At 45.5% G+C, this 71,079-nt stretch overlaps 4 protein-coding genes and 1 long non-coding RNA gene across 8 annotated transcripts; 4 read left to right on the top strand and 1 right to left on the bottom strand.

The window, feature by feature from the left end:
* The first annotated feature begins 19,049 nt into the window (after nt 1-19,049).
* Nucleotides 19,050-25,853, top strand: LOC125510485 (protein AMEIOTIC 1 homolog). 2 transcript variants are annotated; one of them, XM_048675684.1, is made up of 11 exons: nt 19,050-19,509; nt 20,187-20,264; nt 21,642-21,792; nt 21,908-21,984; nt 22,136-23,202; nt 23,297-23,381; nt 23,965-24,027; nt 24,230-24,292; nt 24,466-24,549; nt 24,666-25,196; nt 25,307-25,853. In XM_048675684.1, the coding sequence occupies exons 2-11, from the start codon at nt 20,202-20,204 to the stop codon at nt 25,439-25,441; spliced, it is 2,319 nt and encodes a 772-aa protein (XP_048531641.1). In that variant the 5' UTR covers nt 19,050-19,509; nt 20,187-20,201; the 3' UTR covers nt 25,442-25,853. The 2 variants fall into 2 exon arrangements, with proteins under 2 accessions (XP_048531641.1, XP_048531640.1); XM_048675683.1 differs by having other exon boundaries at nt 21,905-21,984.
* Nucleotides 25,854-28,252: 2,399 nt separating this feature from the next.
* On the top strand, nt 28,253-31,737 carry LOC125510484 (elongation factor-like GTPase 1). The gene has a single exon (XM_048675682.1). The coding sequence runs from the start codon at nt 28,477-28,479 to the stop codon at nt 31,612-31,614; it is 3,138 nt and encodes a 1,045-aa protein (XP_048531639.1). The 5' UTR covers nt 28,253-28,476; the 3' UTR covers nt 31,615-31,737.
* A 710-nt stretch (nt 31,738-32,447) lies between these two features.
* On the top strand, nt 32,448-34,138 carry LOC125556631. The gene is made up of 3 exons (XR_007305156.1): nt 32,448-33,064; nt 33,318-33,431; nt 33,701-34,138. It is a non-coding gene; the product is annotated as an uncharacterized LOC125556631 (long non-coding RNA).
* Nucleotides 34,139-45,330: 11,192 nt separating this feature from the next.
* On the top strand, nt 45,331-49,022 carry LOC125510482 (myosin-binding protein 7-like). The gene is made up of 3 exons (XM_048675677.1): nt 45,331-46,850; nt 48,420-48,469; nt 48,565-49,022. Exons 1-3 carry the CDS (start codon nt 45,480-45,482, stop codon nt 48,656-48,658), a joined length of 1,515 nt encoding a protein of 504 aa, XP_048531634.1. The 5' UTR covers nt 45,331-45,479; the 3' UTR covers nt 48,659-49,022.
* Nucleotides 49,023-49,725: 703 nt separating this feature from the next.
* Nucleotides 49,726-57,513, bottom strand: LOC125510483 (probable E3 ubiquitin-protein ligase BAH1-like 1). 3 transcript variants are annotated; one of them, XM_048675679.1, is made up of 8 exons: nt 57,308-57,513; nt 57,104-57,189; nt 52,324-52,551; nt 51,412-51,656; nt 51,075-51,338; nt 50,543-50,680; nt 50,274-50,332; nt 49,726-50,169 (listed from the first exon to the last, which is right to left on the bottom strand). In XM_048675679.1, exons 3-8 carry the CDS (start codon nt 52,532-52,534, stop codon nt 50,064-50,066), a joined length of 1,023 nt encoding a protein of 340 aa, XP_048531636.1. In that variant the 5' UTR covers nt 52,535-52,551; nt 57,104-57,189; nt 57,308-57,513; the 3' UTR covers nt 49,726-50,063. The 3 variants fall into 3 exon arrangements, with proteins under 3 accessions (XP_048531636.1, XP_048531637.1, XP_048531635.1); XM_048675680.1 differs by lacking the exon at nt 57,104-57,189; XM_048675678.1 differs by lacking the exons at nt 57,104-57,189; nt 57,308-57,513 and adding an exon at nt 54,655-57,095.
* Between the last annotated feature and the right edge of the window lie 13,566 nt (nt 57,514-71,079).

Genomic DNA, 71,079 nt, shown 5'->3' with positions numbered 1-71,079 from the left:
ATGAGGACATCAATACCATTGTTACACCCACACCTCCTGCTGCTATACACTACTGGACCAATCACTAGAGCTCGCGCACGCCAATTAAATTATTAGGTACTTTCATTTCTTGGTAATGATTCTAATGTTCATGAGAATATGATGTTGCCAAAATTGGAAACATTTGTTTTGCTTACAAATGAAGGGCCTGGCATGGATAAGAGGGATGAACACTAGAGCAAGACCACGCATGGAGATGATGGCATGCGCAAGGGGAACAAGAATAGAGTTACAAGTGATGATTTCATGACTTTGAAGCCACCATAAGGAGTGCATGAAGCTTTGGACGAAATATACAAGATGCCACTTCATAAATTTCGTCCAGAGGCTATTCTAGGTGCTATGTCACCTTATTATTGGGACAAGCCCATGTATTTTCGAAATACTTAAGTATATGTTGTTTTTAGAGTCCGTATGTGTGGGGAAACAAGAGTTAGGGTTGGTTTCGGACCCCTCCTCCAAGGGCCACGAAATTCCCCCCTCTTCCTCCATATATACAGCCCTTAGGGTGTCGTTTAGACTTTGGGTTTTGTTTAGATTAAAAGTTCGCCATAGCTGCAACTTCGCGTACTTCGTTTGTGTTCAACGACCAGACAAAGACGTCATAGAACCCCACCTTCACCAATAAAGCTTTCATCTTATATTCGCAATATCCAGACTGCAATCTTAGTTTCTTGCCTGTTCTTCATTTTCTTGCAGGAAATAGACCTTCGTGGTCAAGTTGATCGTGCTTCGGCATGGTCAATAACCTCTCGAAGTTGGTTTAGCGATTGCTAAGGCGCGACGTCTTCGCACGTTCGTAGTCGGATCGTCAAAGTCTACTCCTCCGAAACGATAATCACCATCTCATCGAAAGACGGGACACCTTTGCCTTTGTAAAGTGCTATCAGATTTCCAGGTTGCTCGGTGAGATTTTACAGTTGTTTGTAGTTTAGGTCGAGTCTGTTCTTCATACCTATAGTCCACGAAAAAGCCAAAAAATAATTAGGGTTAGTTCATCATATCTAAACCAATCTGAGCCTTTGCATAGTCTTTTTAGAGTTTTGCTTTGTTGAATTTGCGGTTGCATCGTCGTGTCGAGCTTCTGGTTTTAGTGTCTAGTCCCTTAGAGTTTCGAGTTCTGTTCATAGGTTGTCACGCCGCCGCCGCACCATCGTCATCATCATTGCCATATACCACCACCCCACCATATACATCGCCACTGCCATATACAACCACCAATCTGAGTCCACATATACCATCGCCATATACAACCACCAATCCGAGTCCACATATATCATTGCCATATACCACCACCACTCCGAGTCCAGATATACCATCGCCATATACAACCACCAGCCCGAATTCCACCAGATTCATCTCTGCCACCAGTCCTAGTCTGAGTCCAGTGTTTGTTGCTTTGCTTTCGATTTCCAGATCATGCCATACTCCAAGTCGTGATAGAGTAGGATTCCCAAACTTCTGTGTTACCCGTAGTAGAAAAATAGTTCCAGTTTCAAAAAAACTAAGTCTGGAAAATTCTGGGTAGGCAGTTTTTAGACCATTTGTAGACTTTTTCGAAAAAATTTGTTCCGGAGCAAAAAAAAGAGGAAACAAAAAGTGCAAAAAAGTGAAAAAGGGAACAAATCAGAGAGTGCTCCACCCTTGTTTACGTGCCACACTGTGATTTTCTTTGTGTTCTAGGCTCGCGTCTCTAGTACGGTCTATCCTAGGACCAACACAGTACCGTCGTTGAGCGTTTATTCAACTTTGCATCTCTGAATTGATTATTGCTGACCCGTTTTGCTACCATATGCTAAGCCTTCCTAGATCCATATACATCTACGTCGTGCGTTTGACTCTCCCTGATAATCGCTCTATCCAAGCTTTGAGAGTTTTGACTACAACGATTGTCGATTACCACCTGCTGCTGGGTAAGAACTGGTAGGAATTTAAGATTTGCTTGACGGATTTGTGACACACTACCACCACCACTTTCTAGTAGTATGTAGGATCATATTCTTGTGTGTTTTTATTGCTGCTAACCATGGCAGGATCACAAGCGGATGAGACTGATTAGGAGAACATGACGAACAAACAACTACATGATAAATTTCAGCAAATGATGAGTGGACAGGTGCAAGATGTGCTAAACAGATTTGAAGAGGCCATGAAGAAGATAGATGTCATTAAGAAGACGTTCGAAACAAAGCTCGATAATAAGTTTAATGAATTGCTAGCGCGTCGTCCACCATCACCATTGGTTTCACCTATCATCATCATCATCAACAACAACAACAACAAGAACAACAACAACAACAACAACAACAACGTCGCCTTCCAAATCAAGTGGGACGAGCACTGCACGTTCCCCTTGAACCTGGTCAAACTTCTGGTGCTGTTGCACCTACTGTTGATGCTTCTATGGCTCCTACTGCTGCCGCTGAGGAGGAGGATTATGTGGGCGATTACAAGGATGAGGTTGATCAAAATCAAAACTACGTGCAACCACCAGTACCAGGTCGTCCACATGCAAATAATCGCAATGGTAGGGCTGCATTACCGGCTCAGGTATGAGATCATGACCATCTTCCTAAACTGAAATTGAATATTCCACCATTTGAGGGTAGATATGTTCCTGATATATATCTTACTTGGGAGTTAGAAATTGAACATCGTTTTACATGTTTACAATATCCTGAGGAGAGACGTGTTGCTGCTGTTGTTTGTGCTTTCACTAGTTTTGCATGTGTATGGTGGTCTGAACATTGTAGATTATATCCTATTCTAGCTACTTGGTCTGCTTTGAAAACTGCTATGCGTACTCGTTGGGTTCCACCATACTATCAACATGAATTACTTCAAAAATTGCAGCGCTTAAGACAAGGAAAAAATTCTGTAGAAGAATATTATCAGGAATTATAAACTGGCATGATTAGATGTGGTATTGTTGAGGAGAATGAAGCTATGCTTTCCCGTTTTATGGGTGGATTAAATAGAGAGATTCAGGCCATTCTAGAGTATAAGGAGTATAATAATACCACTCGTTTATTCCATCTTGCTTGTAAAGATGAACGTGAAGTGCATGATCGATAGGAATTGGCGCGAACTAACTTTTCTGCAGGTCGGCCTTCATCATGGACACCGCGTGCATCTTCTACTTCCACTGCACTTGCACCTCCATCAGGTGCCACCTACAGTCGTGATACAAGAAAGCAGGCACAACCACCACTATTTGCCAAGAGCACACCTGCCGGGCCTGCACAGAGCACCTCTTCTTCCATGGCATCAATAGGGCACACAAGTGATATTATTTGTCGTCGTTGTAAGGGAAGAGGTCATTATGCAAGAGAATGCAAATCTGAGCGTGTGATGATTGCTACTGAGGATGGTGGGTATGAGTCCGCTAGTGACTATGATGAGGAGACTTTGGCTCTTATTGTACGTGAAGAACACGGTGGAGATGATTCTGAACATGAGACGCACTACATGGCTCCTGAAGATGCTGACAGGTATGAATGTATAGTTGCTCAACGTGTTTTGAGTGTGCAGGTCACACGAGCTGAGCAAAATCAGAGACATAATTTGTTCCATACAGAGGGAGTTGTGAAGGAACGTTATGTTCGCGTCATCATAGATGGAGGGAGCTGCAACAACTTGGCTAGTATGGAGATGGTGGAGAAGCTATCTCTCACCACAAGAGCACATCCACATCCTTACTACATCCAATGGTTCAACAACAGCGGCAAAGTTAAGGTAACACATAATGTTCGTGTGCATTTTAGTATCTCTACATATGCTGATTATGTTGATTGTGATGTGGTACCCATGCAAGCATGTTCGTTATTACTTGGTAGACCATGGCAATTTGATAAAAATCTGTACACCATGGTAGAAACAATGAGTATACTCTTGTTCATAACGTTAAACATATTACTTTGCTTCCTGTGTCTCCTGATTCTATTTTGAAAGATGATATTAATAGAGCTAATAAAGCAAAACAGGAGAAAAATAAGAGTGAAAATCAGATTGTGGCAAAAGAATTTGAGCAACAGATGAAGCCTAATAATAAACCGTCTAGTGTTGCTTCTGAAATTAAATTGAAAAGTGCATGTTTACTTGCCACTAAATATGATATTGATGAACTAGATTTCAGCAAATCTATTTGCTATGCTTTTGTGTGCAAAGAAGCATTATTTTCATTCGAGGACGTGCCATCCTCTTTCCCTCCTGCTATTACTAACATTTTGCAGGAGTTCGCTGACATCTTTCCACAAGACGTGCCACCGGGATTACCACCTATTCGAGGGATTAAGCATCAGATTGACTTAATTCCCAGTGGGAGCTGCTCGACGAAGGTTATATACGCGAATCCCTTCGTCCTTGTGTTGTTCCTATTATTCTAGTGCCGAAAAAAGATGGTACATCGCGTATGTGTGTTGATTGTAGAGCCATTAATAATATTACTATTCGTTATTGTCTTCCTATTCCTAGGTTAGATGATATGCTTGATGAATTGAGTGGCTCTACAATATTCTCCAAAGTTGATTTGCGTAGTGGATACCATCAAATTCGTATGAAATTGGGAGATGAATGGAAAATAGCATTTAAAACTAAGTTTGGTTTATATGAGTGGTTAGTCATGCCTTTTGGGTTAACTAATGCACCTAGTACTTTCATGAGATTAATGAACAAAGTTTTACGCATTGGACGATTTGTGGTAGTCTATTTTGATGATATACTGATTTATAGAAAATCTTTGGAGGAACATTTATGTGTTGTTTTTATTATTTTACGTGATGCACATTTGTTTGGTAACCTTGGGAAGTGCACCTTTTGCACCGACCGAGTATCTTTTCTTGGCTATGTTGTTACTCCACAGGGAATTGAAGTTGATAAATCCAAGATTGAAGCTATTGAGAGTTGGCCGCGGCCCAAAATGGTCACACAAGTCAGGAGTTTCCTTGGCCTCGCTGGTTTTTATAGGCGTTTTGTCAGAGATTTCAGCACCATTGTTGCACCTCTCAACGAGCTTACAAAGAAGGATGTGCCTTTTGTTTGGGGTACCGCACAGGAAGAAGCCTTCACGATATTGAAAGATAAGTTGACACATGCTCCTTTACTCCAACTTCCTGATTTTAATAAGACTTTTGAGCTGGAATGCGATGCTAGTGGAATTGGATTAGGAGGTGTGTTATTACAAGATGGCAAACCTGTTGCATATTTTTCTGAAAAATTGAGTGGGCCTAGTCTGAATTATTCTACTTATAATAAAGAATTATATGCTCTTGTTCGGACTTTAGAGACATGGCAATATTATTTATGGCCCAAAGAATTTGTTATACATTCTGATCATGAATCCTTGAAACATATTAAAAGTCAAGCTAAACTGGATCGTAGACATGCTAAATGGGTTGAATTCATTGAGACTTTCCCTTATGTCATTAAACACAAGAAGGGTAAATAAAATATTACTATTGATGCATTGTCTCATCGCTATACTATGCTTTCACAACTTGACTTCAAAATATTTGGTTTGGAGACCATCAAAGATCAATATGTGCATGATGTTGATTTTAAAGATGTAATGCAGAATTGTAAAGAAGGAAGAACATGGAACAAGTTCGTCATTAATGATGGATTTGTGTTCTATGCTAATAAGCTATGCATTCCAGCTAGCTCCGTTCGTCTTTTGTTGTTGCAGGAGGTGCATGGAGGAGGATTAATGGGACACTTTGGCGTGAAGAAGACGGGGGACGTACTTGCTACACATTTCTTTTGGCCAAATATGAGACGGGATGTTGAGCGTTTTGTTGCTCGCTACACTACATGTCAAAAAGCTAAGTCACGACTCAATCCTCATGGTTTATATATGCCTTTGCCTATACCTAGTGTTCCTTGGGACGATATATCTATGGACTTTGTTTTAGTTTTACCTCGAACAAAGAAGGGGAGGGATAGCATATTTGTTGTCGTGGATAGATTCTCGAAAATGGCACACTTTATATCATGTCATAAAAGCGATGATGTTGTTAATGTTGCTGATTTGTTCTTTCATGAAATTATTCGCTTGCATGGTGTGCCAAATACTATTGTTTCAGATCGTGATACTAAATTTCTTAGCCACCTTTGGAGATGTTTATGGGCTAAATTGGGGACTAAACTTCTTTTTAGTACTACTTGTCACCCCAAAACTGATGGTCAAACTGAAGTAGTGAATAGAACATTGTCTACTATGCTTAGGGTTGTTTTGAAGAATAATAAGAAAATGTGGGAAGAATGCTTGCCTCATATTGAATTTGCTTATAATCGTTCATTGCATTCTACTACTAAGATGTTTCCTTTTGAAATTGTGTATGGTTTCCTACCTCGTGCTCCCATTGATTTGTTGCCTCTTCCATCTTTGGAGAAGGTTAATTTTGATGCTAAACAACATGTTGAATTAATCTTAAAAATGCATGAGTTAACTAAGGAAAACATTGAGCGTATGAATGATAAATATAAACTTGTTGGAGATAAGGGTAGAAAACATGTTGTGTTTGCACCTAGAGAACTTGTTTGGTTACATTTGCGTAAGGATAGATTTCCTGATTTGCGTAAATCAAAGCTAATGCCACGTGTTGATGGTCCTTTTAAGGTGTTAGAGAAAATAAATGATAATGCATATAAACTTGAGTTGCCTGTAGATTTTGGGGTTAGTCCCACTTTTAACATTGCAGATTTGAAGCCTTATTTGGGTGAGGAAGATGAGCTTCCGTCAAGGATGACTTCATTTAAAGAAGGGGAGGATGATGAGGACATCAATACCATTGTTACACCCACAACCCCTGCTGCTATACATACTGGACCAATTACTAGAGCCCGCGCACGCCAATTAAATTATCAGGTACTTTCGTTTCTTGGTAATGATTCTAATGTTCATGAGAATATGATGCTGCCTAAATTGGATACATTTGTTTTGCTTACAAATGAAGGGCCTGGCATGGATAAGAGGGATGAACACTGGAGCAAGACCAAGCATGGAGATGATGACATGCGCAAGGGGAACAAGAACAGAGTTACAAGTGATGATTTCAAGACTTTGAAGCCATCATAAGGAGTGCATGAAGCCTTGGACGAAATATATAAGATATGGTTGGGCCAGGCCCATGTATTTTTGAAATACTTAAAGTATAGGCTGTTTTTAGAGTCTGTATGTGTGGGGAAACAAGAGTTATGGTTGGTTTCAGACCCCTCCTCCAAGGGCCACGAAATCCCCCCCTCTTCCTCCATATATACAACCTTAGGGCGTCGTTTAGACTTTGGGTTTTGTTTAGATTAAAAGTTCGACATAGCTGCAACTTTGCGTACTTCGTTTGTGTTCAACGACCAGACAAAGACGTCACAGAACCCCACCTTCATCAATAAAGCTTTCATTTTATATTCGCAATATCCATATTGCAATCTTAGTTTCTTGCCTATACTTTGTTTGCTTGCAGGAAATAGACCTTTGTGGTCGGGTTGATCGTGCTCCGGTGTTGTCAATAACCTCTCGGAGTTGGTTTAGCGATTGCTAAGGCGCGACGTCTTCGCACGTTCGTAGTTGGATCGTCAAAGTATACTCCTCCGAAACGATAATCACCATCTCATCGAAAGACAGGACACCTTTGCCTCTATCATCAACACAACGAACAACCCTCTTGTGGATGAACATGAGCCATGGCTGAATCACGGCTGTCAGTGTTGCTGCCTGAACTACCAGCTTCATCCACGCGTCCATAACCTAGTCGACATCGAGGGTGCGTTGAGCAATGGGGAAATTAATCCTACACCTTGCCTAACGGCCTAAAAACCGACCTAACATAGGGGGAAGGGGCGTTCCATGTTGCGTACCAGCTTCAGAAACAACGACGACGAAGGGGGGACCATGACTCAGTCAAGGAGGAGCAGACGGTGGCCAAGAGGAAGGGGAGAAGTGTTGGGGAACGTTGTAGAAAACAAAAATTTTCCTACTGTTTCACCAAGATCCATCTAGGAGTTCATCTAGCAACGAGTGATAGGATTGCATCTACATACCTTTGTAGTTCACGCGCGGAAGCGTTCAAAGAACGGGGATGAGGAAGGCGTACTCGACGTGATCCAAATCACCGGAGATCCTAGCACCGACCGGACGGCACCTCCGCGTTCAACACGCGTACGGTCAGCGTGACGTCTCCTTCTTCTTGATCCAGCAAGGGGGAAGGAGAGGTTGAGGAAGATGGCTCCAGCAGCAGCACGACGGCGTGGTGGTGGTGGAGCTGCAGTACTCCGGCAGGGCTTCGCCAAGCACTATGGAGGAGGAGGATGTGTTGGAGAGGGAGAGGGAGGCACCAAAGATGTGGTATGAGAGGCCCTCCTTTCCCCACTATATATAGGGAGTCCAAGGGGGGCGCCGGCCCTAGGAGATCCAATCTCCTAGGGGGGGTGCGGCCAAGGGAGGAATCCCTCCTCCCCAAGGCACCTAGGAGGTGCCTTCCCCTTTTGGGACTCTTCCCTCCTTGAACCCTAGGCGCATGGGCCTCTTGGGGCTGGTGCCCTTGGCCCATGTAGGCCAAGGCGCACCCCCTACAGCCCATGTGGCCCCCTGGGGCAGGTGGCCCCACCCGGTGGACCCCCGGGACCCTTCCGGTGGTCCCGGTACAATACCGGTGACCCCGAAACTTGTCCCGATGCCCGAAATAGCACTTCATATATATAATTCTTTACCTCTGGACCATTCCGGAACTCCTCGTGACGTCCGGGATCTCATCTGGGACTCCGAACAACATTCAGGTTACTGCATATACATATCCCTACAACCCTAGCGTCACCGAACATTAAGTGTGTAGACCCTACGGGTTCGGGAGACATGTAGACATGACCGAGACGACTCTCCGGTCAATAACCAACAGCGGGATCTGGATACCCATGTTGGCTCCCACATGCTCCTCGATGATCTCATCGGATGAACCACGATGTCGAGGATTCAAGCAACCCCGTATACAATTCCCTTTGTCAATCGGTATGTTACTTGCCCGAGATTCGATCGTCGGTATCCCAATACCTCGTTCAATCTCGTTACCGGCAAGTCACTTTACTCGTACCGTAATACATGATCCCGTGACCAGACACTTGGTCACTTTGAGCTCATTATGATGATGCATTACCGAGTGGGCCCAGTGATACCTCTCCGTCACACGGAGTGACAAATCCCAGTCTTGATCCGTGTCAACCCAACAGACACTTTTGGAGATACCCGTAGTATACCTTTATAGTCACCCAGTTACGTTGTGACGTTTGGTACACCCAAAGCACTCCTACGGTATCCGGGAGTTAAACGATCTCATGGTCTAAGGAAAAGATACTTGACATTGGAAAACTCTAGCAAACGAACTATACGATCTTGTGCTATGTTTAGGATTGGGTCTTGTCCATCACATCATTCTCCTAATGATGTGATCTCGTTATCAATGACATCCAATGTCCATAGTCAGGAAACCATGACCATCTGTTGATCAACGAGCTAGTCAACTAGAGGCTTACTAGGGACATGTTGGTGTCTATCATTCACACATGTATTACGATTTCCGGATAACACAATTATAGCATGAATAAAGACAATTATCATGAACAAGGAAATATAATAATAATCCTTTTATTATTGCCTCTAGGGCATATTTCCAACAGTCTCCCACTTGCACTAGAGTCAATAATCTAGTTACATTGTGATGAATCGAACACCCATGGAATTCTGGTGTTGATCATGTTTTGCTCTAGGGAGAGGTTTAGTCAATGGATCTGCTACATTCAGGTCCGTGTGTACTTTACAAATATCTATGTCTCCATCTTGAACATTTTCACGAATGGAGTTGAAGCGACGCTTGATGTGCCTTGTCTTCTTATGAAACCCGGGCTCCTTGGCAAGTGCAATAGCTCTAGTGTTGTCACAGAAGAGCTTGATCGGCCCCGACGCATTGGGTATGACTCCTAGGTCGGTGATGAACTCCTTCACCCAAATTGCTTCATGCGCTGCCTCCGAGGCTGCCATGTACTCCGCTTCACATGTAGATCCCGCCACGACGCTCTGCTTGCAACTGCACCAGCTTACTGCCTCACCATTCAAAATATACACGTATCCGGTTTGTGACTTTGAGTTATCCAGATCTGTGTTGAAGCTAGCGTCGACGTAACCCTTTACGACGAGCTCTTCGTCACCTCCATAAACGAGAAACATTTCCTTAGTCCTTTTCAGGTACTTCAGGATATTCTTGACCGTTGTCCAGTGTTCCTTGCCGGGATTACTTTGGTACCTTCCTACCAAACTTACGGCAAGGTTTACATCAGGCCTGGTACACAGCATGGCATACATAATAGAACCTATGGCTGAGGCATAGGGGATGACACTCATCTCTTCTATATCTTCTGCCGTGGTCGGACATTGAGCTGAGCTCAATTTCACACCTTGTAACACAGGCAAGAACCCCTTCTTAGACTGATCCATATTGAACTTCTTCAATATCTTATCAAGGTATGTGCTTTGTGAAAGACCTATGAGGCGTCTTGATCTATCTCTGTAGATCTTGATGCCTAATATATAAGCAGCTTCTCCAAGGTCCTTCATTGAAAAACTCTTATTCAAGTAGGCCTTTATGCTGTCCAAGAGTTCTATATCATTTCCCATCAAAAGTATGTCATCTACATATAATATGAGAAATGCTACAAAGCTCCCACTCACTTTCTTGTAAACACAGGCTTCTCCATAAGTCTGCGTAAACCCAAACGCTTTGATCATCTCATCAAAGCGAATGTTCCAACTCCGAGATGCTTGCACCAGCCCATAAATCGAGCGTTGGAGCTTGCACACCTTGTCAGCATTCTTAGGATCGACAAAACCTTCCGGCTGCATCATATACAATTCTTCCTTAAGGAAACCATTAAGGAATGCCGTTTTGACGTCCATTTGCCATATTTCATAATCATAGAATGCGGCAATCGCTAACATGATTCGGACGGACTTTAGCTTCGCTACCGGTGAGAAAGTCTCATCGTAGTCAACCCCTTGAACTTGCCGATAACCCTTAGCGACAAGCCGAGCTTTATAGATGGTCACATTACCATCCGCGTCTGTCTTCTTCTTAAAGATCCATTTATTTTCTATGGCTCGCCGCTCTACGGGCAAGTCAGTCAAAGTCCATTCTTCGTTTTCATACATGGATCCTATCTTAGATTTCATGGCTTCCAGCCATTTGTCGGAATCCGGGCCCGCCATCGCTTCTTCATAGTTCGAAGGTTCACCGTTGTCTAACAACATGATTTCCAAGACAGGGTTGCCGTACCACTCTGGTGCGGAACGTGTCCTTGTGGACCTTCGAATTTCAGTAGGAGCTTGATCAGAAGTATCTTGATCATCATCATTAACTTCCTCTCTAGTCGATGTAGGCACCTCAGGAACATTTTCTTGAGTTGCACCATTTTCCGGTTCAAGAGGTAATACTTCATCAAGTTCTACTTTCCTCCCACTTACTTCTTTCGAGAGAAACTCTTTCTCTAGAAAGGACCCATTCTTGGCAACAAAGATCTTGCCCTCGGATCTGAGGTAGAAGGTATACCCAATAGTTTCTTTAGGGTATCCTATGAAGACGCATTTTTCCGACTTGGGTTCGAGCTTTTCAGGTTGAAGTTTCTTGACATAAGCATCGCATCCCCAAACTTTTAGAAACGACAGCTTAGGTTTCTTCCCAAACCATAATTCAAACGGTGTCGTCTCAACGGATTTCGACGGAGCCCTATTTAAAGTGAATGCGGCAGTCTCTAAAGCATAGCCCCAAAAAGATAGCGGTAAATCGGCAAGGGACATCATAGATCGCACCATATCTAATAGAGTGCGATTACGACGTTCGGACACACCATTACGCTGAGGTGTTCCAGGCGGCGTGAGCTGTGAAACTATTCCACATTTTCTTAAGTGTGTGCCAAACTCGTGACTCAAGTATTCTCCTCCACGATCTGATCATAGGAACTTGATTTTTCTGTCACGTTGATTCTCAACCTCACTCTGAAATTCCTTGAACTTTTCAAAGGTCTCAGACTTGTGTTTCATTAAGTAGACATACCCATATCTACTCAAGTCATCAGTGAGGGTGAGAACATAACGATAGCCACCGCGAGCCTCAACACTCATTGGACCGCACACATCAGTATGTATGATTTCCAATAAGTTGGTTGCTCGCTCCATTGTTCCTGAGAACGGAGTCTTGGTCATTTTACCCATGAGGCATGGTTCGCATGTGTCAAGTGATTTGTAATCAAGAGACTCTAAAAGTCCGTCAGCATGGAGCTTCTTCATGCGTTTGACACCTATGTGACCAAGGCGGCAGTGCCACAAGTATGTGGGACTATCATTATCAACCTTACATCTTTTGGTACTCACACTATGAATATGTGTAGCATTACGCTCGAGATTCATTAAGAATAAACCATTTACCATCGGAGCATGACCATAAAACATATCTCTCATATAAATAGAACAACCATTATTCTCGGATTTAAATGAGTAGCCATCTCGTATTAAACGAGATCCTGATACAATGTTCATGCTCAAACTTGGCACTAAATAACAATTATTGAGGTTCAAAACTAATCCCGTAGGTAAATGTAGAGTTAGCGTGCCGACGGCGATCACATCGACCTTGGAACCATTCCCGACGCGCATCGTCACCTCGTCCTTCGCCAGTCTCCGCTTATTCCGCAGCTCCTGCTTTGAGTTACAAATGTGAGCAACTGCACCGGTATCAAATACCCAGGAGCTACTACGAGTACTGGTAAGGTACACATCAATTACATGTATATCACATATACCTTTCGTTTTGCCGGCCTTCTTGACCGCTAAGTATTTGGGGCAGTTCCGCTTCCAGTGACCACTTTCCTTGCAATAAAAGCACTCAGTCTCGGGCTTGGGTCCATTTTTTGGCTTCTTCCCGGCAGCTTGCTTGCCGGACGCGGCAACTCCCTTGCCGTCCTTCTTGAAAGCTTTCTTACCCTTGCCCTTCTTGAACTTAGTGGTTTTATTCACCATCAATACTTGATGTTCCTTTTTGACTTCTACCTCTGCTGATTTCAGCATTGCAAATACTTCAGGAATGGTCTTTTCCATCCCCTGCATATTGAAGTTCATCACAAAGCTCTTGTAGCTCGGTGGAAGCGACTGAAGGATTCTGTCAATGACCGCGTCATCCGGGAGATTAACTCCCAGCTGAGTCAAGCGGTTATGCAACCCAGACATAGTGAGTATGTGCTCACTGACAGAACTGTTTTCCTCCATCTTACAGCTGAAAAGAATTTGTCGGAGACTTCATATCTCTCGACCCGGGCATGAGCTTGGAAAACCATTTTCAGCTCTTCGAACATCTCATATGCTCCGTGTCTCTCAAAACGCTTTTGGAGCCCTGGCTCTAAGCTGTAAAGCATGCCGCATTGAACGAGGGAGTAGTCATCGGTACGTGTCTGCCAAGCGTTCATAACGTCTTGTTCTGCAGGGAAAACAGGTGCGTCACCTAGCGGTGCTTGTAGGACATAGTCTTTCTTGGCAGCTATGAGGATGATCCTCAGGTTCCGGACCCAGTCCATGTAGTTACTGCCATCGTCTTTCAGCTTGGTTTTCTCTAGGAACGCGTTGAAGTTGAGGACTACGTTGGCCATTTGATCTACAAGACATATTGTAAAATATTTAGACTAAGTTCATGATAATTAAGTTCATCTAATCAAATTATTCAATGAACTCCCACTTAGATAGACATCCCTCCTGTAATCTAAGTATAACATGATCCGAGTTAACTAGGCCGTGTCCGATCATCACGTGAGACGGACTAGTCAACATCGGTGAACATCTTCATGTTGATCGTATCTTCTATACGACTCATGCTCGACCTTTCGGTCTTCTGTGTTCCGAGGCCATGTCTGTACATGCTAGGCTCGTCAAGTCAACCTAAGTGTTTGCATGTGTAAATCTGTCTTACACCCGTTGTATGTGAACGTTAGAATCTATCACACCCGATCATCACGTGGTGCTTCGAAACAACGAACTGTCGCAATGGTGCATAGTTAGGGGGGACACTTTCTTGAAATTATTATGAGGGATCATCTTATTTACTACCGTCATTCTAAGTAAACAAGATGCAAAAACATGATAAACATCACATGCAATCAAATAATAATAGTGACATGATATGGCCAATATCACATAGCTCCTTTGATCTCCATCTTGGGGCTCCATGATCATCTTGTCACCGGCATGACACCATGATCTCCATCATCATGATCTCCATCATCGTGTCTCCATGAAGTTGCTCGCCAACTATTACTTCTACTACTATGGCTAACGCGTTTAGCAATAAAGTAAAGTAATTTACATGGCGTTTCTCAATGACACGCAGGTCATACAAAAAATAAAGACAACTCCTATGGCTCCTGCCGGTTGTCATACTCATCGACATGCAAGTCGTGATTCCTATTACAATAGCATTAACATCTCATACATCACATATAGATCATTCATCATTCATCACAACTTTGGCCATATCATATCACAAAGCACTTGCTGCACAAACAAGTTAGACGTCCTCTAATTGTTGTTGCAAGTTTTACGTGGCTGAAGTAGGGTTCTATCAAGAATGTTTTCTTACCTACGTGAAAGCCACAACGTGATTTGTCAACTTCTATTTACCCTTCATAAGGACCCTTTTCATCGAATCCGCTCCAACTAAAGTGGGAGAGACAGACACCCGCCAGCCACCTTATGCAACTTGTGCATGTTAGTCGGTGGAACCGGTCTCACGTAAGCGTACGTGTAAGGTTGGTCCGGGACGCTTCATCCCACAATACCGTTGAAGCAAGATAAGACTAGTAGCGGCAAGAAAAATTGACAACATCAACGCCCACAACAAATTGTGTTCTACTCGTGCAAGAGAACTACGCATAGACCTAGCTCATGATGCCACTGTTGGGGAACGTTGCAGAAAACAAAAAAATTCCTACGGTTTCACCAAGATCCATCTAGGAGTTCATCTAGCAACGAGTGATAGGATTGCATCTACATACCTTTGTAGATCACGCGCGGAAGCGTTCAAAGAACGGGGATGAGGAAGGCGTACTCGACGTGATCCAAATCACCGGAGATCCTAGCGCCGAACGGACGGCACCTCCGCGTTCAACACACGTACGGTCAGCGTGACGTCTCCTTCTTCTTGATCCAGCAAGGGGGAAGGAGAGGTTGAGGAAGATGGCTCCAGCAGCAGCACGACGGCGTGGTGGTGGTGGAGCTGCAGTACTCCGGCAGGGCTTCGCCAAGCACTATGGAGGAGGAGGATGTGTTGGAGAGGGAAAGGGAGGCATCAAAGATGTGGTATGAGAGGCCCTCCTTTCCCCACTATATATAGGGAGTCCAAGGGGGGGCGCCGGCCCTAGGAGATCCAATCTCCTAGGGGGGGTGCGGCCAAGGGAGGAATCCCTCCTCCCCAAGGCACCTAGGAGGTGCCTTCCCCTTTTGGGACTCTTCCCTCCTTGAACCCTAGGCGCATGGGCCTCTTGGGGCTGGTGCCCTTGGCCCATGTAGGCCAAGGCGCACCCCCTACAGCCCATGTGGCCCCCTGGGGCAGGTGGCCCCACCCGGTGGACCCCCGGGACCCTTCCGGTGGTCCCGGTACAATACCGGTGACCCCGAAACTTGTCCCGATGCCCGAAATAGCACTTCCTATATATAATTCTTTACCTCCGGACCATTTCGGAACTCCTCGTGACGTCCGGGATCTCATCCGGGACTCCTAACAACATTCGGGTTACTGCATATACATATCCCTACAACCCTAGCGTCACCGAACATTAAGTGTGTAGACCCTACGGGTTCGGGAGACATGTAGACATGACCGAGACGACTCTCCGGTCAATAACCAACAGCGGGATCTGGATACCCATGTTGGCTCCCACATGCTCCTCGATGATCTCATCGGATGAACCACGATGTCGAGGATTCAAGCAACCCCGTATACAATTCCCTTTGTCAATCGGTATGTAACTTGCCCGAGATTCGATCGTCGGTATCCCAATACCTCGTTCAATCTCGTTACCGGCAAGTCACTTTACTCGTACCGTAATACATGATCCCGTGACCAGACACTTGGTCACTTTGAGCTCATTATGATGATGCATTACCGAGTGGGCCCAGTGATACCTCTCCGTCACACGGAGTGACAAATCCCAGTCTTGATCCGTGTCAACCCAACAGACACTTTCGGAGATACCCGTAGTATACCTTTATAGTCACCCAGTTACGTTGTGACGTTTGGTACACCCAAAGCACTCCTACGGTATCCGGGAGTTACACGATCTCATGGTCTAAGGAAAAGATACTTGACATTGGAAAACTCTAGCAAACGAACTATACGATCTTGTGCTATGTTTAGGATTGGGTCTTGTCCATCACATCATTCTCCTAATGATGTGATCTCGTTATCAATGACATCCAATGTCCATAGTCAGGAAACCATGACCATCTGTTGATCAACGAGCTAGTCAACTAGAGGCTTACTAGGGACATGTTGGTGTCTATCATTCACACATGTATTACGATTTCCTGATAACACAATTATAGCATGAATAAAGACAATTATAATGAACAAGGAAATATAATAATAATCCTTTTATTATTGCCTCTAGGGCATATTTCCAACAAGAAGCAGCTTCTACTGTCGGAGAGTGCTGCTGCCGCGTCTGGTTGCGCAGATCTGAGTCGTCGCCGCCGCCGGTGCTAAGAACAAAGGGAGTGCTTATCCTAGAGCTAGTGGTGACCGAGTAAATGGAGCAGTGAGGCTAGATTTGGTGTCACCCCGCCTCAGCGGATTTGCATCTCCCGCCATCTTCACTCGATTTCGCCTTGCATGTGCATCCAGGGCCGGTCCTGACATTTGAGGGCTCGGGGCGACACAAGAATTGGGGGCCCTTAGCCTTAATGTAATCATTAAAATAATGACATATAATCTATATAGTAAAAACACTTAAGATGCATCTAAAACCGATATTTATAATAAATAGCTTATATATATTATCTAATTTTTGCTAACATTTGATAGATGCAAAGTCATTGATGATCATACCAATATCCATATCTTCTAACAATTTGTACATGAATAACAAACTTTTGCTAGAGGCATCTGTTAGATAATAGTACATCTCTCAGTCCTAATAAATGACAGAATTGTAAAATACAATAAAATTAGAATTTAGAACTAAACATACATTTGCTATATGCGGTACACATCCATTCAGTATTTAAGATGATGGAAATTACACACACCTTGAGGACTTAGCTTTTTAGGAATGGTCGAACTAGCGAACTAGCAGGAGCAGCCAGAAGGATTTGAACGAAGCAAGGACTGGACCGGTAGCGGTAGAGAGGACAGCAGGGGCCGTTCACCGTCCTTCAATGTCTCTAGAGGGCGGCAGCGAATTGTTGAACACATGCTGTCTGCCATGGTGGCTAGTGGTGGCTTTGGATGAGGGTTATTTGGATACTGAATTTTGGGGTCGGTGAGACAGATAAGGAGAACGAGGAGGCGAGGATCCAGGTAGGAGATCGGAGAGTGGAAGTTCGTCCAGCGCATGCATGGAGATCATGGCGATAATCTAGCGATTGCAACTTTTTCTTTTTTTTAGCTTGCGGTCAATGGGATATCTGCTACGTCTTTCTTTTGTTAAGGCAAATCTGCTACGTGCGTACATGTGCCTGCCTCCTCCTCGGGCCAGCAATGGGCTACTTGCGTATGTGTACCTGGCGGGGGGGGGGGGGGGGGTGTGGGGGGGGGGGGGGGGGGGGGCTTTGGGTTGGGGGGGGCGGGGCGGCCGCCCCCTCTGCCCTCCCTCAGGGCCAGCCCTGTGTGCATCCCTTTTGCGCCGCACTCAGCCTGATTCGCTGGAAACTATCGATTTGAGAGTTTCCAGCGAGCTAGACTCTAGGCTGCTTTAACGTTCTTGCCGATGCGAGCCAGCCCGCACCGTTTGCAACCAAACACGTTTTTCCTAGCCCAACTCGGCCTTGTTGGAGATAGTGCGGGCAACCAAACATGCCCAATATAAGGAGATAAATTTTGTGGCTGTGCCTAGTACTCCCTCCGTCCCAAAATAAGTGACTCAATTTTTTGGGACGGAGGGAGTACTACATAGCAGTTCGGTAGTACTTTTCGGAGTGCAGCAGAGTAGAGTTTGTGGGCGGGTAACTGGTTTGGTAGAAATCAAAATGTGTGAGAGGGGGGGAAGGAAAAGGAGGGGAGGGGAGGGAATGAGACGCGCGTGTGGTTGGACTTGTGTGACGGGGGCGACCGAGGAAAGCGGGCGCAGCTGGGGCCACAGGCCAATGATGATGCCCCCGGGCGGTTACTGGAGTGGAAGTGAACTTACGCCACTATAATCACCACACGCTCGAATAACCAGTTGCATTATTACTGTAAAAAAAAGCTCGCTGGTTTTGTTGGGCAACAAACGAGTAGTAATAATCAATCAATCAAGCTAGAAAACGAGTATATAATCAATCAATCACAAGTCCAAGCCCCGATTAGAGTGCACGCGCGCGGCACACGTCCGAGCGGGAGCAGGAGCGATCGATTGCCTCCGATGGGATGGATCCGTGGCGAGGCCGTGCGCGCGTGACTGCACTGCATGCCGCTAGCTGGCATTTACCACGCTCCACCACCGCTGCCTGCTTGCAACAGGGGGAAGGAAGGAAGGAAAAGGCGGTTGGTTTACTTATGCCGCCGCGGCCGCGCAGTCGTCGCCAAAAGCTCCCGCCCTCGCCATCCCCGGGCCCCGCACTCCAGCGACCGTCGCCGTCCCCCTCCCGCATGGTCAGCGCCGCGACGGCGCTGGCCGGGTGGCCGTTCCGTCCGCTACACTGTCCTGCCAAACGCCTCTCTCTCTCTCTCCTCTGCGCGACCGAATCTCTCTCCCTCTCTCTCTCTGCAGGCCACAGCACAGCACACGATACGATCTGCCCCTGCCACAAGTCTCACACACACACACACACGTCCCTCGCTTTACACCCTTCCTTCTCTCTCTCTCTCTCTCTCCCTACGTAGCAAGAAAGATCCTGCACGCACCCTCCCCGTCGCTCCCTCCCCCTATTTAACCAACCGCGGCCACCGGAGATCGATCGGTCCATCCATCGATCGGGGCGGACGGCCGGGGAGAAACCCAGCCCAGAACCCCAGCTCCTCTCCAGCCGCCCGCCATGACCTAGCCAAAACCCCAACCCTTTCAGATCCATCCATCCATCCATCCGCCCAGTTCGTCGCACGCCCGCCCGCCCCTTTGATTTATTTTAATTATTTCTCCTCCCCACCGAATCTCGCCGCATTCCGTACGGCCCTATATATTTCCTCCCCTCCCCTCGCCGCCGATCCGCCACGCAGCCGCGCGCGCGCGCCTCCTCCAGCAGCGGCGCGGTCCACGGTGAGTGGTGTTCGTCTCCAGGCTTTTTCGAGCACGCGTGTCTCTCGTGTTCGTCTGCGTTTCTGCTGTTTCCGGGGTGCTAGATCCGTTCTTCGGTCCTCGTGCGCAGCATCGGTCTGTGGTTTTCAAAAGCGCCCACGTAATTTTCCCTGTGGTCTCTTGCGTGTTTCGGTCGTCGGCGGCCTGCGAGCATGGCGCAGCAGCGGAGATCAGCTCGTACCGCGCTGCGCGGCTCCATGGCAGGCCCAAAGCCGCTTTTATCTGCCTGCAAAAGTGTCGTGTTTTTGGCTTCCATTTCGGTTGGCTTTTTCCGCTGCTTTTCGAGGCCTTCCCCTCTTTTCTTCTGCCTTCGCAGCGGCGTCAGCCAGGAACCACCACATGCGCTGCTGCTGCTCGACGCAATGCCTTCGTCGCTCCACAATTCGCGTCGCCCATCGTTTAGCCTGTATTTTGAAATTTTGACCCGACGTGTTTTGGGACATCTACCCGATTTTTCCGCATGCTTTTCTGTTTGGGTCGGTAATGGCAGCAAGGAGCATCGGCTAGGGTTCTACTCTTCGATCTGATTCCTTTTAATTCTTCGATTCGATGGGCAAGCTTTCGCAGTTCTATTCGCGTGCGCCGATCTTGGATGGATCGGCGTGTGGTTAATTCGTGCGCTTTTGTTCTTGCGGCAGACAACGCGGAGGCAGATGGACGCGGAGGCGGTGAGGACCACTCCTCCGTGCGCGGCTCAGACGCAGGACTCCCCCATGGTACGTGCGTGCGTGCCTACCTACGTACCTGAAGATCACCAGCTTTTCTTTTGCCAGTCCGGTTTGCTTTTGCCTTTTTGTTCGTCTCTGGGGCAATCTGTTGGATCTGTCTACCTTTTAATCAATATATACTGTCTGTGTGTGTGTGTGTGTGTGTGTGTGTGTGTGTGTGTGTGTGTGTGTGTGTGTGTGTGTGTGTGTGTGTGTTAACGTTACGTTTGATACGACGGGATGTTTTATGCATGTGCCCCCGACCACGGTGTCTGTAGTGTCAGTTTGTTACATCAGCAGCGAAGTGGTAGATGGATCACTAGTTGCCCAGTTGTGATTCCACAATTTTGGTGTTGCTAAATGTGCATACCGCACATGGCTCCGCCACGCCACGAGCTTGAACCAGCTCGTGCGTCGTCGGGTGTGCTTCCATTCGGGCACACTAGTTGCCCAGTTAGTTCCGTGTTAATGCGTTCTCGCTTAATTAATTAACTTACGAAATTTATGTACGTACGTGTTGCCCAAGTTAGTAGGCATCTAAAAAGTAGAATCGGAGTCTGGATTGCATTCCGGATGGAAAAGATGGAAGGGCTACTAGTGCGTGGTACTGATCCGGATCCTCATGCTAAACGGAATGTGATTTGCAAATTAAATGAACAGAATTCTGTTGAAAAGCATTAATTAATGTTGCTAACTGGAGTTGTAGGGGTAGTTGCTAATTAAATATGCTCCTGTTTGCTGTTAATTAAGGTGAGGTCTCATGTCATTATGATGGTCTGTTGATGATGCATGCACCAGTAGTACATTTTGGGTGCAACTGATCCTTGAACAGCTGACACCTGTGAAGTGCAGTGCTAAATCTGCTTTAGAGTACACTGAAAAAACAAAGATTGAAAGTAGCTTGCTCAGCTAGTGCCACTTTCAGCAACTTTTTGTTGATTTTTCTGGATCCATTTGTTATTGGTGCAACTAGAAATGATGTTTTCTCAATTCGTCCCGAATACTTATGTTGCGGATGCTTGCATGGCTAAAACTAGTACTGTAGTTCGATTTCAGTTGTCATTGTCCAAAGTCTGAAAATGTGTCCAAGACTAAATATTGGCTACACACATACCCCAAATATGGAGCAGATGAGACTAACCACACAGTACACAATAGCCAGTATCTGCGATTTGTTAGATTATCCAACAAGAACAGGAAACAAATTATTCTGAAGGTACAATGTGGTGTTGAAACGTGTTTCTCTTTAACATGACTGGGTCTTCCCATCACACACGTCCACCCCCCAAAGCATTTCCATTTCAGTCCCACTGTTCTCCTTGTTTCTCTTTATTTACACGAATCATGCATCTGTCTCACCTGTTCTGGCTGTACAACCTTTTGCAGAGGCCACAGGTGCCCAGGTTCTACTACAAGAAGAGGCCTGCAGGCCACAACAGAACTGGCAAGGATGATAGCAGCCCCAAGATCCAACCGCCCAGCTCGCCCGTGAGCAGGCAGAGCCTGTCAACCTCTGCCATCCCCACCTATCATGCTGGTGAGTGAGCAATGCTGGTCTCGGACATGGAACGTTTGTGCAATCCTCCACTAATTCCTGTTCATGCCAAGTTGCTGAAATTGGTTTTCACCTGGTGATTTGGTCTGGTCAGCAGGAGGGTTCTACGAGATCGACCACGGCATGCTGCCCCCCAAATCTCCAATCCATCTCAAGTCCATACGCGTGGTTAAGGTAAGAATTCTATCTTCTCTTCTGTCACTTTTCACCGTGCAACGCTGGTGGCTCTAGAGAGAGTGAGAGTGCGCCTCACTGTCACTGTTTCTTGGAGTACGAGGTGTTTGATCTGGCTTGTTTCTGATGTGATCTCCGGCTGTGTGTGTAGGTGAGCGAGTACACGAGCCACGACATCACTGTGAGCTTCCCGTCCCTCCTGGCGCTGCGGAGCTTCTTCTCCTCGTTCCGGGTGCCCAGCTCCGGGCCAGAGCTTGACGAGCGCTTCGTCATGAGCAGCAACCACGCCGCGCGCATCCTGCGCCGCCGGGTGGCCGAGCAGGAGCTCGAGGGCGAGATGCACCAGGACAGCTTCTGGCTTGTCAACCCCTGCGTCTTCGACTTCAGCGCGTCATCTGGCCCAGCAACGGCACAAGACGCGCTGTCGTCGCCTGAAGCTCCACCGGCTCCGCCCAAGGCGCCGGCGGTCACCTCCTGCCTCCTCGCCACCCTCAAGTGCGATGGCACCGGGTGGGGCGTGCGGCGCCGCGTCAGGTACATTGGCCGGCATCGCGATGTTGCCAAGGAGACCAGCATCGGCGGCTACGAAACAGAGGCCAGCGTCAAGGAGCTGCAGCGCCCGGCGCAGGAAGATGACAGGAGGAGGAGCTCAATCAGAGCCAAGAGGAAGCGGGAAGAAGCAGAGGGAAGCAAGGACAAGCCCGGCAACCCGGCGAAGAAGAAGAAAAGCAAGGCATACAAGAGCCCCAAGAAGCAGAAGAGGCGCCACGTGGAGTCAAGAGACGGCGACCCTCGGCGCGGCAAGGACCGGTGGTCGGCCGAGCGGTACGCGGCGGCGGAGAGGAGCCTGCTCGAGATCATGCACTCCAGCGGCGCCACCCTCGGCGCCCCGGTGATGCGGCAGGCGCTGCGGGAGCAAGCCCGCAAGCGCATCGGCGACACCGGCCTCCTGGACCACCTGCTCAAGCACATGGCCGGAAGGGTGCCCGATGGCAGCACGGACCGGTTCCGGCGCCGTCACAACGCGGATGGCGCCATGGAGTACTGGCTGGAGCCAGCCGAGCTGGCTGAGGTGCGCCGGCAGGCCGGCGTGGCTGATCCGTACTGGGTACCGCCACCCGGGTGGAAGCCCGGTGATGACGTGTCCCCAGCTGCCGGTGATCTCCTGATTAAGAGGCAGACGGAGGAGCTCGCTGAGGAGCTCAATGATGTCAAAAGGTATCCATTTTTTCTGACTACCATCGCTGTTTCCTCCTGCAGTAGAGCAAATTATTTGATTTCCAACATTGTTCCCCTTCTTGGTGATGTCAAGGAACATGGAGCAGCTGAGTTCTAACATGGTGGAGCTGGGCAAGGAAGCGAAATCTGAGGCTGAAAGAGCTTACAGTTCATGGAAGGTAACCATGCATGTCCTTCATATTAAAATAAGATCCTGTCGATTTCCCTATCCAAGCATTTCCCTCTGTTCCTCTTTTCTGTACTTCTGAGGAAAGGTGATTTCAAAAATACAAAGTTTTATTGCTGCATCAAACACACAAAGTTCTCTTGCGGGATCAAACACACAAAGTTTACAACATGATTTACCCCACATCTCCCAACCACCCAAAGAAGGAAGTTTGCAGTTTCTTCAGTTGATCAAATGTTATTATGCAGTGTTAGCCCAGATTATGTGTTTTCTGAATTTTCTTATGGGTATAATGGAAACCTGGGACCTGTAGATACTTCCCTCTTTAGTTCTTTCTCAGTTTATGAAGGTGCATATATGTGAAGAAACTGCCTACATTGTGAGGAAAAAAATCATTCTTGAACATAACCCTTTTGGAACTGCACTTCTGATCATCTTTAATCTGGTCTCCCAACTAACAATGTATAACAAGGTGTTAAGCACATACTTAGTTTTTAATTAAGAATTTGGTTTCATTGTTTCTGGTCTACTCTTTACTATATCTAAGCCACTCCTTTGCTTGTTTTGTTTCTCAGGAAAAGTACCAGAAGGTGGTTAAGGCAAATGAAAAGCTAGAGAAGCAGGTGTCGTCTTTGAAGGTAATTAAGTGCCTTCAGAAATTCTAACAGTTCATCCCAGACTAAGCAAAATGTACATGTTAGTGTTAGTTTTTTCAGAGAATTTAGCATTAGTTGATCACCATTTTGATCCTTTTTAAAACTATATAGCTATATATATGCACATTGGTCAGCATTTGTTAGCTGCAAGTAAATATATGACCTTTGCATTGTTGAATTACAGGACACCTACGAGAATGTGGTTCAGAAACACAGTAAGTTAAAGAAGGAGGTGCGGTCACTGAAGGTACACTCATGTTGCTAACTGAATTTCCACTATTTGCATACCACCATTGCATTGTGATACCTATCTATCTAACTAGGCCATGAAGGTTCTTAAGAATGTCTTTATTCAGTCAACATGTTCTCTGGCTATTCTGCTCTGCAGTTCATTCTGACAGTTCTTCTTTTTCCTTTCAGGATAAGTATGACTTTGTAGTTGAAAAGAATGATAAGCTGGAGGAGCAGATGGCTTCTCTCTCTAGCTCCTTCCTGTCTTTGAAGGTAGGTAGCACAGTAGCAGAGCCCTCTCTTGCATACTCTGCACAGAATTACTGAACTCTGTCCTAGGCTATCTGTGTTCCTGGACTAAATAGTTGTGTTCCATTTTGACTACACAGGAGCAATTTCTGTTGGCAGAGAAGCTGAAGAGTACTGGAATGGAGGAGGTGGCTGTTGTGGGACAGAACGAGGGCAGGCGGGCGCTAGACTTTGGTGGTGGTGAGCAGAGCCAGAGCCAGAGCCAGAGCCAGATCAGGCAGCGTTCAGATGTTACCGCCGTCGAGAAGAGGACGGCGAGGAAGAGCAGCTTCCGCATCTGCAAGCCACAGGGCACGTTCCTGTGGCCAAGCAGCAGCGGCACGGACATGAGCGGGAGCGGGGGAGGCAGCAGCGGCATCAGCATGGACCACCACCAGCTCCCCCGCATCGGCCGTGCCACGGCAGTTGAGGTGGTGATGGCGGAGGAGCAGGCGATGCTGGGGGCGGGGGACTACTTCTCCACGCCGCCATCGGCGTCCTCCACCACCAACGCCGGCAAGCTGCTGGCCCTGCCCAGCCCCAGGTCACCCCTCCAGCCACAGCCTCTCTTCACCGCAGGGTTCACCGTCCCGGCCTTGCACCCCTTCGCCGGCCTCACCTTGCGCCACATGGTCAGTAGTACACTTGCCTCTTCGTTTCTTATTCTTCCCGCCAAATCAAAGGCAGCAAGCTGACGCTGATCGATCAATGATTGTTGTGTTTGCTTGCTGTGCGCGCGCAGGATTCGCCGTCGTCGCCCTGCGGTGCTAGTCTGTTGCAGCAGGGGGGGAGGAGGATGGCCATGCCCAACCTGGAGGCCGGAGGGATGAGCACCGTGGGCACGGACCTGGCCCTCGCCACTCCCTCCTACTGCTGAAGCTCAGCTCCTTCCCTTCCCCTCCCCTGCATACGGTACGGTGATCATCATAGGTTAAGATAAAAACTGCACAAACACATAGAGAGGATAAGATAAAACCAAAAAAAAAAAGAGAGATAGATTAACGAAAGTGAGAAACAAGTTACTACATGGTCTCGGCGGTTCTCGATTACAGTCAGTCAGTCAGTCAGTCAGTCGCACCTTGGTTACAGTCCAATAGCAGCAGTTTGCAATTTATTCGTCGTCAAAAAAGTTTCTAGTTGGTGTCGAGGATGGATGTATTGCCTTGCCGGAAACGTGACTTTGGTTGGTGGTTCGCCAACGAATATGTCTTTCTGTTGCTACCTTCGACTGCCCTTTTTGTGACACGTTTCAAATGGAATGGAATGTGTGTTTTGTGGGCGAGGGCTCCATATCTATATATAGACTTCATATCATTCTGATTTATTTTTCATTTCCTGCTGAACAGCTATATTCTCGAGTGTGACACCGTGCATATCTGGTCGATCACACATTCACACCTAGTAGGTCGTTTGAATTCTACTATGTAGGAACACCGATAAACTCGCTGTCTGACTATATCTTACTCTTCTATGTAGACCTCAAAATGACATTACCGCTAGCCCTCCATCCTAAAAATTATAGTGGTGTAGATCCTCGAAATATTTCAGGGTGTCACGTGAGCATACAAATTATAAAAATCATCATCCAGGTCTTCAAAGTGCAATAAGAGTCACCTCGTTTTTGCCTTATCGCTTTGATTTTTAGCATTTAGCACCTTCTCACTACAAAATGAATCTGTTTATACACCTCTCGTGCTCGCACACCTTCACAAGTTTGCTGTCGCGCTTGCCTAATTCGCATTGGTTGTTAACATCGACGTTGCGACCAAGTGGAGGGTGCCTCGAACAACCGCATCTTCGACATGTTTGTGGCTGAAAGGATCGAAATGACCCGAGGGGATGAATAACAACAATTGTAAATTTTAATTAATTATTAGTAACTTTAGGCCATACGGACTATAAAGGTGTGCATAAACTCGCTACAGTGAGGTAAGCAAAACCGATAAGATGAATGCAACAACATGTAGTGAATGCAAGGTCAAGTGACGAAAATAAACCACAACTAAAGAGCTGGGGTTAGGGATAACTAGAGACTCTAGAGACGAGGATGTATCCCAATGTTACTTCCTTGGAGGGAAGCTAATCGTTGTTGGAGAGATGGGTGTTACCATAAAGACTCACCCCTATTCTCCTTGAGATATCGCAATGAATGTGTTTCTCAACAACTAGTGGTAACCCTCAAGGCGGCCTCCAAACCTTCACAAACGTTGAAGAAGATCACAACTTGATTTCTCACCGGGGACTCCTACCGCCCAGGGGTCTCTAACCTACAAGAATAAGAAGACCCATCAAGGAAACTAGGGTGGGTCAACTTTTGGTTGTGGAAGTGTAGATAGAGCACTTCTCTTTCACTTCCCAAAAATTTTGAGTGAAAGGGGAGGGATATCTCCAAGTAATTTGAGCAAGTATAATGAATGCGAGAGAGAGGGGAGTTGTCACCTTCTTCGTGGGAAAGAAGGGAGGGGGGGTATTTATAGCTAGGGCAGGTATTTATAGTTAATCCCCATATCCAACTGTTACGACACATTTTCTACGTGGGTCGGAAGTTTCAGGTAGGGACGGAAGTTCTGGGGAAGTTCCAGGTAGGGCCAGAAGGTCCGGGGTTTACAAAGATTTTGCACCAAAAGTCCAACCTCTCTTAATGCATGGACGCTCAGCGCTCGGAAGTTCTTAGAAGGTTCCGAGGTATCCACAAAGTTTGTTTGCGATGTAAACTCTCCTAGTCCGACAGAACCTGACCAAAAGCTGCCTCAGATGTTCCTAGCTATTTGGAATATGTGCGTTAAGAGCTGATTCAAGGGCCCTCTCTCTCTCTCTCACTCAGATTTTAGGCATGACTTTGAGTGCATTTTTGTATGTGTGCATGTAGTTGATTTTCACAATATGTTCAAGATGCATCCCGTCTTAACAGTATGGTTGCCTTATACGTACCCAATAGTATAAAATATAAAAATCATCAAAATAGAATTGTTCCATTGAACCTAGGCTATTTTTTTTTGAGGGTGGCTATTTTTTTCTTTGAAATGTCAAAGATTGCCCCCTATTTCGCACAGGAATAGGAATCCATTCCTACAAACTAAAGAACTTCAAATATTTCTTTTCTTTTACAAAACTACTATCCTTTTTCGACAAAATTCCTGTAAGCAAGCTTTGGTTTTTATTTTATTTCTCTCTCTTTTGAGATTTTTCTTGAGGGGTCTCTTTTGAGATATAGGAGCACCTTTACGTTGCTGCCAAGTTTGGTGGATCAAGCGAATCAACCTGTGATTGAGTTGGTTATGTGGACAGTGATATCCCCAACCCATCAGGGTTCAAATCATGATGGGTTGCGCATACACTTACCCTTTTGGATTTATTTGAGGATTTCCGGCGATGCGCTTTCAGTGGGAGGAGACGTTCCCGTCGACGACGAGGCGCCTACGGTGACTTCGTAAATCTCAAGATGATATGCCGGCTTAGTCTTTCGGAGGTGCTCATAGGGATAGGGTGTGCGTGTGTGTGTTCATAAGGGTAAGTGTATGCGCGTGTATATGAGCGCTTATGTCTGTACTGATGCTAAAAAAAAGTTTGGTGGATCAAACTTGAGCGCCAAGTTCCTTCGGACCGGGGCCAGAGCCACTTTGCATCCGACCGGTATACCCCTTTGCCCCTAAAACTATTCAGTATTTACGGTCAGATTGCCACTAGGAGACAATCGTTTCGGTCCGCTCCTCCTCTCCCGCAGGGACAAATCCCCTCGTCCCGACACGACCGCTAGGGTTTCTCCCCGCCGCCGCCGCCGCTCCTCTGCCGCCGCCCGTCCGCCCGGATCAGCCTCCCTCCCCAAACCCGCGTCACCCGTCGCCGTCGCCGGCTTCCTCGCCGCCCCCACGTTCCCCTAGCCCAGGTTAATTAGCACCACCTCCCACCGCGATGGCGGCGGCGGAGAGCACGGCGCTGCCGGCGGACCCCCGGCGCGTCCGCAACACGTGCATCCTGGCGCACGTCGACCACGGGAAGACCACGCTGGCGGACCACCTCGTGGCCTCCTGCGGCGACGGCCTCCTCCACCCCAGGCTCGCCGGCCGCCTCCGCTTCATGGACTACCTCGACGAGGAGCAGCGCCGGGCCATCACCATGAAGTCCGCCGCCGTGCTCCTCCGCTACGGCGACGGCCCCGCCGCGTACCGGGTCAACCTCATCGACTCCCCGGGCCACATCGACTTCTGCTCCGAGGTCTCCTCCGCCGCGCGCCTCTCCGACTCGGCGCTCATCCTCGTCGACGCCGTCGAGGGCGTCCACATCCAGACCCACGCCGCGCTGCGCCAGGCCTTCCTCGAGCGCCTCCGCCCCTGCCTCGTCCTCAACAAGCTCGACCGCCTCATCACCGAGCTCCACCTCACCCCCGCCGAGGCCTATACGCGCCTGCACCGCATCCTCGCCGACGTCAACTCCATCTACTCCGCGCTGCGCTCGCACTCCTACTTCTCCGTCCTCGCGTCCCTCGAGGACCAACCGTCCTCCAGCTCGTCAGCCTCGCCGGACGATCTCCCGGACGATGCTGATGACGACGAGGAGGACGCCTTCCAGCCCCAAAAGGGCAATGTCGTCTTCGCCTGCGCCCTCGATGGCTGGGGCTTCCGCATCCACCACTTCGCAGAGTTGTACGCCACCAAGCTTGGCGCCAGCGCCTCTGCTTTGCTGAGAGGGTTTTGGGGGCCGCGATACTTGGACAAAAAGGTGGATAAGAAGGGTAAGAAGAATTTTATGATTGTGGGAAAGAAGGCGGTGGAGGGTACTGACCGGGAGCCCATGTTTGTGGAGTTCATTCTGAAGCCCCTATGGAAATTGTATGAGGGAGTGCTGGGGCAGGACGGGGAGATAGTTCAGAAGGTCATTAACAACTTCAAATTGAACATTCCGCAGCGGGAGCTGCAGAACAAGGACCCAAAGTTAGTTTTGCAGTCTGTGATGAGCCGGTGGCTGCCGCTGGCAGATGCAGTGATGGCAATGGTGGTCGAATGCACTCCTGACCCTGTTGTCGCTCAAGGGGCCAGGGTTGCAAGGCTTATGCCAAAGAGGGAGCTTGCAGCAGAGGATGCTGCTGATTGCGCTGAGGTTGTCTTGGAGGCAGAGAGGGTGAGAAGATGTGTGGAGACCTGTGACGCGGGTGCAGATTCACCGGTGGTGGTGTATGTGTCCAAGATGTTTGCGGTGCCATGTAAGATGTTACCACCGAAGGGGGTGCACGGTGAGTTGTTGAACCACCAGGATGCAAGTGAATCAGAGGAGTGTTTTATGGCATTTGCGAGAGTGTTCAGCGGGGTTCTTCATGCAGGGCAGAAGGTTTTTGTGCTGTCGGCATTGTACGATCCACTGAAAGGGGATGCAGTGCAGAAGCATGTACAGGAGATTGAGCTGCAATACTTGTATGAAATGCTGGGACAGGGCTTGAGGCCAGTTGCCAGTGTGAGTGCTGGGAATGTGGTTGCAATTCAGGGCCTTGGGCAGCATATATTGAAGAGTGCCACATTGTCATCCACCAAGAATTGCTGGCCCTTCTCAAGTATGATGTTCCAGGTGTCTCCGATGCTTAAGGTTGCAATTGAGCCCGCCAACCCGACGGATCTGGGAGCTCTTGTTAAAGGGATCAAGCTTCTTAACCGAGCAGACCCATTTGTTGAGTACACTGTCACGCACAGGGGTGAACATATCCTTGCCGCAGCTGGGGAGGTTCATTTGGAGCGGTGCAAAAAGGATCTGGAGGAAAGGTTTGCAAAGGTTAAATTGGTCGTTTCGGACCCCCTGGTCTCCTTTAAAGAGACGATCGAAGGAGAAGGTGCTGGCTTATTGGAAGGCTTGAAGGCTCCGCATGCATTTGTTGAGAGGACTACTCCAAACGGGAGATGCACTGTGAGAGTTCAGGTCCTAAGGCTTCCCAATGCTCTGACCAAGGTCCTCCAAGAAAGTGATCAATTGCTTGGTCAAATAATGGAGGGGAAAACAGCAAAGAGGAATGTAATGTTAAACCCACAAATTTCTCAAGATGATTGTGATTCTGTTGCGATGCTTAGGCAGCGCATGGTCAGTGCCATAGACAGTGAATTGGAAGCCATTTCTGAGCAAGTGGATAAAGAAAAACTTCAGAAGTGTAGAAAGACATGGCTTGGGTACCTCAAAAGGATCTGGTCCTTGGGTCCTTGGCAGGTTGGCCCAAACTTCCTTCTCTTGCCTGATGTTGAATCAAGTGATGGTGTGATAACCATGGAAGATGGAAGGCAAGGTATTCTTGTGCGTGGTAGAGCAGATTTTTCTGAGAGATTGGGGTTTGTGAGTGGATCTGATGCTGAAGCTAACCATACTCCTGACAGCACTAAATCATCAGCAGATACTCCTGAATCGTTACATCTAGAATCTGTGGCACTAAGGAACAGCATTCTTTCAGGATTTCAGTTTGCCACGAATGCAGGGCCTTTATGTGATGAACCAATGTGGGGTCTGGCATTTATCATTGAGCCTTACATATTTGCTGACAACTCTGATGCTGCCCATCAATCTGATCAATACAACATCTTCAGTGGCCAAGTAATAACTGCAGTTAAAGAAGCATGCCGAGCAGCCGTTCTTCAGAACAACCCAAGGCTTGTCGAAGGCATGTATTTCTGTGAATTGACCACCCCGACTCAGCAACTAGGTTCAACATATGCAGTTCTTGGTAGGAGACGAGCGAAGATTTTGAAAGAAGAGATGCAAGAAGGGACTTCAGTATTTACAGTGCACGCTTACTTGCCTGTTGCCGAGAGCATTGGATTTTCTAGTCAGCTCAGGACCTTAACATCAGGTGCAGCCAGTGCGCTGCTTGTTCTTAGCCACTGGGATGCTATTCAGGAGGACCCTTTTTTCATCCCAAAGTCACAGGAGGAGATTGAAGAATTTGGAGATGGGGCAAGCATTGGGCCAAACTTGGCTAAGAAGCTTATGAATTCTGTGAGGCGGAGGAAAGGATTGCATGTTGAAGAGAAAGTTGTGGAGCATGGCACGAAACAGCGAACTCTCTCTAGGAAAACATAGTTGTACTTTTTTGTTAGGTAGGGAAACTGTATCATTGTCCCCGGTTTTGTGCTGGTAAAACTGCAATACAAGACACTATCAAATATGAAATCTATGTGACCATATGGCTTTGATTATTTTTCATTTTTACTGGTGTATGTTTTGCTCGAGAAATTATTACTGGATTGTTTTGTCACATGTGTGATACAGTATATTAGAGAATGTTTAGCTGTCTGTTATGTTATTAGTTGGTTGTGATATATTAGAGAATCGCAAATTTCACATTGTCTTTGCCGGTGTTGGTTGTGATCAGCCATGGCTCAGTTTATATATGTTATTATCTGTCGTCTTGGTGCTTATTCTATGGCATTCATTCACTTATGAAACCTTGGAGAGAGATAAGTATGTTACTAACCTATGGAGAACATCCTATGGCCTGTGTAGTGAGATGGTTTCTTTGTACCAGGAAGGAATTACTGGTGTTGTATTATTGTACTTGTTCAGGGGCATGTGCAGCTGCTGCAGCTCCTGACTGTAGGTGAATCTATGACAAACTGACAATGGAAGAATGGTAATTTTATGGGTTCGATGATGCATTTGATTGTGGAGGTGAGATAAATAAGCAGGAAAGTGTTTTCATCATTCTGTTCATTTGTGACTATTTGATACAAGTGCAAATATATTTGGTGAAGTACGCATTATATCACTAGTATAACTGAGTTTTAGTGAAGACTAAGCTATGCCTCATCTGTTGCATATCTAATGTATGTACTCCCTCCGTCCGGAAATACTTGTCATCAAAATGGATAGAAAGATTCTTTCTATCCATTTTGATGACAAGTATTTCCGGACAGAGGAAGTATTAAATAGCAACCTACCACTTAAATGCTGGCAGTATGTTCTTCTGCAAATTTCTATTGATTATGCATATCATTAGTATAATTTATGTGGAGTCAAGACATATATAATGTCATTTTATAAGCATTCCTAATCGTACTAAAGATGCCATCTCTGAGAACCCCACATGCCAATGATGGTTACATATCAACGCAGGCATTTCACCTGAGAGCTACCGCACTCTAGAATTAGTTTGAACGCAGTTCTTTGATCTTATTACTCACATGTATTCTTTTTGCGGGTTTATGCACTTGCAGCTTAGCAGAGAAGTCTATACTGAAACCCCACTGATTTGTATAAACTGATTGCATCGTGTGTTGTCTTGTCTGTGATTGCAGCCATTATCAGAGCAGGGTGGTCTTGTGTGGTGAGTGAACCATGGATATTATAGCTCTAACAGGAGGAAACTTGCCCCACGATTTTCCTTGAAACCTTGATAGGACCACAGCTACATAGAACACAGGAGTGAAACAATCCATTGTCCATCAGCTCCTTTGACAGAAACCGGATTTGCATTCTGGTTAAGACCTACTGTACTAGGGTTACCGCAGTCATGACCACATTGAGACTTCAGGTATGCATTGCTCACTGCTCCATACTAGTACATGTTTATACTTCGTTCCTTGCCCTCCTCTGTAGTCTGTAGGGGATTCAGTGAAAGCACTGCGTGCCGCTAGTTTATTAACAAAGATCTCCTTGGGATCGCTGAATTCTATGTGAAGTATGTTGCTCTTGGTTCAGCTGTTGATGGATTGACCCGTTTTTCCTCTTTCAGTTTGTCAGATAATAGCTAATTCAGTTGTGGGCTCCGTGTCGTCGGATTGCAGGATAAAGTCCGTGTGGTCGAGAGCATCCCAGTTCCATACCAAAGTGCTACTGCAATTGGTGCTTAGTTTAGGACTGTCGCTGAGTTACTTCGTCTGGACATCTTCAAAAAGAAGGTGAGATTGTCGTATTTCCTCCTGATTTTTCCCTTTTTGGCGCCTAGACTCCAGCGTTGTCAGTTTACCATCACCATGATTCAGCTTAGCCCTTTGCAATGGTTGTGGTATTCTTCATGTACATACAAGTATATGTTTTAGCAGTACCAGTAGCTTTGCGGCGAGCTACCATCTATTGCCTTGTACAAAAATTATTAGTTTCTGCCCCTGGCACCATCTGGTTTTAGTATATGTTGACTATAAACTGTTCTTTTATGTGTTTATTACAGTCAAACACTCAGCATAATAGTTACATTATCTATGTACAAAGCCGATGGCCTGCCAAAATGTGCTCCGAGAGGCAGGTAAATATGGTGGTCACAGATGCTGCAAACCCAAGGGAGCTTAGGGATGCTGCAAACTATGTAAATGTTTGAGATCACCAACGCATAAGAATGATGTTATGATTAAGGGGGGCGCCTAAATGTCAGGTAACTGAAAAAATGAGTAAATTGCAGAAAACACCGGTTTACAATTTTTTCCTTCCAGAAACCATGGATTCTTGATCAATTTTTTTTTCTTGAAACGAAGGCAAAGCTTTGCCTCATGTAATAATTAAGGAGTCGGTCAAATATTTTGCAGAAAACACTCATTGGTCTATTTGGGTATTTTTACCGTGATTATGACATGCGAGGCCCGCATTTGATGACGTGGCGTGAGGGTTCACAAAAGACGACGCTAGACTAGTCTTTTTCCAAAAAAAAGAAAGCTTCCTCCCAAAAACAAATTCCATCCTCTACCCCGATCCAATCGGGATCGGCCGTTCCCGCAGGCCACCGCCGCGGCCTGGGCAAGGTGATCGCGGCGGCGGCGGCGGAAACGCAGCACCAAGCAAGAAGACGATGCGCATCACCGGAGCAAGCAGCGTCACGCCGGCGCGCATCACAGGAGCAGAATGTCACATTTGCGGCCCGGCCACATTGTTTTTGAGCAGTGAAGAGAGCTAGCTTATTGGAGAAGCCTAAAGAAAAGGGAGTCTTGGGAATGACAGGATGCATGGTGCCGAGAAGGTTGGATCCTGTCACAGGAGCAGAATGTCACTGCAGTTTGTTTTCCTTTCCATTGTTGGGTGGTCAACTAAAAACGTGCCCTCTCTGCATCCTCGTCAGAAAAGAAAAGACCCCGTCGTGCTGCTGGCGCTCCTACGTTGTCGTGCCGCCGCCGGTTAATTAGGTTGTCGTGCCGCCGCCGGTTAATTAGGTGACCGGTCCGGCAGAAGCACGTTGCGCACCATGGTCCGTGCTGGTTGGGTTAGGGTTGGGGGATCCAGAGCAGAGGCAGCACGTGAGGACGCCGGCCCAGCAGCAAGGCAGCAACCGGAGGTGCCTGCACTGCAGGAGCACGACGCCGGCCGGCTGGCTGGCTTCTCTTCCGCGTTCCGCCAAACAGTTTGGTTTGGTTTGGCCCCGCGCGCCTGACCGTTCGGTATGAATCATCTTCTCTTTTTCGCTGGCTGCTGGATTGATGGATGGCCACTCCTCCGCTTTCCACTTTCCTTCATCCTTTTGCTCCTTTTAGCTTTTTTTTTTGAGGATTAAGCCAGCTTTATTAATCAAAGTTCACAGAAAGTGGGATACAAGATGGGTCATGGGGTTGGCCAAGCCACAGATGACGCCCCGGTCCCCTTCTAAGAGAGAATCTGGCTAGACTATATGCTTCATAATTTACAGCACGACACTCAAAGGAAAAAATGCATTGAAAAAGGGTAGCTCGAAGACTAATCTCGGACAGAATGGCACCGTACTGCCCTCTACTACCCGAGTTTATATCACAGACAACTTGCTTGCAATCGGAGGCCACAATGTAGTTGTTGATAAGAAGATCCTCTGCCAAGCACATTGCCTCCCTGCATGCAAGAGCTTCCAGACAAGCCGGATCGTCCACTCCCTCCACCACTAGGGATGAACTCCCTAGGTAATTTCCGTTTGAATCACGGCAAACTGCTGTTGCTGACCCACCTCGCCCCGGTCGTACTGCAGCGTCAATATGGATTTTTGCATACCCCGGCGGAGGCGCCTTTGGTCGCTGCGGTCCCAATGGAGCAGTAGGTGCATTTGTTTGTCTTGCTGTCGGGCGGATCACATTAAGCTCGCCACGGTATCTGTTGATGAAAGTATGTGTTGCTTGAGGACTCTGAAAAATCCCCTCATGGATCGCCTTGCGCCTCGCGTGCCAGATTGACCACAATGTAATCGACAGGAGGACAAACTCGTCATGTGTGAGGGACTCAATAAGCGCAAACAGCCATTGCTTCGCTTTAGGCTCTAACAGCCATCATTTTATGTGCAAGTTCCTCATCCACCAAAGCCCATACACATCTGGACATTGTGCATTGAATCAATGAATGTTTCCACGAATCCGGCATCCCGCATAGCCCGCAGCTGCTAGATGTCGTCATATGGCGGTGGGCTCGCACGTCCTCGGTGGGTAGGGAGTGTTTTGACAGTCTTCATAGAAACATCCGGACTTTGCCAGGAACTTCAGTTTTCCAAAGTTTCTTCCACATCCCTTCCTCTGACTGCACTGATGACGTTCCTGGTGACCCATTAAGCCATGCCTCACGGCGTTGTTTAGTTTCTGAGAGCATTCTATACGCTGAGTTAACTGAGAAGGTGCCTTTGGGCTCGAAGTTCCACGACCAGAAGTCGTCTACATTACGAGTACAGAGAGGAACGCCCATTATGATATTTGCGTCCATTGGCATGAAGACCTCGTTCACCCTTTGCTTGATCCAGGTAGCTGAAGTTGGGTCTATCAATTCTGACACAAGCTGCGGTGGGTTCGCCGAGATGCACCCATAAGGCCGGAGCATTTCTTTCCTTGGGAGCCAATTATCCGTCCATATGTTAATAGTAGCACCGTTTCCGACTTGCCGTATCAACCCCTGTTTCAAGACGTCACGGCCCTCAATTACTGCTCTTCATATTTGGCTCGGATGACCCCCCAAAGAGGCTTGCACGATATCCACATTTGGATAATATATGTTCTTTAGTAGTCTGGCACTGAGAGAGGTGGGTTCCTGCAAAAGTCGCCATGCCTGTTTTGCCAACATAGCTAGGTTAAAAAGCTCGAAATCTTTAAACCCAAGGCCACCCATGCCCTTTGGCTTCGTCATAGTTTCCCAAGATACCCAGTGTGGCTTTCTTTTGCCGTCCTTCCAGCCCCACAAAAACTTCCTGATTTGCTCCTTTTAGCTGAACGAACCAACGTGGCTTAGCCACCGTGGGCCTGGCTGGCTCTTTGGTAGAATCGTAGCCCGTCTTGGGGAGAATTTGGCGAGGGAGAAGCGGGAGTTTTTTTTCCAAGAAAGATGTTTGGCCGGCGTGACTGGCGAAACAAGGCACCCAGCAGGCAGGCAAGAACCTGCTGCGTGCTGCCAGCCACACCGCGAAAAAGAATGACCCAACCCATCGAACGGATGAACTAACCGTTTGCTTGCTGGGCACACGCCTTGCTCCCGCCGGTCAATCAACAATGCCAAAAGAGCGAAGCATCCCACAAGACAAGAGATGGATTCGATGGGAATGTCTGTGCGCCCACGTGTAACCTCTACTTGACCATGGACCGCGTTTGCGTTTGAAGAATATTACATTAGGCGTATTAGCTTTTATTCCTCCTTTCCATTTTTTAGGCATAGTAAGTTTTACATGCATTCCCAAAATGCAAGACCTCCTCCAATGCAAAGGTGCTTAGATAAGGTGCTAAGTATATTATTAAATGCCATAGCAACTCAAGTCTCCAATGCAAAGGTGCTAAGCTTTTGGGTGCAAAGCTTCATGCATTTAATTAGTTGTAGACTTAAAATTGTGCTTCCACCTTGGTACACGTGCTTAGCACCGTTTCCTTCTGGGATCACCATACTATTCTCTCTCTTCTTGAGTAGCATGCCACATCAGACTTTTTTGCTTAGTTGACAACCTTAACATCTGTTCAAGGTGAAGCATTGGGAGGGGCCTAAGACGCATGCAGCCAATTTTCTCTCTTGAGTAGTTATGGACACCTAGAGATCGTGGTCAAAGGAGACCGTACATGCCTCCCTCCTTTTTTTTCCTCAGTCGTGGATGCTTTCCTCTATGATGGCTCAACTGGTGTGCTAATTTTCGTGCTAAAACTAATACGCCTAACAATATGGGAAGGAGGGATAAAAGCATACTTCCTCCGTTTGTTTTTATAAGACATTTTAAACAACTTGCTATGAACTATTTTAAACAGTGTATGAATGAAAGCAGTAATAACCTGACAGCTGCAGCTGATCCCTGTTGGACTTGGTGCTCTCCCGGGGCCCGGAGATCAAGGAGATTCGGTCAGAGTCAGACCATGCGTTTTGGTCGCTGTCCGGGATTAACTGTCCGATTGATATCCATGTTGAAACGGTACTATTCCTTTCCCATCAGTTTCTTCTGCAGCAGAGGATTAAATCCCACGCAATTAATCCCCAAACCATTGACCATAGATTTTCTTTTCTTTTTATATACTCTGCCGGGGAGAACATATATATGTAAAGTTAGTATATGGTGTGAAATCATAATAGTATACTGTAGTTCATTAGACCACAGTGCTGCCGGATGTTCACTTTCCGGTCTGTATTTCATACTGGCTGGCTATAGTTTATCATGCAAATGATCATATTTTGCACTACCGATGAAGTTAGCTCAAAGGTTGTTGTACAAACATTTTTTTAAGTAGTTTAGATTGCTTACTATATATGCCACATGGTAGGTTGTTGTACAAACATAGTTGCGCAATAGTTACTGTCCTTGTTTGTCAAACAGTAACATATCCGACCAACTCCTAAATGTCAAATAGGAAGGATGTATTTATACTACAGTACACGTGTATTATTATGTTTAGTAAGGATGTAATTTTTACCTTTATGTAGATTATATATATACTAAAAGCATAACCCCAAAAAGGAAGGATGTAAAAACCGTACAAACTAAGGAGAATATCTTGATCCACCTCAGCGCCAAACATATCGGACATCCTAAAACCCATAGCTCTCAACGTCCATAAATATATCTTTTTTTGAACAAAAAAATCCATAAATATCTCAAGAACATCGCCTTCTAAGGACTCTTTCAAAAGCAAAATCTCTTTCAAAATCACCTTCTAGGGAAAGACGCAATGTGCAATCACCTATCGGTCCAAATTCTATCCACTGATTCAATGATGACCATGTCAATTTCTGTATCGCTAGAAGGAAAAGTAAAATATAAAAAACATTTTTCTTACGGGGGGTAAAAAGGTGTGGGTTCTAAATTGATCTTCTACACACCATATCTGTTTCTAACCTCTAAGACCATGTACAATGCATGGTGCTGACAGAGGTGCTTGTTAAAATAAACCGGTTTTTGTTTTAAGCAACAATTAATGCCTTAGGAAAAACCAACTCGATTTCACAAGCACCTCTCTCGATACTTTGCATTGTAGTACATGGCATAATGTGCTTATTGTATCTTATTTTTTGGTGGACGAAACAAACCTCGAGAACGCTCATGCTTTATGCATCGCTAACCCGGCCCACTCGAGCTTGATTGATTACCAACAATAAGCTGTACATTCACGTTCCACCATCCTCACCTTGTCTAGCGAGGTCCTCATTATCTTCATCTCTCATAACCTTCCACTATTCATTCCTGCTGGTAACCTCTTCTCTTCTTATTACTATGATGCACGCTACAACCACCTCTATCGCCCTTGTTGAACATTGGTTACATCGTATGTTTCTCTGTAGGAGAGGAACTATTATTTGGCATCTATATGGCCCTTGTTCAAACATACAATCATAAAATCTTTTTTTTGCGAGAAATTTTTCGATCTATTCATCTTCAATCATGGCAGTACAACGAATACCCGAAATAATAAAAATTACATCCAGATCCATAGAGTAAAAACTTTATTACCAACAGTCGGGTAGTTGGACCTTATGTTCCTTTACATCCATTGAGAAAAACAGAAATATTCTTCTTTTTCTAATTTGTTTTTTTTAACGGAGGCTTTTTTTTTGCCTCATCGATTAATTAAAAAGAAGAGAATTGCCTAGTTAATTAACGGAAAACCAGGCGAAAACCAATACAAACGGAGCACAAACTAACTACTCACATGACAAGAAACCCACAACCGCACAGGCAACCCCTGCCAGACTCTCTGTTTACACAACATCCACAAAGCTCAACATTGCTATTACGCCATGTGAACCCTGACAAGAACACATTGACAGAAGATATCAAACACCTTTCAACCCGGCCACAACAACCCAATCCCAAAGGATGGGCCAAGAGACTGAAGATCATCCATCAAGCAGTCAGAGATGTCTTGCCTATGGCGTTTCTCTTGCCTTTGCCCATCTTCTTTTGTTTGCCTCTTAATGGTGTCCTTGTCAGGAGGCAAGCAATCGACCTGCCCAAACCAGGTCTAACAACCTCCACACTAGCGAGCAAGTCACAAAGTTTTTTTCGCGAAGAGAGCATCTGAATTTGGAGTAGGTGCAACCACACTTGGCTCAATGGTCATGCCACTCATAGGCATCACCTGCTCGATGGTCGCAGACGAGGGAAGGGCATCAACATCTAAAACTCCACGCTCCATGACACCGAGAGGTAGGCTGGCTGGCGCCTAACACCCAATGGACTTAGGCGAGCCAGAGATTGCAATGTCCAAATCATCACACCCCCCGGCATTAAATATTTGGCCAGACTCTAGGGGTGATGATGGCGGTAAAGCCACAATCAAGATCTCGGGAGGGTCTACCTTCAGTTGTTCGACGGATAGAGGCAGAACCGGATCCCCATACAGCTCCTGCAGCTCAGGCATGATTTGCAGCACCGGAGTGACAACCACGTCATTGTCTAGTCCCTCAGAGGCTGACACCGGCAAACAGGCTCTAGCACGAGGGGAGAAACGACCATGAAGCTCGGCTTCCTTCTCGACCTCAAAGCTGTCATCGGGCATAACCAAAGAGCGCAATACGTGAGCAGTATTCAACACAGGCGGCGCCTTGGAGAGCTCGTCCAATGCAGCCTCAACACGCTTCATAAAGCTTTTTCATCCGCAACATCTAACCTTGCATAAAGTTAATGACATCACGCAAAGGTTGGGTCGTCTCCTCAAGCTGGAAGGAAGCTATACTAAGAAACTCAGAGCGCAGCAGCTCAGCCTGCGGCTCCAAGGCAGGCCGCACTGGGATATCCGTCGAGGCCACGGAGCCAGCAGGAGCAGCAACGAGGTGGCTGGTCCGGCAGAAGCACGTTACGCGCCAGGGTCTCTGCTGGTTGGGTTGGTTGGGGGGATCCAGAGCAGAGGCAGCAGCACGTGAGGAGGCCACGCCGGATGGAAGCCGACTCAGCAGGGCAGCAAGCAACCCGACGTGCGATGGACGTGGTCAGTTATTAGGTGCCGGCACTGCACGAGCACGGCGCCGGCTGGCTGGCTTCTCTTTGGCGATCCGGCAAACAGTTTGGTTTGGTTTGGCCCCGCGCGCCTGACCGTTCGGTATGAATCATCTTCTCTTTTTCGCTGGCTGCTGGATTGATCGATGGCTCCTCCTTCATCATTTTGTTGCTTTTAGCTGAACGACGAATACTTGGCCCGTCTTGGGAGAATTTGGAGAGGGAGAAGCGGGAGTTTTTTCCAAGAAAGATTGTTGGCCGGCGTGAGTGGCGAAAGAAGGAGCCCAGGCAGGCAGGCAAGAAAATCAATCCATGACCCAACGCCTGCTGGGTGCTGCCAGCTACACTGATAAAAAGAACGACCCAACCCAACGTGATGGACCAACCGTTTGCTTCCAGTGTCGCGTCTGCCGGTCAATCAACAGCGACAAAAGAAGCATCCCAGAAGAAGAAGAAGAAGAAGAAAAAGAAGAAGAAGAGATGGATGGCTTCGCTGGGAACGTGTGTGCGTTGTCGCGCGCCCACGTGTAGTGTAACGTGTCGCCGACAATGCATGCATGGACCAACCTCTTCTCCGATTCGAAACAAGTAGGCCAAAAGTACATAAAACCACAATCCGACTTGGAAACGTACTACGCAGGTACTCCAAACAAACAGCATCGAGGGCGGGATGGGACCGAGTGGAGCTTACCGACCGAGTGATCTGTCGGTTAATCATGACAAGTTCATTACAGTGCTGCCAATGGGCCCCCCGACAGAGTTGTGCTGGATCTATATATATTCCTACAGAAAGCGAGACAAGCGTACTACGTTTTTTCCTTGAGAAAATGGCGCTCTTTGTTGATCACGTAACATCACATCACAAAGAGTGCAGCAATCCGGAGTTACACCACGCTGGATAGAGTAGATCGCCACAAGGTAGATAAGGAGCACAGACGCGCTAAATTACGAACCGCGACATTCGACAAACGATTCTTCGGGCGGCTGGCTGTAGCCAATCAGGCGATCCATTCAGATGTACAGTATGTACCCATGGTCCCGTCCGTGCTCGCCGTGCAACGTCACTGGAACAGAACGGCCGATCACGACACCGCTATCCGTCCGTTCCCCAACATATATTCCGTCCGGCGGAGATAAGCTCAAGGACACGGCGATCGCCATCCCATCCCATCCCTAGTGGGAGCACGTCTCTCTCTACACAATACATCGACCTCAAATCTGATCGCCCGGCCAACCCCAACGTGCAGGGCTCAACTCAACTCAGCGGCTGGATGAATCAAAGTAGTACACTAGCAATAACCTGACAGCTGCCGCTCATCTCTATGCTATGCACGGCTGTTGCTACCTTGTTGGACGTGGCCAAACGTACATGCTCCCGGGTCCGGTGAGGAGGAGATTCGGTCAGACCAGACCATGCGTTTCTTCATCGCTGTCCCTATTAACTGCCTGATTGATATCCATGTTGAAACGGCATTCCTTTACGAGCAGTTTCTCCTGCACAGGATTAAATCCCTGCGCAATTAATCCGGAAACCATTGACCATAGATTTTCCGCTTATTCTGCAGGGCAGACCATATATATAGTACTGTATGAAATAATAATTCGTTAGACCACAGTGCTGCCAGATGTTCACTTCTGTAGTTTTTTTTAGGAAATGCGTTCACTTCTGTAGCTGGCCAGGGTAAGTTTGTATAATCTGTTTCATAATGAGAAGCACAAAGATATCGGTTTACCATGCATGATCAACTTGCAATACCGATGAAGTTAGCTGAAAGGTTGTTGTACAAACATAGTCGGGCAACAGTTAGTGTCCTTGTTTGGCAAACAGTAACATATCCAACAAACTGCTAAAATATCAAATAGGAAGGATATGTTTATACAGCTACATTAACTATGCATCTCTTTATTATGTTTTTTAGGGATGTAATTTTTACCTTTATGTAGATTACATACTAAAATCATAACCCCCAAAAAGGAAGATGTAAATGATCCACCTCAGCGCCAAACATGGCCTAAAACTTGCAGCTCTCAACATCCATAAATATCTCTTTTTGAAGAAAAAATACATATAAATATCTCAAGACCATCGCCTTCTAAGGACTCTTTCAGAAAAAAAAAATCTCTTTCAAGATGGCCTTCTAAGGAAGACACAATGTGAAATCACCTGTCGGTCCAATACTATCCACCGATTCAATGATGACCATGCTGATTTCCGTATCGCTACAAGGAAAAGTAAAACATAAAGGCTATCGTAAAAAAAATATAAATCTTATTTCACAGGAACTAAAAAAGGTGTGGGGTCTAAACTGATCTTCCACATACTACATCTATTTCTAACCTCTAAGACCATGTACAGAGCTGCTTGTTTAAATAAACCGGTTTTTATTTTCAGCACCGATGCCTACGGAAAAACCGCCGCATTTCCACAAGCACCTCCCTCAACACCTTGCATTGTACTCCCTCCATTCCAAATTACTTGTCGCAGGTATGGATGTATCACATCTAGATACATCCATACCTGCGACAAAGTAATTTGAAACGGAGGGAGTACATGGCATAATGTGCTTATCTTATTCTGCGGTGGACGAAACAAATCTCGAGAACACTCATGCTTTATGCTTCGCTAACCCGGCCCACCCGAACTTGATTGATTACAAACAACAAGCTCTACATTCATGTTCCACCATCCTCACCTTGTCCAGCGAGGTCCTCACTATCTTCATCTCTCACAACTTTCCACTGTTCATGCTCACTGGCAACCTCTTTTCTTCTTGTTACTATGATGTACGCTACAACCACCTCTATCGCCGTTGTTGATATGGTCTTCTTTTTTCTCATTTGTCAAGTGATAGTTAGAAGAACTCTAGTAGACTTTGTGGATGGGAAACTTCTATAATAATAGTTTTGGAGGACCGTCCTTCGAAACTAGTTTTGACACTTTTAGAGTGCACTATCTTTTAGACACCCTAGAATGCTCACCATGTTTTTCTTCTATCTTGTGGAGCCCATTCATCAATGAGAAGGTGAAGGGCGCCCAAAAGAAAGGTGTTGGAGCCCATTTATGGTTGTGGTCACCACACACGAACCGGGTCTGCATTGGCAGACGGTAGACACACCCTTGGTCCTACTTGTCGTTCCCTCGATCCCCGTGGCAGCGTTCCCGCCAACTCGGTTCATGTCGGTGGTAGCAGTTGGAGAGTGGATCCGTTATAGGAAGGGGAGTGGGGTGAATGGGTGCTGTTTTAGAGGGGGAGGGGGTGAATGGGCGCCGAAAGCGAGGTGTGGGAGCATGCTAATGGTTGCGGTCATGCCCTTGCAACCATCCCCAAACCCTTGCGCCCGGTCGTCGTCATGGAGGACGACGACCAAGACCACGACTGAGCTGCTGTAGCCGCGCCCAGTTTCGGCCCATGCTCATGCTGCTCCTTGCCGTTCGTGATGCTCCATGAAGCGGAAGCTGGACAAGGAGAAGAGGGGCGGCGATGTGGAAGAGGGGGCGGTGGTGGCGACATCAGCATCATCTTGGGTGGTGGTGACCACACAAGAGTCGGGACAGCGCCAGGATGACGTTGCGAGAGCTTGTGGGGACGACGGGAAGTGGGTGTGAGGAGGTCATTCACCTCCCTGTGTGCCCGTGGCGGCCTTCCCGCCACCCCGGTTACACGTGTGTGGCGGAAGTTGGTGAATGGTTGTCGTTTTAGGAAGGGGAAGGTGAATGGGTGTTTTTTTTAAGGAGGAGTGAATGGGCGCCGAAAGAAAGGTGTGAAAGCCCATTGACGTTTGCGATAACGCCAACATCGTCTTTGGTGGCGAGGACCACAAAGAATCCAGGGCAACGCCGAGTAATAATCTACGTGAGGTTATGGGGAGGATGAGAAATGGCGGTGGGGAAGTTGACCAACTCCATTCGTGTAGCGTCAACGAGTAGTGGCGGGAAGTGGGGCAACAGTGACAGATATGCCTATGTAGAAAGCCTACTAAAAGCGGGTTAAACGTGTATAATACAATTTTTACAGGTCAGGAGAGTGAGTTTTAGCCTTTTTTGGTATATATACAAGGCAAATCCGGCAATATATTCTTTTTGGCGAAGAAATCCTTTTTGTTACATTTGGCAAGTGCAAAATACTCTCTTTAGGACAAGAAGACGAATAATCAGTTAAAGAGTTTTCCCCAAGAAAAAGGATTGTTCATTTGGATCATTTGAAATCCAGACAATAATCCTCCCTGGTCGCTATCTCCTTGGTTGTCTCCTCTCGGAGCCCCACACGCCGCACAAAAAAGCGGATTCGGCTTGCCTGCTCCCTTTTCAGGCTCCCACTTCATCCTACGGCTATTCTTTTTTCCTTTTTTTTCTAATCTAATCATTTCTCCCTAATTTTCAGGGGATGAGGTCAGGCTTTATTTTTTTTCCAATCAAATTAAGCCATGTATGAGCAGGCAAGTCTCGTCCCAAAAAAGCACACGAAACGCCACGCACCACCACCAAACGCACCATCGCCGATCCCCCCAATCGAAACACACGACACAAATCCAAAGCCAAGAGACGAGAAGAGAAGCAGAGAGAACTGCGATTTGCTCCCCCGCCCCCCAAACCCTCGCTCCCGGCCCGGTCGCCGCCGTCATGGAGGACGACGACCACGACTGCGACCCCGACTCGGCCGCCGCTGGCCCGTGCTGCTCCTCGCCGTCCGCGGCGGTCCGGTGGCGGCGCTCCGTGAAGCGGAAGCTGGGCGAGGAGAAGAGGGGCGGGGGCGGGGACGGGGAGGAGGAGGGGGCGGGGGCGGGGGCGCGGGTGGAGGCGGAGGAGGAGACCGCGGCGCTGCGGGAGGCGCTGGCGGCGGCGCAGGCCACCGCCGCGGCGCTGCGGGGCGAGGTGGAGGAGGAGCGCCTCGCCGCGGCCAGCGCCGCCAGCGAGGCCATGGCCATGATGCTGCGCCTGCAGCGGGAGAAGGCCGAGGTCCAGATGGAGCTGCGCCAGTTCCGCCGCTTCGCCGACGAGAAGATGGCGCTCGACGCCGCCGAGATCGACCACCTCCGCGGCCTCGTCGCCCGCCGCGCGCGCCACCTCGCGCGCGCCCGCTCCAGGCTCCACGCCTACCAGCAGACCTGCCTCCGCCTCGGCATCCCGCTCCCCGACGCCGCCGACGAGGCCGAGGGGCGGGGCCATGGCCATGGGGAGGGCGGCGACGGCTTCCTCGAGGGCGAGGGCGACGGCGAGGGCGAGGACGGCGACTACTACCCCGAGCTCCGCTGCTACAACGGGGAGTACTACTACGACGACGGCCTGGAGGGGAGCGAGGAGGACGCGGTGGGCGCGGATCTGGAGCGCCGGATCTGCCTCCTCGAGCACGGCCACGATGGGGATGTACTAGGTCAACCGTCCCTGGAGGAAGAGGAAGAGGGAGAGGAGGGCGCCCACCTGTATGCAGAGGAGGCATTGCTGGAGCCGGCTGGGCAGGAAACAACCGGATTTTCTGCCGACGAGGTGTTACATGAGGAGACTGTCGAACAAAGGAGCCACCTCTGTGATGATGATGAGTTGCCAGAGTCTCCCATTGCTGGATATGGCGTCGAAGAAGGGGGAAGTGACGACGATGGTTCTGGCAGCGGCAGCGACAGGGTCTACATGATCGACAAGGTGCATCAAGGTGCGGCAGCTCCTACAGCCAGGGTCCTGGAGAAGTACGAGGATGAGGCGCTCGAGCCAGACATTAAGACACTATACATGAGGTTGGAAGCGCTGGAGGCTGACCGGGAATCGATGCGCCAGGCTCTGCTGGGAATGCGCACTGAGAAAGCTCAGCTTATGCTTCTTCGGGAGATAGCGCAACAGCTAGCCAAAGATGCCGCTCCAGTTGGCACTGGGGCTGGGTCTGTTCCAGTTCTCCACCATTTGCCCAGAAAGCAAGCTGTGGGGGTCGCAGATACAACGGTCAGGGAAGACAAGAAGACAGCACCTGCCGGGACATTCTCCAAGCCCTTGTTGTTTAAGGTATGGTGATCTTCTATGCTGATATGACACTTATCGTTGCATTGAATGCATGTCTCAGTTGTTACCTTTACAAATTGGCTTTGCTTTAGTCTGATAGGTTGCATTAGAAAATTTATGGAACTGAAGCATTGGTGGTTTGTTAAAAATTTGATGTGGAGCATCTGTGCAGATTCGTTGATCTTGCAAGATTCAAATATAAAAAAACAATATATCATTAACCTTGCATGGGTTTTGACCTAGAAGTTTGGGATGATGTTGAATGTTTGCCCCGTAATTTGTTTCTATTAATGTCCTGTCCTAGCCTTGGTTCGAACTGATTTTGGTACTGTCCTGTATAAGACCTAGTTCTAATTAATATAGGAGACTGAAAATACAGCAAATGCAGAGTTTTGGCAATTGATTAATTCCATCCACTAGTCACTAGTTAGTTTTGTGCAACTCTTTTCAAACTTCCAAATTAGGACGAAGCCGAAATTGGATAGGAGTATATAACCTTTGTGCTAGCGAGTACGTGTCTGTGGAACTAAGAATTTTTTGTATCTCCTATGTACAAGCTTCGGGGGAACACTAAAGGGCTGTCTGAATTTTGTCAAAAAAAGGGGGTCCTGTTTGGATGGTAGCCAGGAGTTACCCCACCAAAAATTTGGCATTGACCAGTAGGATTTTGGCCCACTTGGATGGAGGCCAAATATTCGGAGCCATGCCAATATTTTGGTCCGCAGTTCAGATTTCACGTCCGCTTGCTGGTGAAATGGAGGGCAGTGGATTCTCTCGCCAAAATATTGGCTCACCCTGTTTTTGTAGGGTCAGCCCAGACGGAATCGAAACTGCTCCTAATCTACAGATGTATCCTCTTGTACGTTTGCTGGCTCCCCTGCTTGCGTGCTGCTGTCCTAGCATCTGTCGAATTCGGCGGGCAGGCGGTGGTGTGATGAGAAAGGCCTGCTAGTGATGGTGGATTGGCGGTGATGGTCACACAGAAATCCATGAGACCACCCTGATCCGCCATGTGAACGCTTCACCTTCCCCTGTGCCATCAGCAATGGCCAATGCACGTACGCATGTATTTAATGAGGCATCCGTGGTGAAGGTGTTCCGCACGTGGGGGGGGGGGGGTGTGCAAGCCAGGCAGCAAAATCTGTTTCTATCCCGTGAGTACTACCTGTTTTTGCTGACGTCCTCTCTAAGATCTAGTTCTAGTTGTTTTTTAAAAATGAGATAAAATTTTGCAAAATCACGCTGTTGGTAAATGATTAACTCTGATAACTTTTCAACATTTGGGTGCAATTAACATCAGAACGAAGCCAAAATAGGATAGTAATGTAGAACCTCTGGATTGTAAGGTTGGTATATAAGGATTATTTTTGGTGTTCAATCGCAGCAGCAATGTGCGTGCCTTCTTACTTCACCTTGTGTGGTTCTGCTCTGTTTTATTATATTGCTATGTTGGACCCTGAGATGAATGCACCTTGTTGAAGTCACCATATGTTTACACTTTATTTCCACTATTCTTGAGGACAATAAAGCTTCTTGCCTTAGCTTAATGTTTGTCATCATCATCTTTTGCAGTGGGCCATCGCATTATTTTGCTCTCGAAAAAAGAAGCCATCACAAAGCAGGTATGAGAGCCTTCCGCGGGAATTTAGTTCATGATTCATGTTTATTCTATCAATAAAGCCTCCTGATATTGACTGCCTATCTACTTTGTGGATAGGTATACATTTGGATTATCAAGTAACAATGTGGGTTTGCTCATACTCTTGGACAAGTGCCCTCGGATTCAGAAGACTCTCATGAGAAGAAAGTAAAGCCTGTCTGAAGAAGCTGCTGCTGCCTAATGTAAATAACATAGCCGTTGGTTGGGAAGTCTGCATCAAATCACATTTTCTTATTCAAGGGTTGGGCGGAGATGGTGTTGTTTTAATTCTTTAGTTGTTGATGATTTCTCTTTGGCCCCAGGAGGGGATGGGGATCCTTGTGCCATGATCCAGAATTTGTCAATGTGGGTTTTGGGGGGTTGCTTTTGCTTATATTTTCTCACCAGCAAAGGCTATATGCTTGTATAGTGCGCGTGTGGACGTGCGGTGACTGCTGGTTGTTTTTGCTTGCTTTCAGATTGATGACGGATGAGTTGATATCAAGGAAATTAGCTGCACATTTGTGCAAACTGTATCTGATGTGTCTTTTTTGTCAGTACAGAATCTGTTGGCGTGGTTGATTTGGTGTGTACACATGTGTGAAGCTATCATGTCATCTTGGGAGAAAAGCACGCTTCGGTGATTGTCTTTTCGCTAAGAAAGAACACTAGCAGAGCAGAAACTTGACTAGTTGAGTGTATAGTGAGGTTTCATTTTGAACATTTGAAACACTGTAGGTAATCTGTGACGGACTTGTTTCACAATCACAGATGGAAGTAGGAGCTTACTTTTATCTGATGCGTCCTTTTTGCTAGTACATAATCTGTTGGCGTGGTTCGTTCGGTGAATTTTGTGTTGTCACACAACTGTTGTGTATACATGTGTGATGCTATCATTCCATCTCTGGAGAAAAGCACGCTTTGGTGATTTTTGTCTTATCGCCAAGGAAGCTTTGCTCCTCTCGAGGACTTTCAGGCTCTATGAACATTTGCAGCGCGGAAATTTGACACTGCATAGTTTGGTGTCGTTTCAAACATTCGAAGCACCGCAAGCAAATCCGTGACAGACTTGTTTCAAAAACACAGATTGAAGTAGGAACATCCCGAACAGACAGAGACAGACAGGTGTAAATCAACCCAGGCAAGTGCTCAGCTACCGGGAGATTGCTTCTAATTCAGCTGTTTTCTCTTAGGAATTCCGCGTTCAAAAGCAGAGAGCGAAACCGTACTAGATAGGCAGGAAAAAAGTAGCTAAACTGAGCTCAACCATTCCAAACTAGTCTTGCAGTACAGTACAACGGAAGAAACAAAGATATTGGTTGGATCTGAAACATCAAAAGGCAAGAGGGAACATGCTTCCCCTGGAAGCCCTCCCCTCCCCAGTTATGTCAGTCTCTGCTATCTTTGGGTACATCTTCTTGCTTGCTTGGTAGAGTAATAATCAGTAGCAGAGTAGCAGTCAATGGATCAAATCTGCTATCTTAGAGGAATCTTCACGCCTGAGACTCGAGCGCTGCTGGATAGTTATTGACGATCGATCGCCAATGGTAAGCAACGAATGGCAATGCCAGGGTGGTTCAGATGCCCATCGAAAGCATGGCCTGGGACTCCCAGTATTCTTTGGATTGCTTCACCATCTCGCTCCGCTCCTCGCGTAGCCTGCATCTCCAGTAATCTTTGCACCTGGCCAAGCAGTGGATGCAAATCAGAGATGGAAGAAGGTGGGTTTCTTTTCCTGAACTCTTATTGTGCAAGAGAGAGAGAGAGATGGTTAGGTTTGAGTTTACCTGGTTTTGATGAGCAAGTCAAGTTCGTTCATATGCACGGCATGGGCAAAGACACCGACCTGAATGAAGTATATAAAACAAATCAGTCTGGACTGTCAGGTAGCAAGTTCATTCATACTGGTCGGCATGAGCAAATATGCACGGCGCGCAAACCATTATTACCATGTAAATTAATGTAAGCAACACGGCATTCTTGTTTACAGTGCAGTTGCAATGATATCATAAGAGCTGCAATGGTACATCAAAAGCACATCGGATTGCTCACATACCTCTCGGCATACAGGACACTTGGCCTCTGGAGGCGCGCTCCTAACACCATGGAAGATGTACACGGATGCAGCACCACAGGCACAGCCTTTGCAGAACAGGTGACCGCAGCTAAAAGCATATGGATTGAATAAGGTGTCCTGAGCAAATGGCAAAAAAAAAAATCACAAGTTAAAACAATCTTAACATGAACATGAATGGCCTAGCGAAGAATATTGTATTCCCTGCAAAAAAAAATCACAAGTTAAAATAATCTTAACATAAAGGCATGCTGTCCGTGCTGCAATAGGTATGTGGAAATCCTATTTCTACAATTTATGGATGCCGAAGCTACACAAAACAAGAACTTATAGTGTAGCAATGACATCACAAGTGATGGACACAGATGTACTGCTACTGCAAGCAACTTTAAAAAAGTAATGCTTGCTAATGCAAACTAGTAGGTTAGCAGTTGCCATTTTCATACTTAAAAGTTAGGAACAAGATCATTAAAGTATAAGGAGATGAAGAAATTTAAGAAAAACAAAAACTCACCAAGCAAATTGGACAAGTTAGACTGTAGTCATACTTGATAGTTTCAGAAATGGCCATTGTCATTACTGGCTGTGTTCCTGTAAAGTCACAGGAAAAATTCTTGAAGAATCCGTTCTTGAAGAACCCTACAGGTTCATCAATATCTGAACTATCACAGTTCAGATGGAAAGCACCCAGTTCGATCAGCCAAGGTGACTGTAACAATTCGGTATGCTCAGTTTGCATCTTGCTTTTGAAATCTCTACCGCTGACAGAGCCATGTACCTGCAAAATTAACAGCATATGAGCAGGAAGATCCTGAAGATGCATAATGACAGTTGAGAAATGAACAAATTACTTTGTCATATTTCTTGAGAATTTTGCGAATAGCAATAGCATTCATAGTCACATAGTTGACTAGCAGTCTGCCTTCTTGAACCATGATTTGTTGATCATCTATGAAGCATTGACGTACGCGCCATATATACCGTTGCAATCCTGAAGGAACATGAAGATTTAGAAGATGCTGCACTCTAGAGCTGAAATAGCCAGCTATATCTGAAGCCTCCTTGGTGAGTTCTGTAAAGAACATCTGATCACACACTGGACAAGAAGATATCACAAGTCAGGATACCAGTAGCACAAGCAGTAGACTTGGTAGAAAAAAAATACGAAAACAGTAAGCGTAATATCAACCAAGTCAAAGAAAAGATAATTGTTCTGGCGGTAAAAGTAAATCACCAGTACTATGATGCCAGGAGAGTAATGACTTTTGTATTGACGGTGTGTTGTAATGCCCTACTGTAACACACCAAACTCTATTTTCTCTTAATTAATAGATGAGGCAAATCCGTTTCAAAAAAAAAAATCACCACTACTAGAACCTATAATACTTCACAGCTATCAAATGGAGCTGATAAACAGGGAACCAAATATTCTACAAAGTGAAAATAGATTCTCCCTTTCACAGAAAGGAGGAATGGCAGAAAACAAGTGCACCAGATTGCACAAATGGAAATTAGACCATTCTAATCTTTGATAAAAGGGAAGATTGACTGTTGGTATCCTTTTGGGTGCTTCTAACTTGCAGAGTATAACAGATAGTGAGCTTAAACGTCTTTTAGTGTACACAAAATACTTTTATTATTATTATCAGAAGATAAGACTGCCCTGCAAATTTCTGAGTCCTGCATCAAATTTACATCCTGGACAGGACTTCGTACAAAAGGGAAAGATGGGATAATGGGTAGCCACTAGAGGCTGAGCATACATGTGCAAGAATTGCAGTCGCAAGCATCTGAAGAATCGTCACTCCTGTCCTCCTGCTGGTCACCGTTGGTGCCATCTGCTTGCAATGAGCGATCAAGTCGGCATCGCTTCAATACCTTCTTCAGACGTTTGTACTCTACATGGGAGCATTTAGCAAGATATTTGTCCTGCTCTTCCCTGAGGTATTCCTCATATATTGAACCAAACTTCATCTTGTCCACCGAAAAGCCTGAAAAAATAGGTAGAGGCAAGCATTCTTGAGGAAACTATGTCTGGAAAGTTAAAGAGTTAAAGCACAAAGTAAGGCAACAGTATTTTTGTTAGTAGTCGGAATTTTTAACCACAGTTAGTTGCAATCGGGTTTTTGTTACCAGATGAAAATTCCAATTTGGAAAGAACTTATGTTAATAAAAAGATGTCGTCAAACTCCATTTTGAAATTCCAAAAATTCATTGGACATTTTTTTGGCAATCCAGTAACATAAAGCCTGGTTGCAGTATCATCTCTGTAAACTAAGAAATGATGTTCTAGATGTACTCCTTATATCCAGTAACCATTAAATGTAAATATCGGTCTTGAACCAATTTATCCAAATTATAGAAAACAGACTTTTGCTTTGTTTATAGATAAAGCAACCACTCTCAGATTATTTTACCCAAACTAACACAGATTTGCACAAACGAAGCAACCAATTTAACACAAGGAATCACACTCTTCAGAAATAACATACTTATAACCAAAAACAGACTTGCGTGCATAAACCTAGAGTCTGAGACAGATATTGAGATGTGATCATATATGTGAATTAAGAGTAGCCAAAAGACAGATACAGACTTCTTCAAAGAAAAATAAAAATAAAAAGACCAATTGTGCACCAAGTGTACCAGGTGACAATAAGACGAGAGCTGACTTTGAATCGAAAATGAAAATAATTGAACTCGGATCACACCAGCCAGAATAAGACACAATCACTGTCTTACTCTGAAAGAACGCCGGTACCCATCTCTCCAAGATTCAAGTATATATATATATATATATATATATATACAGTAGTAAGTTAACTTTATTCGGAGGTTGAGTAGCTTAACCCACAGTTAACTTAAACCCCACCTCAGCAAGAATCCGCAAACAGGAACAGAATAATTCATGAATTGATGTTTATTCCTCGGCAATGTGACGAATTAGTGTTTGAGACACAAGAGAAGACTGAAAAGCAATGCAAAGGTACAGAAAGAGGAAAACGATACGCAGCTTACGACATGGACTAAGCGAATCTGTTCTGCAGGAATCGAACTATTATAACGAGATAAAAAAAATACTCGTCATCATAGTCCTCACGGAGATTTGCACAAACGAAGTAACTAATTTAAACAAGGAATCACACTCTCTTCAGGAATAACATTATACTTATAAGTTATAATGAAAAACAGACTTGCATGCATTAACCTAGAGTCTGAGACAGATATTGAAATGTGATCATATATGTGAATTAAGAGTATCCAAAAGACAGATACAGACTTGTTCAAAGAACGAAAATAAAAAGAAACAGACCAACAACTGTGCAGCAAGTGGACCAAGTGTACAAATAAGACGAGGGCTGACTGTAAATATAAAATGAAAATAACTGAACTCGTGTCACACCGGCCAGAATAAGACGCCATCACTGTCTTATTCAGAAAGAACCCCAAGATTCAAATACTATATATTAGGTTAATAACCGGATAACAACAAGCCAAGACATTTGACTTTATTCGGGGGTTGGGGAGCTTAACCCACAGGACCTCAGCGAGAAGAGAATCCGCAAACTGGGACAGAATAATTCATGAGCTGATGTTTATTCCTTGGCATTGCGACGAATTAGTGTTTGAGACACAAGAGAAGACTGGAAAGCAATGGAAAGGCACAGAAAGAGGAGCACCATACGCAGCCTAGGACATGGACTAGGCGAACCTATTCCTGCAGGAGCCGAACTATCATATCACAATAACGAGATAAAGGAAATAGCAGAGATGTATTCGCACTTTCCTCTCAATTTCTCATGGTGCCGCGGACGTACGGAGAGAGAGATGCCGGATTCGGGGGCGCAGAAACCCGAAGCCTCAAGAAACGATTCTTGATTGCTCCTCTAAAGGAAATAATAGTAATACTGTACTAGTAGAGAAGTAAAGGCATGGGCATGCAAGGCAAGGGGATGGTGATCGCTAGGACCGGCCGGATCAGTTGATGAATGGACAAGTCCGGTGAAGGGCGAAAGAATGGAGTGGGCAAGGCAAGAAGAGAGGTACCGGATGGCGCAGCAATAATGGATGGGGCGGCGGGGCGGGGTTAATACCTGCATGGGTGGGCGGGCCGGCCGGATAGGAGAGTAGGCGGCGGGCGGCGGCCGAAGCGAGAGTAGACGGCGGCAGAGCAGAGCACGAGCGGGAGGCGCGCGGGCAGAGGAGAGGTGGAGCCCCGCAGTGGCGCTTGGCCGGCCTTTAATGGCGGGGAGGCGGTCGGCTACGGTAGGGTGTGGAGTGGGGGTCGTGCCGCGCTTTGGCTTGGGACTTGGGAGGGGAGACTCAAATCAAATCGCACTCCGCCTTTCTCTCTCCTTCCGCTGTCGGCTCCGCGTCGGGCTTTCCCGTCCCTCCCGTTTTCCCACCTGGCCGGGCCCACGGCCCAGGGTTGGATAACTGGATTGGACCGGCAGCCGTTCCGTTCTCTTCACTCATCTATATATATAAAAAAAAACAGTTTATTCTCTTCACGTGCACGGCAGCGTGGCGGCCGGCTGTCATCCATCCATCGACCGAGATCTCGGTGAGCAGGACGTACGTACGTGGTTTGGTGCATGCGCGATCTTTTTCCTTGGATTTATCCATCCATCGTGGCTGCAACGGCTGTAGCTAGGGCTTTCTAGCGCGGAGCACCTTGGACGGATTAGCCGCGCCCCGGGCCCACCCCGTCCGTCGCCGACGTGAAAGGATCCGTTTGTTTGGACTCTGCTAGCTACTGAGTACTAGTGGCGGCAAACCCAAACGTGGTCGATCATCATCAGCGGCAGGAAAGATGAACACGCGTGCCGGTCGCTGCATCCTGCTTCCTCTTCTCCACTGCAAGTCTGCAACCGTAGCACTACCACGACCACCCCGCTGCGGATGTGAACATGTGATCACGTATGCATGTTGAGCCAGCTTTCGGTTGCGGCTCACGTTTTTTTTTTACTCCCCTACTTCTTTTCCGAGATATAGTACGTAGCGTCGCAGGGAGATGATATGGCCTCGCTCATCGCTGCAATTTTAATAGGAGATTCCGAGATTCCAATAACGGACTACATACATAACTAAATGAATGAATTTATACTTTCAAATATGTAAATATACATCCGTATATAGTTTCTATTAAAATTTCTAAAAAAACTTATATTTAGAGATTTGTCAGTCATGTCCGGATGGGATCACCTGTGAGGACTGATAATTTTCTTTTCTACATCTACAAGACATATCAGTGGTTCTACGAAAGGAAAATGGCAGATCAATCCTCATCGGGTCAGTCTGGTCCTACTATCTACTATTACCGATCCTCACTTATAAAAGCACGTGTTTGGTGAATCCAAATAATCTGAGCCATTCAACCACGTATATCCAACACCTCACATTGCACTAATGATAGACTCTCTTCTTTCTGGTTCTTTCCGGTTTATAGGGCTCAAAACTGAAATCTCATCAAGTAAGGCAGATAATGAGCAAAAGGATGTATCTCATACTACTTTACAAACCTACCCAAATTAAACTCATGCAGTGTATGCATGCTTGACCACTACTTCCCCTGTTTTTAAATATAAGTCTTTTTAGAGATTTCAATATAAACCACGTACGAATGTATCTAGACATATTTTAGAGTGTAGATTCACTCATTTTGCTCCGTATGTAGCCCATAGTGGAATCTTAAAAAGACTTATTTTTAGGAGCGGAGAGAGTAGATGAGTACGAACATTACATGCATTGTCCATTTCCTTTTTATTTCTTGCATTAAAAGGTTTAATGCGGCTAACAATTTCAATAGGAGATGAAGATGAGCCTTTTAAATGAGAAAAAAAAAACAAAATTGAGATAAGCCCTCTAAACAGGAAGGGAGGGAGTATCTATCACATCAATAGTAATTTAAAAACATGCTAATTACATTAGTTTTAATCTGAAAATGACATCAATTACATTAAACATAATTCATCTTGTAATCAACGCTAATTGCGGCTAATCTAGGAAACAATATTACAATCAAATGAGCGCTGACTATTGAATGACTACAAAATTGAGTACTACTCGCAGGTATCAGACCAAGCAGATGGGGAATACCCATTCCTCCCAGAATCAAATATTTTATGTTAACTGGATACTAAAAAGGCAAGGCATTTGACTTCTCAGAGGTTGAGTGGCTAACCAGCGATTCTTTTTATATGTAAAAAAACGCCGCAAAGACAAATACTAATCCGCAGCGGGGTTTCGTTCATTCGCCAGTCTTGGCATTGCAGTGAAGTTCAGTGGCTTGAAACACCGATAGAAGACTGCAAAGCAACAACAACTACAGCCTAGTACAGTCCTAGTAGCACAAAAGACAACGAAACTAACACGGCTGGGGCATGCAATGTGATACAGACTGGTAGTGGTAAGCGAATATATTCCTCCAAGAATCGAACAAAACGAGGTTAATTAAAGAAACATGGGACGACTGTACTGTAATTTGTTGTCGTCCGGCGAGATACTGTAGCTGGATCCCAGAAAGCAAATTATATATGAGACCTTATTTAAATTGAGAAAAGAAGTAGCGGTGAATAGTGATTTCTCCCAGAGCCCACGCCGCAACGCAGTGGACGCACCGCGAAATCCTATGGGATATGGATAGACAGATGAGTTCGTAGAAACACGTACGGACCAAAAAGACAAGGAGCAAACGACGACGCGGCCAGAACCCGCGACCAAACATGGCGGCGATGGAGTACGTACCTGCGATGGGAGGCAATCAAGGCGCGAGAGAGATGGGCGTCCAAGGCGGTGGTCGCCCGTGATGAGTCCGTGAGGAGGAAAGAAAGGGGAGGACGGCTTTTAATGGCTGCCGGCGGCGGCGGCGGCGCTCGGGGGACGGGGGCACGCACGAAACCAAACTTTTGCTCCTCTCCTCCTGTGTGTTTTTCTCGCTCGGTGGACCGCCCGCTCCGCTCCGCGCTGGGTTTGTAGCTGGCCCTTCTCCAGCTGCCTGGAGGGGCCCAGCTGGGTCTCGTTACGTTGCTTGCTTGGCTTCGCTCGCTCGCTTCCCCGTTCCTTTCCATTCACGCACGCGCAGAAAATGTTGACGTTCCGATCCGACGGCTGCCCTGTCACCCGGTGATCCGGATCCGACGTCTGGCTGCCTTTCTTCTTCCCCAGAAAGGTCATCGATGGCTACACGAACGGGATTGCTTCGGATAACATTTTCTTTTCTTTTTTTAGCTGGCTAGGGCGGCGGCTGCTGTCTGGCCTAGCGCCCTAGCCGCCTAGGCCAGTAGAGCCAGAGCACTCTGGCCGGATTAGCGACGGTGTCGGCCCACACGCGGCTGCCGCTTTAGGATGATGGTCGTCATTAGTGCCCAACAAAATCATGATTACCGCACCGCAGTAGGAGCAACGGGCGGATGAAATGGAATGGCTTCCCTACCACAAAGACGTGGGCAGGCCACTCGCACCGGTCCATGGACATGTGCCACAACGGCTCCTCCTTCTCCCCGGCTACACAGAACCAGTGATAACGAATTAACGATCAACTCCCCTCCCTGACTTACATTTGCCCATTGCTCACGGTTTTTTTCGTTCGGAAAGCCGAAGGTCATATGTTAGATAAAATAAGCCTTTATAAGGACTTCCTTATGAGAATGAAAAGTTACAAGCAAGTCCTTAAAAAACGGAAAACAGAGCCATCCTCATCTCATGGTCTATATGGAATGAGAGAAACACATGTGTTTTCCGCAACGAGGGAGCGCCATCGTCAATCTTACTAGACAATAATAAAAAAGGAGGCCTTGCTTTGGGTGGCCGCGGGAGCAAAGAAACTAGGGACGATCATGCCAGAAGAGTATTTCCTTTGTTGTAATAAGGGGTGTTTCTGTAAACCAACCTAACTATTTTTCTCACTTAATCAATATACGAGACAAACATTTTACCTTCTTTAAAAACACATTAATATGTGCAAGAAAATCATAGACTAGCGTTGTCGGTGTCAAAACCGGCGGATCTCGGGTAGGGGGTCCCGAACTGTGCGTCTAGGCCGGATGATAATAGGAGACAAGGGACACAATGTTTTACCCAGGTTCGGGCCCTCTTGATGGAGGTAAAACCCTACGTCCTGCTTGATTAATATTGATGATATGGGTAGTACAAGAGTAGATCTACCACGAGATCAAGGAGGCTAAACCCTAGAAGCTAGCCTATGGTATGATTGTTGTATGATGAAGTTGTCCTACGGACTAAAACCCTCCGGTTTATATAGACACCGGAGAGGGTTAGGGTTACACAAAGTCGGTTACAATGGTAGGAGATCTTGAATATCCGCATCGCCAAGCTTGCCTTCCACACCAACGAAAGTCCCATCCGGACACGGGACGGAGTCTTCAATCTTGTATCTTCATAGTCCTGGAGTTCGGCTGAAGGTACCCGAACACCCCCTAATCCAGGACTCCCTCAAGCGTACTTAAATATCTATATACCGTTGCAACACAATGACAATCATATACTCCAACACAATGACAAAGTGCCCCCCCTTGTCCAATTCGAACTAGAGGGAGAGGGGGCGCGCGGCCTGCCCTGACAGCCCCTCCTCTCTTCCACTAAGGCCAATCATGCCCCATTAAACCCCCGGGGGGTTTCCGGTAACCCCTGGTACTCCGGTAAAATCCCGATTTCACCCGGAACACTTCCGATATCCAAATATAGGCTTCCAATATATAAATCTTTATGTCTCGACCATTCGAGACTCCTCGTCATGTCCGTTATCACATCCGGTACTCCGAACTACCTTCGGTACATCAAAACATATAAACTCATAAAACCGATCGTCACAGAACTTTAAGCGTGCGGACCCTACGGGTTCGAGAACTATGTAGACATGACCGAGCCACGTTTCCGGTCAATAACCAATAGCGGAACCTGGATGCTCATATTGGCTCCTACATATTATACGAAGATCTTTATCGGTCAAGCCGCACAACACTATACGTTGCTCTCTTTGTCATCGGTATGTTACTTGCCCGAGATTCGATCGTCGGTATCCAATACCTAGTTCAATCTCGTTACCGGCAAGTCTCTTTACTCGTTCCGTAATACATCATCCCGTAACTAACTCATTAGTTATCATGCTTGCAAGGCTTATAGTGATGTGTATTATCGAGAGAGCCCAGAGATACCTCTCCGACAATCGGAGTGACAAATCCTAATCTTGATCTATGCCAACTCAACAAGTACCATCGGAAATACTTGTAGAGCACCTTTATGATCACCCAGTTACGTTGTGATGTTTGGTAGCACACAAAGTGTTCCTCCGGTATTTGGGAGTTGCATAATCTCATAGTCATAAGAACATGTATAAGTCATGAAGAAAGCAATAACATTAAACAAACGATCAAGTGCTAAGGTAACGAAATGGGTCAAGTAAATCACATCATTCTCCTAATGATGTGATCTCATTGATCAAATAACAACTCATGTCTATGGTTAGGAAACTTAACCATCTTTGATGAATGAGCTAGTCAAGTAGAGGAACACTAGTGACACTATGTTTGTCTATGTATTCACACATGTATTATGTTTCTGGTTAATACAATTCTAGCATGAATAATAAAACATTTATCATGAAATAAGGAAATAAATAATAACTTTATTATTGCCTCTAGGGCATATTTCCTTCAGTCTCCCACTTGCACTAGAGTCAATAATCTAGATTACACAGTAATGATTTTAACACCCATGGAGCCTTGGTGCTGATCATGTTTTGCTCGTGGAAGAGGCTTAGTCAAGGGTCTGCAACATTCAGATCCGTATGTATCTTGCAAATCTCTATGTCTCCCACCTGGACTTGATCCTGGATGGAGTTGAAGCGTCTCTTGATGTGCTTGGTTCTCTTGTGAAATCTGAATTCCTTTGCCAAGGCAATTGCACCATTATTGTCACAAAAAATTTCATTGGACCCGATGTACTAGGTATGACACCTAGATAGGATATGAACTCCTTCATCCAGACTCCTTCATTCGTTGCTTCCGAAGAAGCAATGTACTCCGCTTCACATGTAGATCCCGCCACGCCGCTCTGTTTAGAACTGCTCCAACCGACAGCTCCACCGTTTAATATAAACACATATCCGGTTTGCGATGCAGAATCGTCCGGATCAGTGTCAAAACTTGCATCAACGTAACCATTTATGATGAGCTCTTTGTCACCTCCATAAACAAGAAACATATCCTTGGTCCTTTTCAGGTACTTCAGGATGTTCTTGACCGCTATCCAGTGATCCACTCCTGGATTACTTTGGTACCTCCCTGCTAAGCTAATAGCAAGGCACACATCAGGTCTGGTACACAGCATTGCATACATGATAGAGCCTATGGCTGAGGCATAGGGAACACTTTTCATTTTCTCTCTATCTTCTGCAGTGGTCGGACATTGAGTCTTACTCAACTTCACACCTTGTAACACAGGCAAGAACCCTTTCTTAGCTTGATCCATTTTGAACTTCTTCAAAACTTTATCAAGGTATGTGCTTTGTGAAAGTCCAATTAAGCGTCTTGATCTATGCTACCTCTTGAGCACTGCGTTGGTTTTCCCTTGAAGAGGAAAGGGTGATGCAGCAAAGTAGCGTAAGTATTTCCCTCAGTTTTGAGAACCAAGGTATCAATCCAGTAGGAGGCTACGCGCGAGTCCCTCGCACCTGCACAAAACAATTAAATCCTCGCAACCAACGCGATAAGGGGTTGTCAATCCCTACACGGCCACTTACGAGAGTGAGATCTGATAGATATGATAAGATAATATTTTTGGTACTTTATGATAAAGATGCAAAGTAAAATAAAAGGCAAGTAAAAATCAAAGGAAATAACTATGCATTGGAAGATTAATATGATGAAGATAGACCCGGGGGCCATAGGTTTCACTAGTGGCTTCTCTCAAGAGCATAAGTATTTTACGGTGGGTGAACGAATTACTCTTGAGCAATTGACAGAATTGAGCATAGTTATGAGAATATCTAGGTACGATCATGCATATAGGCATCACTTCCGAGACAAGTAGATCGACTCCTGCCTGCATCTACTACTATTACTCCACTCATCGACCGCTATCCAGCATGCATCTAGAGTATTAAGTTCATGAAAACAGAGTAACGCCTTAAGCAAGATGACATGATGTAGAGGGATAAACTCATGCAATATGATGAAAACCCCATCTTTTTATCCTCGATGGCAACAATACAATACATGCCTTGCTGCCCCTACTGTCACTAGGAAAGGACACCGCAAGATTGAACCCAAAGCTAAGCACTTCTCCCATTGCAAGAAAGATCAATCTAGTAGGCCAAACCAAACTGATAATTCGAAGAGACTTGCAAAGATAACCAATCATACATAAAAGAATTCAAAGAAGATTTAAATATTGTTCATAGATAGACTTGATCATAAACCCACAATTCATCGGTCTCAACAAACACACCGCAAAAATAAGGTTACATCGAATAGATCTCCACAAGAGAGGGGGAGAACATTGTATTGAGATCCAAAAAGAGAGAAGAAGCCATCTAGCTAATAACTATGGACCCTTAGGTCTGAGGTAAACTACTCACACTTCATCGGAGGGGCTATGGTGATGATGTAGAAGCCCTCCGTGATGGATACCCCCTCCGGCGGAGCTCCGGAACAGGCCCCAAGATGGGATCTCGTGGATACAGTAAGTTACGGTGGTGGAATTAGGGTTTTGGCTTCGTCTCTGATCGTTTGGGGGTACGTAGGTATATATAGGAGGAAGGAGTACGTTGGTGGAGCAACAGGGGGCCCACGAGGGCGAAGGAGGGCGCGCCTGGGGGGGGGGGTAGGCGCGCCCCCTACCTCGTGGCCTCCTCCTTTGTTTCTTGACGTAGGGTCCAAGTCTCCTGGATCATGTTCGGTGAGAAAATCACGTTCCCGAAGGTTTCATTCCGTTTGGACTCTGTTTGATATTCCTTTTCTTCGAAACCCTAAAATAGGCAAAAAACAGCAATTCTGGGCTGGGCCTCTGGTTAATAGGTTAGTCCCAAAAATAATATAAAAGTGGATAATAAAGCCCAATAATGTCCAAAACAGTAGATAATATAGCATGGAGCCATAAAAAATTATAGATATGTTGGAGACGTATCAGGACTCAACATTACTCATAAAGAACTCACATACTTATTGCAAAAATCTACAAGTCATCAAAAGCCAAGCACTACGTGCATGCTCCTAGGGGGATAGATTGGTAGGAAAAGACCATCGCTCATCCCCGACCCCCACTCATAAGGAGGACAATCAAAGAACACCTCATGTTTCAAATTTGTTACATAACGTTTACCATACGTGCATGTTACGGGACTTGCAAACTTCAACACAAGTATTTCTCAAGTTCACAACTACTCAACTAGCACAACTTTAATATCACTACCTCCATATCTCAAAACAATCATCAAGCATCAAACTTCTCTTAGTTTTCAAAACACTCATAAGAAAGTTTTTACTAATCTTGAATACCTAGCATATTAGTATTATTTAAGCAAATTACCATGCTATTTAAGACTCTAAAAATAATCTAAGTGAATCATGAGAGATCAATAGTTTCTATAAAATAAATCCACCACCGTGCTCTAAAGGATATAAGTGAAGTACTAGAGCAAAACTATATAACTCAATGGATATAAGTGAAGCACATAGAGTATTCTAATAATTTCCGAATCATGTGTGTATCTCTCAAAAGGTGTGTACAGCAAAGATGATTGTGGTAAACTAAAATGTAAAGACTCAAATCATACAAGACGCTCCAAGCAAAACACATATCATGTGGTGAATAAAAATATAGCTCCAAGTAAAGTTACCGATGGAAGTAGACGAAAGAGGGGATGCCTTCCGGGGCATCCCCAAGCTTTGGCTTTTTGGTGTCCTTAGATTATATTGGGGGTGCCATGGGCATCCCCAAGCTTAGGCTATTGCCACTCCTTGTTCCATAATCCATCAAATCCTTAACCAAAACTTGAAAACTTCATAACACAAAACTTAAAGTAGAAAATCTCGTGAGCTCCGTTAGCGAAAGAAAACAAAAGACCACTTCAAGGTACTGTAATGAACTCATTCTTTATTTATATTGGTGTTAAACCTAATGTATTCCAACATATCTATGGTTTAGAAACTATTTTACTAGCCATAGATTCATCAAAATAAGCAAACAACACACGAAAAATAGAATATGTCAAAAACAGAACAGTATGTGGTAATATGTAGCTAGCACAAGATCTGGAACCCCAAAAATTCTAAAATAAGTTGCTTGCCGTGATGAATTTATCTATTAATAATCTGCAAAAAGAATTAACTAAATATCACTTTCCAAATAAAAATGGCAGCAGTTCTCGTGAGCGCTAATTTTTTTGTTTTTTACAGCAAGATTAACAAGACTTTCCCCAAGTCTTCCCAACGGTTCTACTTGGCACAAACACTAATTAAACAAAAAAACACAAACAAAACAGAGTCTAGATAATTTATTTATTACTAAACAGGAGCAAAAAGCAAGGAATAAAAATAAAATTGGGTTGCCTCCCAACAAGCGCTGTCGTTTAACGCCCCTAGCTAGGCATAAAAAGCAAGGATAGATCTAGGTATTGCCATCTTTGGTAGGCAATCCATAAGTGGCTCTCATAATAGATTCATAAGGTAATTTAGTTTTCTTCCTAGGAAAGTGTTCCATCCCTTTCCTTAACGGAAATTGGAATCTAATATTTCCTTCCTTCATATCAATAAATTGCACCAATCGTTCTAAGGAAAGGTCTACCAAGAATAATAGGACATGAAGGATTGCAATCTATGTCAAGAACAATAAAATCTATGGGCACATAGTTCCTATTTGCAACAATAAGAACATCATTAATTCTTCCCATAGGTTTCTTAATAGTGGAATCCACAAGGTGCAAGTTTAAAGAGCAATCATCAAAATCACGGAAACCTAACAAATCACACAAAGTCTTTGGAATCGTGGAAAAACTAGCACCCAAATCACACAAAGCATAGCATTCATGATCTTTAATTTTAATTTTAATAGTTGGTTCCCACTCATCATAAAGTTTTCTAGGGATAGAAACTTCCAACTCAAGTTTTTCTTCATAATATTGCATCAAAGCATCAACGATATGTTTGGTAAAAGCTTTATTTTGACTATAAGTATGGGGAGAATTTAGCACATATTGCAACAAGGAAATACAATCTATCAAAGAGCAGCTATCATAATTAAATTCCTTGAAATCCAAAATAGTAGGTTCATTAACATCTAGAGTTTTGATCTCTTCAATCCCACTTTTATAAATTTAGCACCAAGATCTAAAAACTCTGAATTTTTGGAACGCCTTCTAGGTAAAGGTGGATCATATTCAGTCCCATCTTTATCAAGATTCATATTGCAAAACAAAGATTTAATAGGGGACACATCAATAACTTTTAGATCTTCATCTTTATTATCATGAAAATTAGAAGAACACGCTCTTATAAAGGAATCTTTCTTAGCACGCATCCTAGCGGTTCTTTATTTGCACTCATCAATGGAAATTCTCATGGCTTTGAGAGACTCATTGATATCATGCTTAGGAGGAATAGATCTAAGTTTTAAAGAATCAACATCAAGAGAAATTCTATCAACGTTCCTAGCCAATTCATCAACTTTAAGCAATTTCTCTTCAAGCAAAGCATTGAAATTCTTTTGTGAATTCATAAATTCCTTAACACTAGTCTCAAATTAAGAGGGCATCTTATTAAAATTTCCATAAGAATTGTTGTAGGAATTACCATAATTATTAGAGGAATTACTAGGATAAAGCCTAGGATTAAAGTTTCCTCTATACGCGTTGTTACCAAAATTATTCCTACCAACAAAATTCACATCCATAGATTCATTATTATTCTCAATCAAAGTAGACAAAGGCATATCATTAGGATCAGAAGAAACACTCTTAGTAGCAAATAATTTCATAAGTTCATCCAAGTTTCCACTCAAAACATTAATTTCTTCTATCGCATGCACTTTTTTATTAGTAGACCTTTCAGTGTGCCATTGAGAATAATTAACCATAATATTATCTAGGGGTTTAGTAGCTTCTCCTAAAGTGATTTCCATAAAAGTGCCTCCTGCAGCCGAATCTAAAAGATTTCTAGAAGCAAAATTCAATCTGGCATAAAATTTTTGTATAATCATCCACAGACTCAAACCATGTGTTGGGCAATTACGTATCATTAATTTCATCCTCTCCCAAGCTTGTGCAACATGTTTATGATCAAGTTGCTTAAAATTCATAATATCATTTCTAAGAGAGATGATCTTAGCGGGAGGAAAATACTTAGAGATAAAAGCATCTTTGCACTTATTCCAAGAATCAACACTATTTTTTAGGCATAGACGAAATACAAGCTTTAGCATGATCTCTAAGCGAAAAAGGAAATAGCTTCAATTTAACAATATCATTGTCCACATCTTTCTTCTTTTGCATATCACACAAATCAACGAAGCTATTTAGATGGGTAGCGGCATCTTCACTAGGAAGGCCGGAAAATGGATCCTTCATGACAAGATTTAGTAAGGCAGCATTAATTTCACAAGATTCAGCATCGGTAAGAGGATCAATCGGAGTGCTAATAAAATCATTGTTGTTGGTATTGGTAAAGTGACACAATTTAGTGTTATCTTGAGCCATCGTGACAAGCAAGCAATCCAACACACAAGCAAACGAGGAACGGGCAGAAAAGAGGCAAATAGAGAAAGAGAGAGAGGATAGAGAGAGAGAGGGCGAATAAAATGGCAAGGGTGAAGTGGGAAGAGGAAAATGAGAGGCAAATGGCAAATAATGTAATACGGGAGATAAGGGTTTGTGATGGGTACTTGGTATGTTGACTTTTGCGTAGACCTCCCCGGCAACGGCGCCAGAAATCCTTCTTGCTACCTCTTGAGCACTGTGTTAGTTTTCCCTTGAAGAGAAAAGGGTGATGCAGCAAAGCAGCGTAAGTATTTCCCTCAGTTTTTGAGAACCAAGGTATCAATCCAGTAGGAGGCTACGCGCGAGTCCCTCGCACCTACACAAAACAAATAAATCCTCGGAACCAACGCGATAAGGGGTTGTCAATCCCTACACGGTCACTTACGAGAGTGAGATCTGATAGATATGATAAGATAATATTTTTGGTATTTTTATGATAAAGATGCAAAGTAAAATAAAAGGCAATGAAAATAACTAAGTGTTGGAAGATTAATATGATGAAAGATAGACCCGGGGGGCACAGGTTTCACTAGTGGCTTCTCTCAAGAGCATAAGTATTTTACGGTGGGTGAACAAATTACTGTTGAGCAATTGACAGAATTGAGCATAGTTATGAGAATATCTAGGTATGATCATGTATATAGGCATCACGTCCGAGACAAGTAGACCAACTCCTGCCTGCATCTACTACTATTACTCCACACATCGACCGCTATCTAGCATGCATCTAGAGTATTAAGTTCATAAGAACAGAGTAATGCTTTAAGCAAGATGACATGATGTAGAGGGATAAATTCATGCAATATGATAAAACCCCCATCTTGTTATCCTCGATGGCAACAGTACAATACGTGCCTTGTTGCCCCTACTGTCACTGGGAAAGGACACCGCAAGATTTAACCCAAAGCTAAGCACTTCTCCCATTGCAAGAAAGATCAATCTAGTAGGCCAAACCAAAATGATAAATTAAAGAGACTTGCAAAGATAACCAATCATAAATAAAAGAATTTAGAGAAGATTCAAATATTGTTCATAGATAAACTTGATCATAAACCCACAATTCATCGGTCTCAACAAACACACCGCAAAAGAAGATTACATCGAATAGATCTCCACGAGAGAGGGGGAGAACTTTGTATTGAGATCCAAAAAGAGAGAAGAAGCCATCTAGCTAATAACTATGGACCCGAAGGTCTGAGGTAAACTACTCACACATCATCGGAGAGGCTATGCTGTTGATGTAGAAGCCATCCGTGATCGATGCCTCCTCCGGCGGAGCTCCGGAACAGGCCCCAAGATGGGATCTCATGGATACAGAAAGTTACGGCGGTGGAATTAGGGTTTTGGCTCCGTCTCTGATCCTTTGGGGGTACGTAGGTATATATAGGAGGAAGGAGTACGTCGGTGGAGCAATAGGGGCCCCACGAGGGTGGAGGGCGCGCCTTGGGGGGGGGGGTAGGCGCGCCCCCCTACCTCGTGGCTTCCCTGTTGGTTGCTTGACGTAGGGTCCAAGTCTCCTGGATCATGTTCGTTCCGAAAATCACATTCCCGAAGGTTTCATTCCGTTTGGACTCCATTTGATATTCTTTTTCTGCGGAACTCTAAAATAGGCAAAAAACAACAATTCTGGGCTGGGCCTCCGGTTAATACGTTAGTCCCAAAAATAATATAAAAGTGAATAATAAAGCCCAATGATGTCCAAAACAGAAGATAATATAGCATGGAGCAATCAAAAATTATAGATACGTTGGAGACGTATCAATCTATCTCTATAGATCTTGATGCCCAATACATAAGCAGCTTCACCGAGGTCTTTCATTGAAAAACTCTTATTAAATTATCCTTTTATGCTATCCAGAAATTCTATATCATTTCTAATCAGCAATATGTCATCCACATATAATATTGGAAATGCTACAGAGCTCCCACTCACTTTCTGTAAATACAGGCTTCTCCAAAAGTCTGTATAAAACCATATGCTTTGATCACACTATCAAAACGTTTATTCCAACTCCGAGATGCTTGCACCAGTCCATAAATGGACCGCTGGAGCTTGCACACTTTGTTAGCTCCCTTTGGATCGATAAAACCTTCAGGTTGCATCATATACAACTCTTCTTCCAGAAATCCATTCAAGAATGCAGTCTTTACATCCATTTGCCAAATTTCATAATTATAAAACACGACAATTGCTAACATGATTTGGATGGACTTAAGCATCGCTACGGGTGAGAAGGTCTCATCGTAGTCAACTCCTTGAACTTGTCGAAAACCTTTTGCAACAAGTCGAGCTTTGTAGACAGTAACATTACCGTCAGCGTCTGTCTTCTTCTTGAAGATCCATTTATTCTCGATGGCTTGCCAGTCATCGGACAAGTCAAACAAAGTCCACACTTTGTTCTCATACATGGATCCCACCTCAGATTTCATGGCCTCAAGCCATTTTGCGGAATCTGGGCTCATCATCGCTTCTTCATAGTTCGTAGGTTCATCATGGTCAAGTAACATGACCTCCAGAACTGGATTACCGTACCATTCTAGTGCGGATCTTTCTCTAGTTAACCTACGAGGTTCGGTAGTAACTTGATCTGAAGTTTCATGATCATCATCATTAGCTTCCTCACTAATTGGTGTAGATGTCATAAGAACCGGTTTCTGTGATGAACTACTTTCCAATAAGGGAGCAGGTACAGTTACCTCATCAAGTTCTACTTTCCTCCCACTCACTTCTTTCGAGAGAAACTCCTTCTCTAGAAAGGATCCATTCTTAGCAATGAATATCTCGCCTTCGGATCTGTGATAGAAGGTGTACCCAATAGTTTCCTTTGGATATCCTATGAAGACACATTTCTTCGATTTGGGTTCGAACTTATCAGGTTGAAGATTTTTCACATAAGCATCGCAGCCCCAAACTTTAAGAAACGACAACTTTGGTTTCTTGCCAAACCATAGTTCATAAGGAGTCATCTCAACGGATTTTGATGGTGCCCTATTTAACGTGAATGCAGCCGTCTCTAAAGCATAACCCCAAAACGATACCGGTAAATCAGTAAGAGACATCATAGATCACACCATATCTAGTAAAGTATGATTACGACGTTTGGACACACCATTACGTTGTGGTGTTCCAGGTGGCGTGAGTTGCGAAACTATTCCGCATTGTTTCAAATGTAGGCCAAACTCGTAACACAAATATTCTCCTCCACGATCAGATCACAAAAATTTTATTTTCTTGTTACAATGATTTTCCACTTCACTATGAAATTCTTTGAACTTTTCAAATGTTTCAGACTTATGTTTCATTAAGTAGATATACCCATATCTCCTTAAATCAACTGTGAAGGTGAGAAAATAATGATACCCGCCGCGAGCCTCAATATTCATTGGACCACATACATCAGTATGTATGATTTCCAACAAATCTGTTGCTCGCTCCATAGTTCTGGAGAACGGCGTTTTAGTCATCTTGCCCATAAGGCATGGTTTGCAAGTACCAAGTGATTCATAATCAAGTGATTTCAAAAGTCCATCAGTATGGAGTTTCTTCATGCGCTTTATACCAATATGACCCAAACGGCAGTGCCACAAAAAAGTTGCACTATCATTATCAGCTCTGCATCTTTTGGCTTCAATATTATGAATATGTGTATCACTACTATCGAGATTCAATAAGAATAGACCACTCTTTAAGGGTGCATGACCATAAAAGATATTACTCATATAAATAGAACAACCATTATTCTCGGATTTAAATGAATAACCATCTCGCATCAAACAAGATCCAGATATAATGTTCATGCTTAATGCTGGCTCCAAATAACAATTATTTAGGTCTAAAACTAATCCCGAAGGTAGATGTAGAGGTAGCATGCCAATGGCGATCACATCAACTTTGGAACCATTTCCCACGCGCATCGTCACCTCGTCCTTATCCAGTCTTCGCTTAATCCATAGTCCCTGTTTCGAGTTATAAATATTAGCAACAGAACCAGTATCAAATACCCGGTTGCTACTGCGAGATCTGGTGAGGTACACATCAATAACATGTATATCACATATACCTTTGTTCACCTTGCCATCCTTCTTATCCGCCAAATACTTGGGGCAGTTCCGCTTCCAGTGACTAGTCTGCTTGCAGTAGAAGCACTCAGTCTCAGGCTTAGGTCCAGACTTGGGTTCTTCTCTTGAGCAGCAACTTGCTTGATGTTCTTATTGAAGTTTCCCTTCTTCTTCCCTTTGCCTTTTTTCTTGAAACTGGTGGTCTTATTGACCATCAACACTTGATGCTCCTTCTTGATTTCTACCTCCGCAGCCTTTAGCATCGCGAAGAGCTCGGGAATAGTCTTATTCATCCCTTGCATATTATAGTTCATCACGAAGCTTTTGTAGCTTGGTGGCAGTGATTGAAGAACTCTATCAATGACAATATCAACAGGAAGATTAACTCCCAGTTGAGTCAAGTGATTATGATACCCAGACATTTTGAGTATATGCTCACTGACAGAACTATTCTCCTCCATCTTGCAGCTATAGAACTTATTGGAGACTTCATATCTCTCAATCTAGGCATTTGCTTGAAATATTAACTTCAACTCCTGGAACATCTCATATGCTCCATGACGTTCAAAACGTCGTTGAAGTCCCGGTTCTAAGCCGTAAAGCATGGCACACTGAACTATTGAGTAGTCATTAGCTTTACTCTGCCAAACGTTCTTAACGTTGTCAGGATCATCTACAGCAGGCCTGC

This window comes from Triticum urartu, chromosome 5, assembly GCF_003073215.2.
Source record: "Triticum urartu cultivar G1812 chromosome 5, Tu2.1, whole genome shotgun sequence".
In the NCBI taxonomy this organism is placed as follows: Eukaryota; Viridiplantae; Streptophyta; class Magnoliopsida; order Poales; family Poaceae; genus Triticum; species Triticum urartu.
The sequence above is the reverse complement of the archived record's forward strand: the minus strand, read 5'-3'. Positions and strand labels throughout refer to the sequence as shown.

Bases quoted from the DNA above. Each gene is read 5' to 3' on its own strand.
- LOC125510484 (XM_048675682.1), top strand. From the start codon at position 28,477: ATGGCGGCGGCGGAGAGCACGGCGCTGCCGGCGGACCCCCGGCGCGTC.
- LOC125510485 (XM_048675683.1), top strand. From the start codon at position 20,202: ATGGACGCGGAGGCGGTGAGGACCACTCCTCCGTGCGCGGCTCAGACG. The intron at 24,028-24,229 runs GTAATTAAGTGC...GTTGAATTACAG, and splicing joins AGCAGGTGTCGTCTTTGAAG to GACACCTACGAGAATGTGGT. The intron at 24,293-24,465 runs GTACACTCATGT...TTTTCCTTTCAG, and splicing joins AGGAGGTGCGGTCACTGAAG to GATAAGTATGACTTTGTAGT.
- LOC125510482 (XM_048675677.1), top strand. From the start codon at position 45,480: ATGGAGGACGACGACCACGACTGCGACCCCGACTCGGCCGCCGCTGGC. The intron at 46,851-48,419 runs GTATGGTGATCT...CATCTTTTGCAG, and splicing joins CCAAGCCCTTGTTGTTTAAG to TGGGCCATCGCATTATTTTG. The intron at 48,470-48,564 runs GTATGAGAGCCT...CTTTGTGGATAG, and splicing joins AAGAAGCCATCACAAAGCAG to GTATACATTTGGATTATCAA.
- LOC125510483 (XM_048675679.1), bottom strand. From the start codon at position 52,534: ATGAAGTTTGGTTCAATATATGAGGAATACCTCAGGGAAGAGCAGGAC. The intron at 50,681-51,074 runs GTGAGTTTTTGT...CCATTTGCTCAG, and splicing joins TAACTTGTCCAATTTGCTTG to GACACCTTATTCAATCCATA. The intron at 50,170-50,273 runs GTAAACTCAAAC...CTGCTTGGCCAG, and splicing joins GACTTGCTCATCAAAACCAG to GTGCAAAGATTACTGGAGAT.